General features: G+C 51.0%; 1 protein-coding gene across 1 annotated transcript; it reads right to left on the reverse strand.

Moving 5' to 3' along the window:
- Positions 1–7,123: 7,123 nt before the first annotated feature.
- On the reverse strand, positions 7,124–32,453 carry B4GALT1 (beta-1,4-galactosyltransferase 1; the record flags this gene model as incomplete). Its single annotated transcript, XM_080638827.1, has 6 exons — positions 32,174–32,453; positions 18,317–18,552; positions 11,132–11,319; positions 9,637–9,759; positions 7,833–7,937; positions 7,124–7,259 (listed from the first exon to the last, which is right to left on the reverse strand). Exons 1-6 carry the CDS (start codon positions 32,436–32,438, stop codon positions 7,124–7,126), a joined length of 1,053 nt encoding a protein of 350 aa, XP_080494953.1. The 5' UTR covers positions 32,439–32,453.
- Between the last annotated feature and the right edge of the window lie 19,189 nt (positions 32,454–51,642).

Genomic DNA, 51,642 nt, shown 5'->3' on the forward strand with positions numbered 1-51,642 from the left:
TTTGCAGAGGGCAAACTCGCAGGCAGAGTGCTGCCTCAGCTGGGTACAACTGCAGTTTGTAGGTGCCACCACCAACTCTGGTGTTCAGCTGCCCTTTACGTGTTAAGGGTTTGTACCCTCGACGATTTTGTGTCGCCTCCGCAACCACCTGGCTTCTTGTCCACCTGAAATTCTAACTTCAGTGAGATCACAGCTCTCTAGGGCTGCTAGGCGGACCTCCCCAGGGAAACCCTATTTCCATTCATGTTCCACATGGTATCTGGACAATCTTCATCACATCAATGAGGCACTCAGGATCCTTGTGTCTATAGAATTCCTGGTGAGAAGTACCACAATGTTCATGGGATGTAGAGGTAACCAAATCACAGCAACTGTGATTTGTAAAGGAATGATGGTGGATTAGGGTGATTTAGGTAGGACGGGGTCTCTGGAGGGGTCTCGGTCAATCCCTCAGTCACCCAGGGGTTTGCTCAGGTGAGGTGGAAGCTGCAGTCTTCCCCATCCTATTGCTCCAGAGATACCCAACCCAACCCCTCAGCTCTGTGCTCTGTAGTAGGACTTCTGCTCAGACCAAGCTTTGGAAGACTGCTCAGACCTAGAAAACCTCTGGTGCAAACATTCAGCACCTGGGGGAGAAGTGAGCTGTGCAGACACAGGCACCAGTCAGTGTTTTCTACCTGGAACTATCAAAACAGGCAATCTGAGAGAGCAACTGCGTCTGTGGCCTTGTTTCACCTCCATGCTTCATTCATCTCACCTCTGCCATTGACGATCTCACACAGCCTCAGCACTGCCTTGTCTCAAGCATGTCCCCAGGTACTGATGCTTAGTGACTGGATGAATGAACTGCATGCAGAACGCAGTGCCTTCGCTGAGCTTAGCACTGCCTCCTCTGTAAGAACACATCTGCCCTGGTTGCGCTGCAGTCAGGAAGGCAAAGGAGCTGGACCACCAGCAGAAATATAAACTCTTTTCCCTTCAAAGCTGATATTCTCCAGTGCCGATCTCTTCCCTGGCACATCATACATTGGGCTCACGTACCTCTGAAAGTATTTCTGGATATGGAGAGTATAATTGTTATGCTGTAAAGACATTTCCTCCCAGGATATGTTGGAGCACATCCTGCCCTGGAGTGATGCTGTGACCCCCTTCCTCAGCCTTGCCCTTCCCTGTGAGACCTCATCAGTCCTCAGTCCTTAGAGCAGTCACTACATCCCATGGGAAAGAGATACGGTGATGACAATGTTTTTTCCCATTTTTCCTTTCAGATGAGATTTTTTGGTGGTTTGGGGCAAGAAAACCGGGGCACTGATAGGTGGGGTTGCTGCTGGGGAATGACTTCAGCCTGTCTGTGTTTCACATGGGAGTCTGCCAACGTTCTGCATTTCTTGACCGAGCTCTCTCTTTCCCTCTCAGGAGGGTGTAAAGAAAACCCCAGAAAGTGAGCTTTTATTTGCCTGGAAGAAATGGGCAACAAACGGGGGCTTAGTGTCCCTTTGCCACCTCCAGATGAGTTAGACTGAAGCGTGGAAAGCTTCCCGGCTCTTCCCTTTCTCTCTTGCAACTGGGCGGATGTTCACAGCGGTAAATTCCACACAGAGGTTTGGCTTTGGAAACACAGTGTAAAGTGGGTTTGGAAAGCAGAGGCTGGCTCCATGCTTTTCCCCTGGCAGTGCCCTGAAGGCTTCTCCAGGCTTGCTGGCATCACCCTTGTCCCTATCTCCTGCGGTGTCCTCTTGCACTGGGGCTGCAGTCTCCTGCTTTTCCACTGGCTCCACCCTGGTGCTCCCGAGGGCTGGTTTGTCTCTGTATTGGCCACACATCTGGGGAAATGCTAACTAACCCTTGAAACCTCCCAGGGATGGAGATGTCCGTCACCCTGCGACGCTGTCCCAGGGCTGCACCATCCTCCTGAGGAGGGGGTTTCTCACAGTGCCCATTCTGAATCTCACAACCCTTCCCTTCTGCAGGAGGACAGGAATTCAAGTGGAAGTCCTGCTTGACTAAAAAGGGAGCTTCTTGCACTAAAATGCAAAAAAAAAAAGATTCATGTAAGAAAGGGGAAAAACCACAGACAGCTAAACAATGTAGCAGACATTGCCTGATGTGGGAAACATCAGCCTGTAAGCAGTAACTCTGTCGTTGTAAAAACCATGAGGCAAGATCTCTTGGAGATCATTTTCGAGCATGTGAAGGGCAGGAAGGTAACCGGGAAGAGTCACAGGTCCAGGCTTCGGACAGAGCCCCAGCCCCTTGTCTTCCCCACTACTGCAAGATCTGGTGCAGCCTTTGGGGAGTCAGCCACCTCTGACTCTGCACAGATCTTGTCTCTGTGCTTATCTGCATTGCTGGTAGTAATATTTAGAGCAGGGGGTGGGAAAGAAAAACAGGTTCCGGGAGTGGGGCTGCGGCCTTGCGTAGACGGGAAAACAGGTCTCATACTTGTGTGCACAGACATCCTGTAAATGGGACATAGGCAAATAAGAGCAGATCCAGTGTCACCATCGCTGCGCTAAGACACAGAGCTAGAACAAAGGGCAAGCACACCCACTTCAGGCTCGCTCCAAGGGGTGAGAGGAGTCAGCAAACTCCAGCTTAGCCCTTTTCTTCCTTGTAACAACAGCTTCGTTTTTGCTGGGATTTTTCTTTCCCATGGGCCGCAGCACAAGAACGTGTGTCAGGTTAAACATGTGGGATAAATGTCAGGGACCTCTGCTCCATCCTTGCTGTTGGCAGGCGCAGCAAATGAGTAGAGGGATCCTTTCAAAGGCTTGTACTGATCTGGTTCAGGGAAGCCTTGGTAACCAGTGAGGAGAAGGGTGACACTTTCCACCTGCTGCTTTCAGCAGGGAACAAAGTTTCCGCACAGGGTTTTCTCCAGCCTCTGAGCTGTGCAAATCCTGCCCAATCCTCACCCACCTGAGCAGAAATGGGCAGGAATGGAACAGTCTGGGTACAGAAGCAGGAGAAAGCGGAACTTCCCCGTGGCACCACGTTTCTGGCCCATGGATATCAAACTTTGAAACGTGAGAACAAAATGGCCACAATTCCCATGCAATGCCTTTCAGGGTCCAAAAGCCAGTGAAAGATGCTGAAGGGCCTAGCAACCCTGCCCCACTGCATCCCTGTCCCAGCCCTCTGCTGCATCCTGGTTTGATAGCAACTTTATAGAGTGATGCTCCTGCACTGTGCCCAGTGTCCCCGTTCCCAGCCTTGGGGGGGATGATACAGGCAGAGGCCAGCAGCCTGCTCCAAAGCCCTCTGTCAGTATCACACCTTCAAGCAACTGAGAGGCTTGGGGATGTCCTGCCCACTGTGCCCCAGCTGGAAGTGAGCCCACCTCTCCCTGTGGAGCACCTCCTCCAGCCGCCTAGCCTTAGCCACCGCCTTGCAGCCAGAAGGATCTCTTCCATGGAAACTGTGTTAATGAGGAAGTGCCAAGGAACACAGGCAACCGTTTGCATCAGTTTCCCAGGAATGACTTCTGCATTTCCACGCTCTACCCAAACCCACAAGCACCCAGGGAGCAAGCAGTGGCCTGTTTCCTCCAAGCAGCCAACAGACAGCCTGGGTGAGGGCTTCTATCCTCTGCCTGGTTTCAGGAGGGGTTTGTGTGCTGTCCCCCTACCCACTGGTAAATGGCTTATGCTTAGGTTTTCTGGCGTCACGTGGGGATCCCTGTTCCCCTAACGCAAGTAAAAACATTGCAGTGCAGAAATTCACTCAGTTGGGACAGCCAGAGGGGCGGAAAGCTAGAGAGAGCTTAAAAGATGGGACACTTGGATTCGTCTGGACAGGGTGCTGGGACATCTTGTCTAGGTCACGCTTTGCCTAAAAAGGTCGGACCAGATCACCCTTGAGGTCCCTTCCAACCTATGGAAGTTACTGCAAGGAGGCTAAGACATGGCCCAGTCCAGCCCATCAACCAGACTCCCACCCAGCCAGAGGGATAATTCAGAGCAATGCAGGCAGACAGCATAAGTGAAAATACTTTATTTGTCAAGAATAGTAAAGTAAGAACATCGGATTATACATCCCTTGATACTGAAATGATAAAATGCAAAAGCAAAACCATCTACAGGAAACCCATAAGCAGTCCAGTAGACAAGTAACATCCCAGGGAAAAGCGGCATTCCAGGACCCTCCTTCATCCCAACAGTCCTCCCAAAGAAACCGAGCATTAACATTTCCTTTGCAGCTATTTGCTCTGGGTTTCAGCCGTTACACACGGTATCACTTTGAGTGTCGTTATCAGCATGAGAGAGGAAAAACCACCACCCACCACAGGCTATGGCCAGAATTCACTTGTGTCAACATGAGGGTTTGTAGGAAAGGCCCCTGAAAATCCCAGTGAGAGAAATTTCATGGGCAGGTTGAGTCAAGAGCGTTTCACGAGTTTGATATAGTTTACATGGGGATATCTGGAAATCACGGGTCAGCACCAAAAGGTGAAATGAGTAACAAAAGGCAGCTTCTGCTTTCACATGGCTTGCAGCTTGAGCAGCAGAACAGAAACTAAGCAACAGTTTCTTCACCAGCCAGTGCCCCTCTGCTGAAAATGGTTTTCAGGTTTCCTGGTTTTTCAGTTTCCGTTTCTCCCCTCTTTCAAAGCACATGTGTAGAAACCTTTGATTGCAACAGCCAGAAACAAGTGCTCAGACCACCACCACAATAACCAATGATTTCAGCGAACAGCGGAATGAGTTGTTACACTAACTCTTTTCTAATCTTCAGAGAATCCCAAGGCAAGGAAAAAAACCCAAAACCAACAAAACCAACCACTCAGTTACAACAGGTAGCTCCTTTGCATAGGCTGTTACAGACAAGACACCACTACAGCCGAAGGTTCCAACTGCTCAACTTACAAAGGGCTCAGTGCAAACCGGAGGTGCTCTCTGCCAAGACCTGCCATTTTCAGCCAGCCTCGGTGAGTTTTGGTGCTCATGTGCCACCTGTGAGAGCAGGGCCCTGCTTTTAAGGCACCTTTGAACCAATAAAACCTGAAGTCTCCATCTGTGTCTCCATTACTAGTTCAGACTACATCCATATCACTGTTTTTACAGGTAGACTTTTGACCTGACTTCTGCAACGCATCCTCTTCCTGTAATCCCTTGTGCCTGCAAGAGCTGGAGCCTGACCTGCCAAAGCACAGTCAGGTTTTTAATGCAATGATAAACACCAGGGAGCAGCTCTGCTCGGTGTATGCTTTCCTTGTGCTTTGCTGCTTTGCTCCTGGTCCATGCGAACCCACCTCCGCTCAGCTCCCAGCATGACCGAAGCAGCAGGTCTGGACAGCAACAGCTTTTAAGCAAAGGGGGTGACCACTTTTCCAAAGCAAGAGTGAAAAGCCAGTGGGTGTCTCCCTAGTAATTGAAGTCCCCATGCATACAATGAGCCTAAGGAGAAACGCAGTGTCCCCTGTCCCCTGCAGGATCCCACCCCTGCAGCGCAGGGCTCAGCAAAACCTTCGGGTCCCAACAAAAATCCAATCCAAGCCACAAAAAAAGAAAAAAAGGGGGGGGGGGGGGGGGGGGAAAGGCAGTGCTGAAGATGATCCCCAATCCAACAACGAGTGTCCCTGATTTTAACAGCCTTCAGCACGGGCCAAAGAAGTGCAAATTGCTGTGGTCAGAGCTGCTGGCAGCATACTCGCCAGAAGGAATTCAGTTCTTGGTTCTGGCTAAGAGCTTTAAATCACTGAAACCAGCTCCCTGGGTGTCAGCGCTTGAGGCTTTCACACGGTCACGGGAAGGAAAAGCAGGGTGTCTGACAAGAAACAGTACTCCAAATGTGCATGAGCCTCAGAGCCTGAGAAAGTCAGAAGGGAGTTTCCTGGTAGAGGACACCCATTGCAACAGGCTTAAGGCAAAGAAAGACCAATTGGATGTCAGCCCTGCTGCAAGTATCTCAGCACCGCAGGAGGTTTTATGGACAAATACACAGAGCAAATATAATACATGGCTTATAATAATGACGCACATGAAGAGCCTACTCGTCTGAAGATAAAAGAGGCCTTGAATCGTATCCTATTATGCTGCACCCTAGTTTAATCTGGTATTAAATATATTGCTTATGATATACAAATTACTTTAAAAAACTTTTTAAAGTTATTAAAATGTTACAACAACAAGAGTAATAAGTGAATTCAAGTTTTATGCATGACCTTGCAAGAAAAAAAGTCTCATTTTAGACAATGTTAACCTTTTACCGCTGTTAACATGTGTCAGCAGATTTTAAGGCCAGAATTCCTTTGCGCAATCCAATTAACCCTTCTTTATTTCCAGGGGAAAAAACCCAACCACCTTCTGCCTCCCCTCCCAGAAAGACCTCAGGTGATGTTGTGGTGAGGCACAAACTCGGTGTGACATCCAGAAGTAAGGTTGTCTGAAGCCAGTGGTTTTTGCAGATGCCATCTGTGTAGCTCCTACCCTATGCAGAGAGCTCACTGGCAAACTTTGGTTCAAGTCATTCAAAGCCTCCTTTGAGGCTAAAAGAAATGACATTCAGTGAATCCAGGTTGTTCAACACTTGCTCTGCACTCCGAGATGTTTGTTTTGGTCACTATAAGGGAAAAATATATGGTGTTGTCCCTGTTAAAAAAACAAATAAAACCCCGAACCAAATCTAATGCAAAGCGTAAACTTGAACAATTTTAGCAGCATTTTACAGTCCTTCATAAAGTAAAACCAGGATTGAATTAAAAGGAATGTTTTCAACAACCTCATTTAAAATACCGAATGTCATGGGCAGTAATTGCTGATGCATCACAGTTGTAATCAGTACAATTTGGGTCCAGTAATTAGCTCAACATAGATAGGGAGCACTGCAGCAAACAGATCAGATTCAACATTTTCTGGCAAAGTAAGTATTTACAACTCTATGTACAGCTCCTGGACTTACAAAACAACGGAGAGCTAGAAAGTTGTGTAAAGTCAAGTTTGGAATTGAAAAAAACAACAAAAGCACTTGTCCAACCAATAAGGGAGACACTTTGGCATGCCAAAAGAGGCCTTTTTTTGTTGTTGCTGTTCATTGCAACCGTTAGAAAACCAGCAGATATAAAGCATTAGTGAGGCCAGATGTCCTGGTCCACACAGGCAAGGTCTCTCTCCTGTTTGTGATGTTAGCTATTTGGTGAGCCAATATCCACTGTGATCCTTGTATACAGAGGGTACTTGTCAGTTCTTAAGACCTTGTAGGATAGTGTGTTTAAGCCATCGGAGCTCATTGTCTCCCTTGTGTGAGCAATTCGGTCGAACCTGCAGAAGGTGGTGGGGAAAACGCAAACAAGGAAGGGGTGGAAGAAACAAAGAAAGAAAAAGACAAAAAATATTTAAACTATCTGAATTTTGCACGACATTTCTATAGCCTCTCAGGCAGCATGTCTCGTGTTTTAAGTACAACCTGAATATTATTAGTACGGGTCCCATAAACTCCCAGATTTGGCCAGCCTGAGCAGTGGGCAAAGGCATCTCTAGGGGGTAAAATTTTAGTCAGGAAAAAGCAGACAGGCTTCTAAATCACACGGGTCGTTTTCCAGCGCTGCAATGGAGCTCAGGTTTTATACGCCAAAGACAAGCTGGAAACAATTACTCGGAGAGTAATTTGCTGCATTTAAGGAAAAAGAAAGAAGAAATATTGGGTAAAAGGTCTGTAGTAATGTAATAAAGTGAGGAGGGGAAGGGGGCAGCTCACAGAAAGGTCAGCAAGGGAGGGGATGGCCGCAGGCTTTTCATGATGAGGCTTTTTGCCTGGCAAAGAGGAAGCCAAGCAGCTGGAGCAACAAAGGTGGGAGGCACCTCTTGAACTGGCTACGGGATGGGAACACGCACCTCTCAGGGTTGGGCTCGTTCTTCCGGTCCCGGGAATGCCGAATCATTCTGCACTTCCCAGTGATGGCATCTGGACGGGATATCCCCATGCCTTTAAACACCAGCCTGTAAAAAGCAAGTGCATTAACCACCTGTGACAGGCAACAGATGTCGGATGCTCTGCCACTTCTTCCATAAACCACCAATGGGGTTTGACATTTTTTTCTACGGATGTCGTTAGTCCTTTTGCAGGATTGCCAATGCTGAAAGACAGGGGAAAGACAGACCCTTTCCACACAGGCACATCATCATGAGGAAAAGAGATGTCCTCCTGCAAATACCAAGGACCTCCTAATTCACTGCACGCTGACCTACACCAACAGTGGCCTTTGGCCACGTTAATCTTGTTTCAGGCTGAAGGCTGGAATGCGAATGGGGGGCACCTAGTTTTTAACCTGAATGGAAAAGAGCCAGAGGAGCATTCATCTGGGATGTGAAAACTGCAGTGCTGGTGGAAACCGAACTGAATGGTGGTGAAGGAGCACGAGGGGGGACACACGGTCAGAGCCACAGTGGTTCTAGCTGGGACCCACTGGGCGAGTGACAGCCTGCCTTTGTTTGCATGCTTTCCGCAAGGCACCTGCAGTTCATGCAGACTAAAGTTAGAGAAGTACCTGGTTTCTTCACCGTGAGGGTGGTGAGGCACTGGCACAGGTTGCCCAGAGAAGCTGTGGCTGCCCCATCCCTGGCAGTGCTCAAGGCCAGGTTGGACGGGGCTTGGAGCAATCTGCTCTAGTGGAAGGTGTCCCTGCCTGTGGCAGGGGGCTGGAACTGGATGGGCTTTAAGGTCCCTTCCAACCCAAACCATTCTGTGATTCTTTATCTTTGTGTTTCCCTTTTCATTTCTACATAGCATCTTCTGCTGCTCAAAAATAGTGTCCTGAAAAGAGGGGACTACTGCTCTGAATGCCCTGCACCACTGGAAGGTTGTCTCTCGCTTGGTTTATCAAACAGAAGTGCTGAACCTCAGGAAGGTATAAGCATTTTTAGGAAGACCCTTCTGGAACTCCAGAAAAGCTTGGAAAGCCCTGAGAAAAGACCATGCAGAGTGGTTTTTTCATTGAGAAACATGAAGATGTCTTCCCAAACCTGCTCCCTCAATGACTTCTCGCTCTTAGTGACTGCCCTAGGGATGCACATCCACAGGGTAGCACAATGCCATGTCCACCTTCTGCCCTGGTCTTCAGGCACGGGTGGTCCCAGCCTGCCCCATGCACACACCTTCTTCCTCTCTTGCAGTTCTGAGCCTTGCTTGGTTTCCTTCCGGGCAGGAAGTGACAGCTCACGGTGTTCTTTAGAGCTGCTTACAGCCCAACAAACAAAGCTCTCCTGGGAACAAAGGGATCCACCACCAGGCTGCAGACTCAGGCAAGCCTTGGGCTGCACTGGGTTAAAGTCTTCTCCTTTCATCATGCCCCAAATCCCCTTTCTTCAGCCAGAGCCAGGAGCCCCATAAGCATGCTGCTCCAACCTGTGCATTGGTGTGGATGCTTCCAAAGCTGTGTGGTGAACGCTTGACGTGTGTGTGGGACAGGGGTGGGATGTCTGTCACTCGGACCCACCTTGGGAGCTGCAAAATGGGGTGCCAGTACCCAGCAGGAAGAGCATGCTTTCACTGAGCCACCTCCTTCCCTCACCCGGAGGGGAGGCTCCCATGATCAGGGTGAAAAGACATCCTGCACCCAGTCATCCAAGTGAGAGCAGCAGGTCTGTGCTCATCCCCACCCCAGAAGCGCTCCAGGTACCAAGGAGAGTATTTATTTACCTGTTATAAATGTCATCATCTTCGCCACCCCAGCCCCAGTAGTTGTTTGGGAACCCATTGATCTTTGTGAACTGCTCTTTGCTCAAGGCAGACACGCCTCCGAAATACTGATTGTAAGGCAGCCTGGAAGCAGAGAGAAAAGGACGTTAAGAGGAGGAGAGGCACTAGCCGAGCAGCAGCCTACCCCCCCAAACAGGGCTTGCCACAGCCCTTCACCCCAGCCTGCGATCAGCCCGCACCCACCACAAGGCAGAAGGAGCTGGTGGGCTCAGTCCCAAATACAGCTGGCAACCAGCAATGGACACAGCCTTTCACTAAGAAGTATGCTGTCCTCAAAGGACAGGCTGGTGAGAAGCACATCACCTCACCAAAGGGCAGATGGGTGACATGCATACCCCAGGAGCTGCAAGGCATTGGAGGTGATGCAGAACCGTCTCCTCCTGCAGCTCCTGGGGCTCCACAGTGCCTCAAAGGAAAGCTCATAGCCCAAAACTGAGCTAGCAGCGTGACCTTGCACATACAAAGTACATACAAGTAGCCGCTGCTCAAAACAGGGGACAATTAACCAAGGGATTGGGGACTTATGAAACTCAGACCCACAGCACGAGGAGAGGGCCCACGGAGGGATCACCAGGACCTACTGCAGACCTTGCCTCTGCTTCAACAGGCAGAAGAAACTCCCAGGGCCTGCATTTCTCTCTAAGCTTCACCCAGCTGCAAGAAGAAACTGCAGCTGCTGTGGTGCTGGTGACTGTCCTGCTCTGAGCAGAGCTGGCGGGGTCTGGAGTGGGGATGTGCGGGGGTCTTGCCACCAACACCATCTTTAGCACTACCAGACACCAGGGGGTCACAACTGGTTTTCACTTTATAGATGAGCTTCTAAGTTCCCCACTGGGGATTTGGGGTAGGAAAAGAAAAGGAAAACATAGAAAGCAAAAGACACATTTTTGTCTACAGCAGCTTGGTGAGTGCAAAAGTATGCTGAAAGGCATTTCGTTTGTGCTGCTCTCAGACATTAGGGCAGTTCCCTCAGTGGTCCAGTATCGAACAGCCAAAAATACTTCATTTTGCTCTTAAAATAGCATCTGATGCAGTCTTTTTAAAGCTGCACATAATTCTCGCTGCGTGACTGACTCACTTTTCAGACTCGGTGGAAACACTAGCTGTCCTCCAGCCTGAAACACAAGAAGGGATAGGCAGGCATCTGCAGAACTACGGGCTCCTAGTTTTTCCTTGCTCTGTGTTTCACTTTCCAGAAGCTGTGAATGTTAATAAACCACTCAGCTGCATTTCCCCCTTTCCTCCCCTCCAGCTGATCCGATCCCATCCTGCTCACAGCCACCCGCTCCCTACAGGAACACGCATGCCAAGACAGGCTTTTGCAAGAGACGTTTTCCCATGCTTTCATAGAGGGTGGGGATGTGTAATGCTGTGCCTGGCCTGCTAGCCTAACAGCAACATGAAGAATGAAAAGCCCTTCCAAAAGGCATCTCACCGGAATCCGAATTTATCCATGGATACAGAGAGGTGCCGTGGCTGGCTGTAACACTTGTAGGTGTTTCTGTCATCCATTGGGATGAGGTCTACGTCACTAAACACAAAGCAATCATAGTCATATTCTTTCAGAGCCTCTGCAAATCCTATATTCAGCAGTTTAGCACGGTTAAACTCCTCCTCTCCATCCTAAATTAAAACAAAACAAGAAAAAAGCAGTTAAGTGACTTAAATGTAACAGTTGACATGAGCAGTTTCTTACCTGCTGCTGGACACTGGTGTTGCTGCATGGGGTTGGTGTGCCTGTGATGGACTGAGCTTGAGCCTGAGCATCTCCCTCACTGTCCCACAGGACGCCCACAGCAAGCGCCCTGGAATGTTGCCCATAGGACAACAGCATCCAAGCCAGCTGCAAACCTCAGGGGCAGCCACAACAGCCAAGGAAAGGCTGGACCTGGGTCAGCTCCTGTTTCTTGGTGAAAGGCTCCAAGAGGGCAGGTTTGATGCTGAGCAGTTCCCCCATCCCACCCCCCACACAGGCATTTCAAGAGTGAGTTTTGTGATAATTGGATTAAAGTTCAGTGATTTATGGACCGCTAGGGCAAGCAGCTGGGACTTCCCACAGCAGCTGAGAAAATCAAAGAGAAATTAGCCCCTCTGGAAGATGGAACCCTTGCTGCAGAGGGAAACCTCAGCAGTGCTGTAGCTTACTGCCAGGATAAGGACCATGGACCAAAACTCTTCCGTGCTCAAGATTTCAGCGCTCTCCTGCTCAGCTCTGCCACAACAGGGCTGTAGGACTGGCATGGCCTCAGCTGAGCAGCACATGCGTGACCTGATCTGCAAAGCACCACCCGTGACGATCCCTGTGCAGCTGTGCACACACGAGGACAGAATGCTGCTCGGGCCCTGGAAAGGGCACTGCTGTGACACACAGCCGCGTTCACTGGACGGCAGGACGGTGTGACCTGCTTCCCGCAAGGGCAATGGCTTACACACCAACCACCACCATCCGCTGCGGTGCGCAGCCCCGGCTTTGCTGCTCTGCCAGCAAGAGCACAGCACAACCCACCATCTGTCCCAGGGGCCTTGTAGGGAAAATGGAACCAGGAGGGCAGTCACCAGGATGGGAAGGACTGAACAGAGCTGACACTGCAGCAGGGCAGGTTTATATCCCAGAACAGGCGCAGTTTACAAAGGGACCTGTGGAGCAGGGCAGGAAAATTTCTGCTCTCCTCCCTAAGCAAGTGCCTGAGGAGAAGCAGCCTGGCCTCTCTCAGGCAGACACATTTCAAAAGCACACATGGCTTTGAACACAAGTACAGGCTTGCAAATTGCTTGAGTACTCTTGAGAAAACATCAAACCCACAAACCCAAGAATACCAGTGGTTTGAGAGTAAGGGTTTCCAACCCAGGACTCAACTTTGCAGCAGCAGCCTCAAACCCAGACTCTGTGCAGTGCATCAAAGCAGACAGAAGGAAACTCACAGGACATCCCCAAAGGAGGCTGAAATTTTTTGCCAGCCTGGAAACTAAGACTGCCAAGTCCTTTCTCTTCTACCACATCCCACCTTTCCTCCTCCACATCCTCTGAGCAGTGCTGAGCCAAAGGACCCCACTCCTCCAACTGGGCGAGTCATCCCCACACCCTGTGGTACCCACACCAGCATGGGACACGAATCAAGGCAGACAAAATACTGTGCCCAAGGAGCAGCAGCTTAAAACAACACCTCGTCCCAGCTGCCTTTGCCTGGTTAATAAATAATCACTTTGGAAACTGTTTAATCCAGACCGGTTAATGGACCTGCGGCTAGAGAGACAAGGCAGATTCTTGAAACAGCCACAAATACCTTTCAAATGAAGGTTTTAACATTCAAGTGTCAAACCTAGGTTTTCAAAGCATTCATCACCTGCCTCAAGCATAAATGATTTCACAGCTTTCGTGGAGGAGGATCTGAGCAAATTCTCAGCATCCTCACCCGAAAACCCAAAAGGGTTCATGCAATTACTAAGGTGGTGGGAAGATGATCACCCATCATGTGTAAGTAAGAGCAGCGAAAACCTGAGTGCAGTAAATGAGGGTGAGATGAGCAAAGAGGCTGGTGAGAGGGAGCGGCTGAGGCTGTGGGATCGGAGCGTTTCCTTCCCCCAGCACAGGGGGCTGCCCAGTCCCAGCTGCCAAAAGCTCCTCAGGTCCCACAGCATCAAACCCAGCCCTGGCTCCATATTCACAAGGGGGGCTTTTCCTGGTGCTGGTGCACAATGCAGTGTGCTCACACCCCAAAGCACCAGCTGGGGTTCAGACTACAAGACTGTCTTCATTTCATGCGCTTTGGCTGCTCTTTTCATAATGAAATTTCAAGGCAAAGGGTGCTTCATGCCAATATTATTACAGGCAGAGGCTCAGCCACAATTAAACCATGCCTTCAGGTGGCCTCTAACTCCTCTAGGTGACATTGGGGATTCATAGTGCTATGAGGAGCCTTGATTTTAAACCTCTCCCTGAAAAAAACCCAAAGGACAGTGCAGTGACCAGACCACAAGTACCTGGGACCCTTCCTGTCCCCTCACTCATCCGAGCCCACACCAGGGCCCCCTGTGTGGAACAGCACCAGACACACAGCAAACACTTCATGTGGGCACTGCCGCTCTCCTCCCAGACGGACACACGGGTTCACACTGTGGGATCCAAAGGGGGGGGTGGGGCAGGGAAAAGAAATCACAATCAAATAAGGAAACTCCTTTCCAAGCCATTTTCTAGTAACTTTACAGCGAGCAGGTAGCTCATGCAGCAAGCCTTGTATTAGTGACTCCCCTGATGGCAGGAGGCTGGTTTTCTGTCCCAGGAGGTATGCAGGGCTCTACAGCATGTATCGGGGTGAAAGAAGACTGACAAGAGGCTTTGCTCTTTCGGAGAAAGCTCTGTTTCTTTACCTAAGGCAGCGCGGAAGCACTGGCGTGCTTGAAGTACCCGAGACTCAGATCTCCCAAAACTCAGAAACATGCTGTAGCCTTCCATCTCTGACCAATCCGCAGCTTTTTGAAAGAAAGCAGAGTTGGGAAATCTCCTTTTTGTGCTGCTGTCCCTGCCAGGACAGCACAAGGCACAGTACCACTCCTTCAGTGAACAGATGAAGCACAGTTGAAGCAACCTCCAGTCCTTGCCTCTGCTTCGCAGCAATTCATTCTGCAGAGGCTTCCTGTCATGTGTCCCAAGGAAATGGATTAGTTTGGACTTGCCCAGACAGAGGAGCATCACCCTGAACAGCCAGACAGTGCACAAGGGACTGCTGCTTTGAAAGTGCAGCCAAGCTCTGAACATAGCATCCATGCTTAATTCCTAGGTTTGCAACCAGAAGAGATATAGTCCAAGAACACTTTTGCTGTTTTTCTCCCCTGACAATTTTTTCCCCATGTTCTCTTGTCCTGAAACTCAGCCCATGTCTGAGTTCAGCGCTGGTACCCAGGACCAGTTTGTGGTTCCTGATTTCACTCGGTCTCGCCCAACACACCCAAGTCCATCCCCATTCTGTGGTCCACAAGAGACTGGCTGAAGGGGGACAGCGTCCTGCCTCAGTCCTACAGGATCTGACACTAACTCATTCTCACACCCAGAGACAATCAGCCTGAGCAAAACACCACGGAGGCTTTTTTACTTCCCATCCCTTACCTTTGCTGACTCTTGGTTGCTCAGCCAGACCTTCCAAAGGATGCTACCTTCTTTTAGCGCCAGATAAAACTGAAGTTTTGGAACTGTCATTCAAGCTAAAGCACCTGAAAATCAGCAAGAAGCCATCCCAACTTTGTCTTGCTGCCCACTTCCATATAGAAGGCAGCTCTGAGATTCCTCCTGCAGACTGCCACAGCACTGCAGAGGACCCGCAGCTGCATCTCTCTCACTTGAATCCTATGCTCTCCAGGTCTCAGGATGGTAATGGTGAGGATACATGTTTCTGGCCAGCTAGAAGACAGCCACCACCTCCAACAGGAGGCTGCTAGCTATGTCAGGGCTCTGGCATGGCAACCTGATCCACGATGTCCATGTTAAAGTCCATGCTCCAGTGGTCTTGAGGAGCAGGTAGAAACAGATTCCCAGAGTCTTACGGAGACACGATGAGATGCTTAGCAGAGAGAAGCTGCAGAGGAAGCTCGCCTCCCCCACCACTGAGAGGGTAAGAAGGAGCTGAGCACAATTCCCTCCTCTGCCCACATACCTGGGGGGTCCTGATACCTCCCACAGAATAACATAGATCAGTGTGATGGCCTAACCACTCTGCAAGCACATGTACACACACTCACACTCTGGAAAATGACTACTGAGGACACTGCAGGGGCCAGTGGAACATGGCTGAACTGTGTGGTTTTCAGGGAATTTGCTAAGTCTCCCAAACTTCAGTCCGGCTGCAGAGCCATTTGTGGCACCACAAAGTCACCACTGCCTTCTCGTTCGGAGCAGTCAAGCTTGCATGGCAGCGAGTGGATGCTACAGAAAGCACGTACAGCCCCATGACCATGTCTCTGAAAAATCCTACAACTGCTACTCCCTGTGTCAGGCCTGGGTTTTGCTTGGGGCGAGTGCGGAGGGTGAAGCATAATATATATTTTTTCCACCGGCTCCTGTTACATTTACAAACATTATCCCCCTGACTTCAGCCAAGTCCTGCCCTGAGGCATTCAGGCACGCAAGAGCAGCATGGTGGAGACAGGACAGACTCGTGACGGAAACACATTGCGCTGAAAGGAAGAAGTTTGACATTACCAGTGCAGCAGTAGCAGGGCTCAGCGCTCCTCTTTCTTTCTATGAGATGCGGAGCACAGAAGAGCACGTAGGCAGCGTGTAAGAGCCAGATCACACAGTAAGTCTCCTTGCTTCAGTGATTGCTTTGATATAGACAGGATTAACAAGTAAAGGTAATATTTCCCCACTAGAAGGAAAAATAAAATAAAAAAAAAAAAAAAGGAGGGCGGATGCAAAGGGAAGGACAGACAAGAAAAAGAGAAAAGCAATTGTCAAGACAGCAGAGAAATAAGACCATTTTCCTACTGTACTTCTGGCAGAATTAATACATTTTCTGCAACTCTCTACATTCAATGCTCCACTCACCCTCGAGAGACACATCCAGTGGGTTTATTACCACTGATCACTCTGCCTCTTCCAGACATAGCTTGTTAGGGGCATGCAGAAGGAGCATGTTTAATTTACAGATCAAGTAGTCTCACTGACTAACCTAGATCTGACTGCTGGATGCGTCCAGGGTGTATATAGCTTGTGTGCTGCATAACACTCTCTCTCATTCCCAACTTTGCTCAAAGGATGTGTCTGAAAACAGCATTTGCTTCAGTAATTTTAGTGAGTGTTACTTTAGAGCACAGAGACAGCCCCACAGCCCTAGTGCTGGAGGACAGGACCAGAGAAGAGGAGGAGCCAGCAATGCAGGGCAACGCAAGCCAGCATGCAGCACTGCAGCAGCAGCAGGAACTCCAATCGGGCTTCAGACACTGCCTGCCTTCACAGGCACCGGCACAGCTCCATGGGACCGGGCCCCTTGCTTTCCTTACCCTTGAACATCACTGAGAGCGAAATGCCTGCCCTGGCGGCTCTTTGCAGTGGAGAAGGCTGCTCACCCACAAGCACTATCCCCAGACTGTGGTCCTCCGCAAAGCCGCTGCAGGACCACTGCTGGCATCACACCTTGCTTCCAAGCCACACTCAGGAAAGGGAGGCACGCTGCCGTGCCACCATCACCCACCTGCACCCAGTGATCGGTGGGGACCGTGGCTCAAGCAGCCTTGTGGCACCAGTACCTTGCACAGGCAAACATTGCTGTGCAAGGAATGCAGCCTGAAGGATGAAGGGCTGGGGCTGGCCCTGCGTTGCTGGTCCGCAGCAGCACCAGTTGCTCTTTGCATTACACAGCAAGGGACGCCTTATAGGGCTTAGTTTTAGGGCACAGTGTGCTGCATAAACACCTTGTGTCCTCAGCAGTGCAACCACAAGCACAGCGGGCTGCAGACACCAGAGCAATTTGGCTGCTGTGCTTGGGAGCTACCACTAATTCCCCACAAATCACTTCTGCCCAGATCTCTGGCACCCTGGAAATGAGCAAAGTAAGAGAAATAGTAGTAATGGAGTATTGGTTTCCTCTCTAGAAAAAGGTCTCCCCTTACTTTCAATTCTATGAGGAAATTTATCGCTTGGGCGACCACTTTCAGTATTCATGGTGTTTGATATGCACAAACACATCAGCTGGTCCACACATTTAAGGAGTTACATTTAAAGAATCGTGTTATTTCACACCAGTTTTTACAGAGCTGAGAAAACAGGATATAAATACATATCCAAAAGAGAAACTGTGTTGTGAGACTGTTCAGCTGGCGATCTCCTCTGAGGCCCTCAGAACTACATCTGCCCTTTCACGCTGGAGCCCATGCAAATGCCTACACATGTTAGGCTTCTCCAGGTGTGAACAACACTCAACTATTTAACCACCATTACAGTATAAATTAAGACAGCTTATTTGGAATGAAACATGGCTTCTTCTTTCCTTAGACAGGTCTAAGGCCATCAGATACTGAGGGGAAAAAAGGCAACAAACCAACAAAAAAGCCCCTTGTTTCTTTTCTGTTCTATTCACCTGAAGATCACTCACCTGACTCCACTGCCACAGCTTTTCTTTCTTCATCCTGACACTTTGTGTACTATTACTAACAAGAATAGAAGTTGCTCAGGAAAGTGAAATCCTACAGCTTTACGGCACACCCAACGCCAGATTATGCATTAATGCTACCATGTCACCTTAAAGATCTCTGTATGCAGCTCCTGCAGCAGCTGGGAAAAAGGACCATCTGGAAAGAGGTAGCAGATTGTTAGACTGGGTTGTGCTATTAGGGATTTTCTCCCTCCTCACCAGGTGGGCTCTTTAAGCAGGAGCTCTTTAGAGTGAATTGTGCCTGACCAGAAGAAGGGACCTCAGATTTTCCATCAGAATCATTGAAGCAAAATTGCTCAAATTGCTCATATTAATTTTCACTTTTCTTTTTTTCTTATTTGTTTTCTAAAGCAACCTTACCCCTGCCTGCCACACCACTGCTGTTGAGGACAAAGCAACCACTCCTCTGTTTCAGGGGGCACAGACACTCTTAGTCATAGCAGTATAAAGGCCTGTCTACGCCTTGAGCGTCTTACCTGGTTGATAACATACACTCCATAATCTAGTTGCTGCCTTTGGAGAATTGGGTGCAGGTAATAGAGCCAGTACTTCAGGTGCTCCTCTCGGTTCCTGAATGGTATGATTATTGCTACTTTCTGAAGTGCTATACAGTCCTTCGGAGCAAAACGACCTCCTGCTTTGACCTCTGGGTTTAGTCTCGCCACTTCGTCCAGGTTCACAGGCTGGGAGAACTCCACACGTAGAGCACCAACTGGAAGAGAGGCACAGCACAAAGCAACTTAGCACACATGATCTGCTCCTCTGCGCCCATATCCTTTACATGTTTATTTTCCCGGTTTGGTTTGTTCTTTAAACACAGAGGGCTGGATGCACACAACATCCCAGCACTGCAAGGAGATGCTGAAGGATAGCATATATATGGCAGCCATATAACAGCATCCAGAGCAAACCTGCAAGTGCTGTAGCCTATTGGTATCAGACCCCAACCAAGTCACTGACGCCAACTGAGTCATAGAATACCTAGGGCTGGAAAGGACCTTAAGATCATCCAGTTCCATCCCCCTGCCATGGGCAGGGACACCTCACACTAGACCATGTCACCCAAGGCTCTGTCCAGCCTGGCCTTGAGCACTAACCAGGGATGGAGCATTTACCACTTCTTTGGTCAACTGGTCCAGTGCCTCACCACCCTCAGAGTAAAGAACTTCTAACTTATACCGAACCTGAACTTCCCTTATTTATGTTTGAACCCATTACCCCTTGTACTATCACTACAATCCTATCTGCTTGGCAAACCAGAAGCGGTGCTACCACTGGCATGTGTGCCACAAAACCAGCCTACAGAAGGGTGTTACCTCTGTGCTCTCACCTATCTCGCACAGCGCTGAGAGAAGAGCACTCCTCAAACAGCCCTGCTCTCCTACCGACGCAACTACTTACACCAGGGCTCGACACATGCAAAGTGAACAAAACCCCTGTTCTTGCTTTTTCTTTCTCTCCTATTTTCAGTGTTCTGTAGGCATGCCTGTTATTTATTAAAGTCCCACATCAGAACTGCTATAAAAAGCATATCCAGATTTGCATGGTGGTTGGCAATTCCTGCATATGGTTTCAACAGTGGCAGGTTTTGAAACCGCCAAAATAATCTGTGCCAAAACTGGTGTGTAGAACTGAGAAGCTCCCCTGGCACCACAGAGAGGACAGCAGCCACTGAGATAGCTGTTCAAAGCCGAGCTCAGTGAGAAAGGGCAGAGACAGCCCCAGGCACTGATACGGCCAATGAGACCTACTCTGCAAGACTTTGGCTCATGCGCTTGCACGCGTGCTCATCGCTTGCCAGGGCTTCTCTGCTCTGCCACGTGGCTCTGCAGCACTAGATCACAGACATTTTGTGCATGCCCCCTCTTTCCATCCAGGCTGGCCTTTCCGTGGTATCTGCTTCCAGCAGCTCCAGCCCTGGTGAACAGGCTGGCTGCAAAAACCCAATGAGCACTGTAGCGGTCTGCAGAAGGACCTCTCTTGCTGCCATGTCCGGCTCCCAGTAATGGTGAGCTAATAAACTGGGCTTTGCAGGCAAGCTCCGTTCCCAGTGAAGCCTCTGCAGTGGGCAGGGATGCTGAGGCCCCCACACATAAAGCAGGTCTTCACCATAAACACCAGGCTGAGGATCACTCCTTAGAGATTTGGCTGCTGTACCCTCTGCCTGTACTCCACATGGGTGTGAACACACACGTGTGTGTGCATGCGCTCACTGGCACATGTGTCTCAGAGCTCCCATCTCCTCTTTGCACGTGCTGAAGAGACACCCAATGCACCTCTGAGGACACACGCAGCATGTACATGTCTCTGTCTGTGTGTCACAGTGCCCTCACAGAGCCCTGTGAGAAAAGACACAAGTGACTTTTAGAGCTCTGAAAGACAGCGGCAGTACCAATCAACCTTGTGCATACCCCAGGATGTGACTACAATAAAAGCAGAAACAATGTTCCAGGTGTACAGCTCACTCGCTGCTTACAGATCTAGAAGCTGCTTTAGCTCAGTTGTGCTGCTCCACAAAATGGGTACTCCCTCAAGACTGAAGATAGCAAGAAGAAGACCAGCCAAACAGGTAGAGGTGCTTGGTGTATCCCCAGAGGCAGCGAGGAGGCTTTGCTCCCAGCACAATGAAGGTAAGACCTTGTAGGACCTGGCATCACAGGCAGGATGCTAAGGGATCTCCTGATCTCCGCATTTTGCACAGGTTAAATGGGCAAGCCTTCATGTTTCTCTTGCACAAGGAGAAAGAAGACAGTGATTCCTCAGGCTCCAGCACTGGGATCAGTCTGTTCGTGCCCCCCGCACCCCCATGGTTCCAGGGTCCACCCCAGTGTGCCTGCTCTGCTCCCCACCCTCTCTGCCCCACGGGTCCTGCAGACGCCTGCCCTGCGGCTGCACAGCCAGGGCCAAAGCCTTCCCAGTCGAAAAGCGGCTTGCAGGGAGAGCCTGGAGGGCGCTCTGCAGTGGGAGGAAGAGGCAAGAATGGGAGGAACCAGCGCAGGAGGGAACATGCAGTGGCATGACCGGGCATGGGGCAGAGCCTCCCCATGCAGTAGGACAGGCAGGGGGCAGGCATCGGAGCAGCACAGTAGGAGCTGGGAGAGCGCATCTGTTCCTCTGAATGTAGGTACCTCCTCCCTGCAGTGAGTGCTCTCTCAGAGCTGCCTCTGGCCCCAGCACACATCCATGCCTGCTTCCCCCTGCCCATCCCTCTGCCCCTCAGTGTTACCTCCAGTTGGAGACTGGCACTCACAGCCAGGATGATGCCTACAGCAAAGGGTGTTGCATTGGGCATGGCTCACCTAACCATGGTCATAGCCAGCAAACGGGATTATGCTGGGCATCTGTGCCCAGGGATGCTATTTCCCTGCCTTGCTCATGCCCTGCTGCCAGCAGCGGGACCGACCCAGCCAGACACTGCAGGAAGCAGCAGGGCGGAAGCAGCACATCCCTTCACAGGGCCCTGCCAGCACTACCCGCTCCCTGGCGCCGGGTGGCTGCTGTCCCATGGAGCAAGCCCCTTCCTGCCACAGAGGGATGAGCTCTCTGCTCCCAGTTGCACCCAAGAAACTGCAAGCCCCATCAGCCCAGGGGACGCTTTCTGGTTTAACGAACAAAGGCTCCTTTAATGTCTCACACTCACACAGCACAAAAGTTTGCCATTTAGGAAAATTTAGAGGGGAAATCTCCTGCTGGTGGTTTGTGAGCTCCAGCTGGGCAAGGATAGCCACAAGCTATCCGGGACACTCCAAGCAAGGCTTTTTGCAAGCTGGCACTCACCAGCCCCCCAGGGCTAAACATAGACAAATAACCCTGCCAGTGCTTGCTCTTGTTTGCCTTCAGGAGGCTGGAAGGTCAGCAAGGAAAAGATATGAGAGGAAAACACATTCATGATAAAAACCAGCTGCGGAAGACAGGCATTCAACAGTTTCAGGGTCCTGACGGAGACTGCTGAGAGAGAGATGATCTGTGCTGCTCTGACCTCCAGTTAATCAAATCAGCTTAAAGGCAACACACCCTCTTACAGATGCCGCCCCGAGGGATGCAGCCTACACGGAGGTCAGTGAGAAGACCCCAGGCACTGGCACTGTACATGTACAGGAAGGCAAGCCGCTTCTGAGGCAGGCTTGATGCAAATCACCCGGTTCATACACTCACTGGCGTCAGTAAGAATACAAAAAAGGTGAAAAACCTGAATAGGCTGTTTTCAAATACAGAATGGCTAAAACAAGGTAGACCTGGTAAAGCAATGTGGCTGATGAAAAGCAACAGCACCATACCACCCGCTGCGCATCAGTGGTTCCAGTTCACTTCCCAAGCCCGACAAGGCTGAAGCTTAATCTGCAAACACGGGCTTTCCAGCTGGGGACCAGAATCATGGTTCCAGTTGCTAATTTTAAATAACTTTTAAATTTGACTGCCTGGATAGCAAGCAGCCTCAAGGCTGTTGTCTCACAAGGATGCTGACAGGACATGATCTGCTGATCCCATGAAATCATGTGAAGTTTGCTGCAAATGCTGTCCCACTGGCCAAAACTCTATCCCTATCTGTGTTTCCTAGGTAAAATTTTCAGCCCAATTCGCTCTATTTCAATCTTTTCTGCTCCTGGTCAAGGTGACTGCCTGACATAGGAGTCACTGTATATTAAGCCCCTTGCTAAAAACAGGCAGGCATGACAGAGCTATGTGGACTTGCAACTCTGGTCACCCATACAGCCTAGGATTTGTAGGCAGACACCCTTTGGGTTCAGAGTTACAGAGTTTATAGAAACATAGAATGGTTTGGGTTGGAAAGGACCTTAAGGTCATCTAGTTCCACCTCCCTGCCATGGACAGGGACACCTCACACTAGACCATGTTGCCTAAGGCCTTGAACACTGCCAGGGATGGGGCATTTACCACTTCTTTGGGCAACCCATTCCAGTGCCTCACCACCCTCACAGTAAAGATCTTCTTCCTTATATCTAACCTGAACTTCCCCTGTTTAAGTTTGAACCCATTGCTCCTTGTCCTATCACTGCAGTCCCTGACAAAGAGTCCATCTCCAGCATCCTTGTAGATCCCTGTCATGGTTTAAGCCCAGCCGGTAACTCAGAACCACAGAGCCGCTCGCTCACTTTCCCCTCTTCCTCTTTCCCCCGCTCCCAGAGGGATGAGGAGGAGAATCAGAAGAATGTAACTCCCGCGGGTTGAGATAAGAACAGTCCAGTAACTAAGGTATAACACAAACCACTACTGCTACCACCAATAATAATAGTGATAAGGGGAATAACAAGGGAAGAGAACACAACTGCTCAGCACCCGCCGACCGATACCCAGCCCGACCCAGCAGCGATCTAGCCCTGCCAGGTAACTGCCCCCAGTTTATATAGTGGGCATGACGTGCTGTGGTGTGGAATACCTGTTCGGCTAGTTTGGGTCAGGTGTCCTGTCTCTGCTCCCTCCCGGCTTCCCCTCCTCCCTGGCAGAGCATGAGACTCACAAAGTCCTTGGTCAGAGTAAACATTACTGAGCAGCAACTAAAAACATCGGTGTTATCAGCGCTGTTCCCAGGCTGAAAGTCAAGACCACAGCACTGCACCAGCTACTAGGAAGGAGAAAAAATGACTGCTACTGCTGAACGCAGGACAGCCCCCTTTGGATACTGGAAGGCTGCTATGAGGTCTCCAAGCAGCCTTCTCTTCTCCCAACTTTCTCAGCCTGTTTTCACACGGGAGGTGATCCAGCCCTGTGATCATCCTTGTGGCCTCCTCTGGAGTCCCAACAGCAGCTTTGCAAGCCTCCACTGTACATTTTTAGCAAAAGAAAACCTCGAAAACATGAGTAAGCAACTGCCGGAAGCTGGCAAAAGCACGCACCCAAAGCAAACACTTCAGAGACTGTGAAAGGAGGATTTACAGCTGGCAGTGGTAGGGTAATAGGAAAGGTGCACACAAAAATAAGCCAACCTCCTCCTGCCCCCCCATCTCTGACATTCAGAAACGTTCCTGCTCTAAGGGAAGGTACACAGGAAAAGTACTGTGCAGGCTCAGATGCCGGGGCGGCCGTCACGGTGTACACAAACAGGAAGCAGCTTCTCACATGAAGCAAAAGGTGAGGCTTGTGAAACGCCAGAGGTAGCACAACACTCAAGGCTCAGGAACCAGCCCCACAGCCCTGGTGATCTTCCCATCCCCTCCTTCCCAGCAGCCACATGTGCCACAACAGCTAATCCTCCTGCAGCATGAGGCTGCCAGCACGCGTCCTCGCTGGTGCGCATCCCCCTGACTCAAACGAGAGGACCTTGCACCAACAGCCCAGAATCTGCTTGGCTGGATGTAGAACAAATCTAAGGGCTGCTCCAGTCTCTCTGGACCACAGATACTACAAGAGACCGGAAAACTCAAGAAGCGATGCCCAGAATTATACCCTTGCATTCCAAGGAGAGCAGCATTGCACTCCATCCAAGAAGGTGGTAGCAGGTAATACAACGTGGGGCAGCAGCTATAAAGGGCAGCCCCGAGGGGTTCAGGTAGGACAGGGTGGGGGAGAACCCCTTCCCCAGGAGGGTGGTGCAGCCCCATCAGAGGAAAATGTGATGGAGGGCAGCTGGGCTCATGAGTCGGTTTGCAGAGGTACCCATCAGAGCAAACCGCCCTCCCAAGCACTCCTCTGGGAAAAGTGGCACAATTCACCTGCATGCCTTAAGCCAGGTGCAAACCTCAGGTATTTAATTTGATGAGAACGAAAGCAAAAGCGTGCAGCACAGAGGCTGGAAAGAATGCCTCTCCAAACAGTGCAGAGAAGAACATTTCCATTGCCCTGGCCGAGTGCTCTCCAGCCGCCGAGGCCACATGCACACCCGCCCTGCCGAGCTCAGACAAACCTCATGCGAAAAGAAAGCTGGAAAAAGAGAAGCAAAACTTGCAGGAAGGAAAAAAAAACCAACCCAAACCTCTCTCTGCAGGGGCCTGGCAGAAAAGGGAAGGGCTGGGAAAAACAAACCCCGCTCCACCCCAGACAATGCAGGGGCATGTCCCCCCACCCCAGGCTGTGGAGCAGGGGTCCCTCAGACCCACGCAGCACTCCAGGGCAGGCAGGTACCTGCATCCCACAGCTCAGCAAAGCAAGCATTTCCCATTAAAATCAGCTTGACTTCAGAGCCGTGCCTGCATAGGCGCTGGACCAGCCAGGCTTGAAATGGGGGTACAGCCCCGTGGTGGAGGATGGGACTGGTTCCCCAAGCAGCCCCTGTCCTGGCGTTTGAACCACTGTATGACATGGTCCAGTGTGAGGCGCCCCTGCGCATGGCAGGGGGCTGGGACTAGATGATCTTAAAGTCCTTTCCAGCCCTAACCATCCTGTGATTCTATGAAAACATCTCTGACTCCTCGCAGACTGGCTGGCAGCTGCCGCCTCTTGCTGCCCGCACCTCTCACTCCCCCATGAGTGTTCTTAAAGGAAAATAATCCTTAGGTCTGGCTAGAAATATCCCAGTGAGGAAACAAAGCCTTCCCAAGGATGAGGATACATACGTTTTCTTTTGCTGGTCTACACGGGCAAAGTTGCACCCCCTTACAGATGTCAGATATGCCAGTGCAAGGCTTGAGCCTTGTAGTTTGTTGCTACACCGGTGCAGGGCCTGTCTTAGGCAGGTTCACGCTGTGTCTGGCATCTTCAACTGTGGGAAACAGGCTGAAAAACCCAAGAGGGTGCATCACATACACTGGCAGCACTGGGTCTGCATGATGGCAGGTTTGTATGATTAACTGAGCGCTTACAGACAGAGACAAATGCATCTTAATCCAACTCCAAACACTGCCTATTCCAACACAAGGTCTCACACCATCAGGACACGGTGTCTTTCAAGAGAAAAGAAAAAAGTTTGCCGTTTCCACGAGAAGGTACTGTTGGGAGAGAACCAGAGTCCTCATCGGTGGCTGAAATCCAGCACACACTCACGGAGGCAGCTTTGAACTGTCTCCCTTTGAGCTGGGCAATCTGCATGCGATTAGCCCTTCTCATTGCCTCTTCGAAATTAAATTCCAGGCCCTCAAACAGCAAACTCAAAACAAATAAACACAGGGGCCTGGATCAGAAAAAGGCTGAGCTGCCCCCTGCCAGGAACCCCCCACCCTGCTGCGGGGCAGGATGGGAAGACAGGAGCAATCCCAGGATGAGTGGCATCCCAGGAACACAGCTCTGCCACGGCAGCCCCAACACACAAGGCAGCCCCCAGCTTTCCTGCCCCATCCCATCCCACGCCATTAGCAGTGCCTGCACTCGGATCCCACCGCTGTCCTGGGTGGGGTGGAGGTGTGTCTGTCTGCATAAAACCATGCCAGGGCTGGCACACCCCTAAAAGCATGGGGTGCTGCCAGCAAGCAGCAGGGAGGTGAGGACAGCAGCAGGGCATTGCATGCCTGGGGCGATGTTGCCCAAATCCCACTGCCCCAGAGCACAGGGAAGCCCGCCCCATAAAGCCTTTGCAGGGATGTTTCCAGCTTCAGCAAGATGTGCTTGCAGGCAACCGCTCTCAAAGCAAGTCCAACGTGGGGAGGTGGCAAAGCAGCCCGCTTTCAGGCAAACATCTGCAGGGGCTTCGGGACTGCCCCGAGCTGTGGCAGCTCAGCTGCAGCTGAGAGGCAGCTGGAAAGGCTGTTTGCCATTCCCCAGTGACACCAGCAGCCACTGCTTACCTGCCTGGAGGTGCTAATCCATGCCTGGCTTACCAAGCACTTCTTGCAGGCAAGGGGCTCTGGGCACTGATTCGTACAGTAGAAAACGCTGTTGCAGGGCCAACGGGCTGAGCTGTGCACTGTCTTTAGGCCAGAGAGACAGGGCTCAGTGAGCTGACACTGCTCCTCCATCCACACCCCAGAAAACCCACATCTTTGGCACCACCACGGCAGCACTGCTGTATGCTGGGCTCACTGTGTCCCCAAACCCCTCCTGCTCCATGGAGAAGAGTGTGCAGGAGGGAGGGAGCAGAGCAGTGGCTGCAGGATGCTGCCAGGAGAGGAAGGTCCATCAGCAAGGAGAGGAGGAAGGTGAGCAGTGGAGCACAGCAGCTTCCTCAGGCTGCCTCTGAGAGCACCCGCAGCACGCTACACTTTGGGGTGCAGGGGGTCTTAACACAGTGACAATGTCCTCCATCTGCTGAGTGAAGTCACACTAAGGGGCTCCATACCAGAGGAGGAAAGCTGAGAACTGAACTGAATTCTGCATCCCAGTGCAGTTCAGGAAGCCGCGAATGCCTGTCTCCTTCCAAACACAAACTTGGCCCAATTTCCAAGGAAACTAGCTGTTCCTTCAGATCGACGCTGGCAGAGGAACGAGCACATTATAAAACTCTACGTGCATGAGACGGGAAACTTTCCTTTCCTCCCCAGCACATTCCATCTGTGGTGCTGTATCCCTGAAACAGCTGCGCTCCAAGCAGGCATGGTACCTTTCCGTTTGCAAGGCCAATGAATAGTCCTTGACCTCCACTTTGATCAGCTAAGAGGATGCTAGGGATGCTCTCACCAGAGAGGCTGCTGCCCGGCCACAGAGAAAGCCTGCACTTTGGAGGTGCAAGCGCTCCCAACGGCACGGGTACCTGTGGAGCTGTCAGCAGTGTTACCAGGATCGCACATTTGTTCCCTGCCAAACAGCTTAAACATACCCTTTGGAGGAGTTTAACACAGTCTCTCAACCCCTCTCTCAACCCCTCTTTTGAGGCCAAGAAAGCCTAAACTTGAGCAAACTAGTCCACATGTGAGCTCCCCCTCCCCTCAGCCCTCTCCATGCTCTCCTTTCTAGTTTCTGTTTTACTTTTTCAGCACAAGGCAGTGGAGAGACACTGCACAAACCCCAACTTGCAGCCACCAAAGTAAAGCCCACAGCACCCGGGTTGGCGGGTAGGGGTGGTGGGAAGAGGCAGAGATAGCGGCTGTATTGGAAAGGTTCAAAATAACAAGCAAAAAAAGACACATCAGACAATAGCAGGCTCAGGTGAGAGGAAGGCAAGATGCTGCGTGTAAAGCAAATGCCTTCTCCACCACTTGGTATCATAAGTGACTTCACAGATTCAGAAGCCTGCAGTTTCTGGGGCAGAATCCATCCTCCCCAGCAAGACAAGAGCCCATGACTGCAGATGGGCAATGTGACAGGAACCAGACTCCAGGCATGCCAAACCTAACAAACCTTTCTGGCACAGTCACCACCTGAGTCTCCTTAAAAACTAGTGTTCCCAGCACCTCTTGAGTTTTCACTCTCTGGCCTCAAATTATGCTCTCCTAGAATTCTGCCAGTGCTAAAGCATCCTCCACTCCTGCCCATGCAATGTCCACGTAGGCAGGGGCCTTAAACTAGATTATCTGTGAACTTGCTGACCTCTCAGGCAGCTTACCACCTCTAAAAACTTCTGTAATACAGGCACTCAGCATCACCACAGATTTGACATGTCTCCTCCAAACCTCAAAGCATCAGAATACCCTCATCACTTCAGCATCTACAGGTTGGAGTGACTGCTTACACTGACTACGCAGGCATCAGAAGCAGTGCATGGAAGACAAAGGCCATGCCATAGGTCCTCCAACCAAACGACAGCTGCTCACCCACAAGGTGGTCAAAGGAGCTTGTTCCTCTCGATTCTTGTTTTATTGTTAAACATGAATTGCTAACAGTGGGAAGCACCAGTTTCTACCCAGAACTCTGGCATTTCAAAGAAGCAGTTGTTTTTCCTGCATGCCCAAGATCCCTGAAGAGAAGGCCTTGGGAGTGTTGGCTGATGAGAAGCTCAACATGAGCCGGCTCCAGTGTGAGCTCACAGCCCAGAAACCAACCGTATCCTGGGCTGCATCAAAAGGAGCATTACCAGCAGGTCAAAGGAGGTGATCCTGCCCCTCTGCTCTTGTGACACCCCACTACAGTCCTGCATCCGGCTCTGGGGACAACTACACAAGAGGGATGTGAACCTGATGGAGTGAGTCCAGAGGAGGCCATGATCAAAGAGCCAAAGCACCTCTGCTATGAAGACACACTGAGAGAGCCAGGCTTGTTCAGCCTGGAGAAGAGAAGGCTCCAGAGAGACCTTAGAGCAGCTTCTAGTGCCTAAGGGGGGCTGAAACTGAAACCTGGGGCTGAAAAGCTGTTGAGCCAGACACTTAGTGGCAGCATGTCTAAGGCACTTGGGTTGTCTCTGCTATGAGATGCTCACGGAGTTGAGGATATGAACAGATCTCTTCAGCCTGCCATCCCTTACCAGCCACACCTGGTATCTGAACGAGGGTCAAAAATGGCTAGGAGACAGCTGTCTTCCAAAATAACCTTCATAAACAACATGTGCTCTTGATCAAGCAGGACTTGAAAATGACATCCCTGAAATCCCTTACACAGTTAAGCCTGTGCCATGAGACTCTGCTCTGCAGAAAGCATACAGTCTGCTTTAAGATGGGCTCTTCTGGAGAGGGATCTTGCTACCGATGAACCTGTCTCTTCCTGTGCTCTCTCCTAAAATCAGCAGGCACATAAACTACGCCATCATCAAAACACAAAGACATCATAGAATAGGTAGAAGAAAAGCATTCGACTGTTTTCAAAGCATTCAGGCCAACATATATCCTGCTTCTACAGAGCAACTTTAAAACTTCTTAAAAACCAAACAAACAAGCAATACATTTCTACATCTCCTAAAGAATACAACAGTGTGGCGAATGGACACGTACAGAATATATCTGGATTCACTCGTTTCTGGGCTTCTCGAAGGCTGCAATTTCACCGCAGCAAGCAGGCTCTGCTTCTCAATATGCCATTTAAAATACTCATTGACACACAGCTCTGAACTTGAGCATAAATCCACAATGCTTATATTAACTTGTATCAGAGAATTTCACAGCTGTTAAGGACTTTTAATTCAAACTTGAATTATAGTATTATTTACCCAGCCCTGATTTATGCTTAACAAATAAAGGCAAGTGAGCCATAAAAGCGTTTTAAATTTGGCAGCTCCTTGTAGAGATTAAACCTCATTCAGCTAATCTGTTTGTTGCTGTGCCAGAAAGCAGGGATTGTAAACTGCTCCTCTAAACATCGCTAGGAAGAAAACTGTGTGCCTCTGAAATGAGTACCTGGCTATGTGACCTTTCAAAAAGCCCGAGCAGCTCAGTCACACATATCCTGTGTGATTCATCACATGCTCCCCAACGGCACGGGAGAGAGAGGGCAGAAAATAATAAAAACCAGGGTGAGGTGCATTTATAATTTAGGTTTACACTGAGGGCACAGGTCAGTTGGAGCTACCTGTTCCCATCAGAGCACTTCTCCATGGCTTTGGGAAGGTGGGAATTACAAGAAGGGCTGGCTGGCTACTGCTTGTTACGTTCATACCAATAAGGAGCTTTGTGCACAAAGAGAAGAGGGTTTTCTTTGAATCCTGGGTGGGTGAATTAAGTGGCAGAAATGCCTGTGGAGCGTACAGCTTTCCATCCCCACACTGGCCGTGGAGATACAGGAGATGCTGATCAGGACAGACTCATCTAAGGCATGATTGCGTTGCTTTACAAATGCTGTTTACTAATAAAACCTGAAATGAGCAGGGGAAAAAACAAATACCCATCAGGTCTCTCGCCTACACACTGGCTTCAAGGTTTTCACCTACATGCTGGCTACAAACCTTGAAGCCGTGACAATGCTGGCCTCTAACTGCACTAACTGACATCTAACTGCACCCCCGTGAGTACTGAAGGTAACACGGCTAGAAACCGTCTGCCTACTGTGTTGTTAAGAGCTGCTTTCTACATGGCTCTGAAGCTCTCTGAACATCTGCAACCACTTCCAATAGCCTCATCTGGCCCTTGGCAGATTCAGCAAATCCCACTGAAGATGTCACAATGACAATGTAAAATACTTTAACTGATCCTTCAGCCAGTAACTCCGATAAATGCTTTCAATCTTGAGGACACTAAGAGCATTTCTCTGAATTCCAGGCATTTAAAAAGCACATGACTGCCTCTTGAGAGGATCAGGGTAAGTGGAGACCATTTAAAGCAAAGCCATATTCATAAAGGACTCCCACATCCACTTCATGAGGACAGGCTTGAAAAGCCACTTTCAGCTTAAAGTGATCTGTCGGAAAAAAAGTGAAAGATACTAATAAAAAACAACAACAAAAAAACATAGCACAGTTCCTTTTAGCGACCTCAAAACCGCCTTCCTAAAATAACAAGCCATTCATTTGTTATGCAGACGCACTGATCCATAAACAGCTGACCAGTGAGCAGCCAGAGAATCTATGAATTTCTGTGCCTGTTTTGTAAACTGAAAACCACATGTAGCTTCTTGAAAGTCTCTTCCCCCGCTGTCATCTCTGGTAATAAAGGTGCCCATGCTAACGTGGCACACTGATGAAGAGGGAGATGATCCCCAGGCTGCAGGGCCCAATTAGCCTGTGGCCAGGTCATTATCCACTGGGATGGCTCAGGTTGTGGTAGTGAACTCTACCTGTGCCGCAGGAGGGTCTATTCAAGGAGCAGCAGCAACTCCAAATGTCAGGTTGGGCGAGGGCGTTGTAAGGGTAGGAAAAAATCCGAAACCCACCTCCCCTCCACCGCTGCCTCCTGACAAAGGCAGCGGGTCAAACCAGATACAGGTGCTCAGTGTAGAAATGGAGACCACCAGCTGGCTGCAGACCTGCCAACCGCCTACCAGCACCCAGGCTGTCCTGGTGGGAGCACAGCTCCAGTGCAGATAAAACACACGCCAGGCTGCCACGTATCAGGATACTGCATCACAGCACCAAATACGTGGGAAGCGCCGCTGGGATGCATAACAACTGTATTCATGACCCTGCCTCACAGCGCTTTGTAAATCCATGCTGCTCACCGAGCAGGTCCGCGCACACAAAAGGCTGCGGGAGCCTGCACAGCGCCAACGGCCCGTCTGATGCTTCCTGTGAGATTGCGCAAGAGCAGTATTTTGGGTAGAGTTCCCAGAGGAAATTACCCAACCGCTCCGGCAACCAGAAACCCAGCCGGACGGGGAGGGCGCGCTCCCCGAAAGCGCCGCGGCTCCGCTCTTCGCTGACTCCCCTGAGAGAGCATCCCCCCAGACACCGGCTCCCCCGGGATTCTCCCACAATCCCCCTCCGGCCAGCCGCACGCGTGGACAGCGGCGCCGCTGTCACCCCGCGCTCAAGAGGGCCACCGGTGCACGACGCGCGGCGGCGGGATCCGGCGGCGGATGCTGCCCTCGGGTCGCGGACCGCGGCACTCCCCCCGCCCCGTATTCCCCGAGGAGCGGACGGCGCCGGGCACCCGTCGGGCGGCAGGAGGAGAGGAAGCGGGGGCCCCAAACTCATACAGGACGGCACTCACCGAGCAGCGGGGAGAGCTCAGGGCAAGGGCCCGTCGGCGACGAGGCGGGCGGGGACCCTGCGGTGGGCGGCGGCGGGCGGGAGAACGGCAGCGAGAGGTTGGCGGGCGGAGGGCGGCGCGGCGGCGGCTCGGGGCTGCCCGGCGGCCCCAGGGCGCTACCCGCCAGGTAGTAGAGCAGCGTGGCCGAGAGGTGGAGGGCGCAGAAGGCGACGAGGAGGCGGCAGGCCCGCTGCAGCGAGGTGCCGGGCAACGACTGCTCCTTCATGCCGCTGCGCTGGTGGGGTGCGCCGCCCGCCCCGCGCAGCGCCGACGATGGGAGACAGGGACGGGGCGGGGACCGCGGCGGCTCCGCCTGCCGGGGACGGCTCCGAGCCCCGCGCCCCGCCCGCAGCTGCCCTCCTCAGGAGGAGCACCGGCATCCCCCTCGCAGCCCCCCAGTATCCCCCCAGCATCCCCCTTCCGGCATCCCCCTGCCGGCCTCCTCCACGTATCTCTCCCCGGGATCCCCGACAGCATCTCCCCCCCCCCCCCATCCCCTCCCCGGCATCTCCCACAGCATCCCCCACCGCATCCCTCTCTGGCTTCTCCCGCTCCATCCCCCACAGCATCCCCCCCCAAGACATACCCCATCGCATCCCCCCCGGCATCTCTTCCCCCCCCCGGCCCGGTATCCTCTCCTGGCATCTCCCCGCCCGGCATCTCTCCCTCCGGCAATCTCCCCGCCTCAGCATCCGCCTCCCGATATCCCCCCTCCCGGCATCTCCCTCCCGGCATCCCCCTCCCCGACGTTCTCCCTTCGGCATTCCCTTCCCCGGCATTCCTGCCTCGGCATCCCCGTCGCAGTCCCCTCTCCTGCCCCTGTCAGCGCTGGACCGCGGGAGCTCACCGCGCCCTTCTAGCTGACTCTCCAGCACGGTTCCTGGCAATACCGCGTGGTAACGGAGGCTGCAGGTTCGTGCAGGTCACTAGCAGCATGGAAAACCCCTGGGCTATAGCAGAGGGGTTTAAAAGGCCCCTGGGAGCTGCTATGAGATAGCGCAGACTGTCTTTGGGCTCCTGCCCCTTGGAGGGCTGCAGGTAGACTTCACTAGGCACAACTAAGTGTAAATTGTAGTTTCCTATCAGCTCAGTGGAGCTTGTTTCAATGTGTTTTCTACCAAATGAAAAAGGCCAGGACCACCTTCGTTGAATAAATCACAGGACCCCCCAGCGCCTGCGGCGGGGCCTTCTGCAGGTCTCCTGCCTAACATCCTGCTCGGAGCAAGACTGTTGCCAGCAGCAGGTAAAGCCAGCTGTTTTATCCCTCTGAGCCTTGAATGCTGTTCAGCATGAGGTCTCCACCTCTCTGGTGCCCTGTCCCAGAGCTGCCTCACATTCCTAAGGAAGGAGTTTCCTCGTGTCCTTCATCAAGCCACTAGGAGAGCCTGGGCAAGCAGGTCTGGGCACCATTCAACATCCCTCAAAGTTATACGTGTCTCTTACGAGTGGCAAGCTCACTAGCCTGGAAAGAAGCCTCCTTGAAGCTGCCCTGTAACCCTGTCTCAACCAGCAGCAGCAGTGGTGAGAGTGTTTAGCGTTGCCCTCACGTGTGAAGTGACAGCCAGGAATCCAGTACTAACCCTGGTCCTGCAGACACCTTGCTCATGGCTGGCTGGAGAGGAGTCAATGGGCATCGGTGAGTCACAGGGTGAGGCTGACAGCTGATGAGGCAAAATCCTGCTGGTCTGGCAGCCTCGCATCTATCTGGTTAGCCCCATGGGCCTCACAGTGCTTCAGGGACACTCGGTGACACTCAAGTGGTTTTCAAGTGCAATAAATAAGGACTTCTGCCAGTAGTCCTTAACGCTACTATTTAATGTTACTGTTTACTTGGTCTCATGAAAGCCAAGTCTCTGAAAGGAGAAGTGAATCTACCCTCTTCTCATTGGTTAAAACTACTTCCCAACACACACACAGAGCACTCCCACTGCCCTCAGCACTTGTGGTCCACTGATCTCAGTGGCCTCCAGTGCTGCTTGGTGGGCCGCCAAAGTGCTGGCCTGCGGAGCTGGGCTCCTGTCCAGGAGTTTGGATGCTCCTTCAGTGCTCATTCAGTGACTGCTCACAAGTACGCTTCCAGGCTAGTATGCCATCTGTGGTCTTTGAAGAAGCATACCATGTCCCATCCTTTGACCTCTGCCAACACTGCTGTTTCTCAGTCTCAAGACTGGCACTCTTTCATAAGATCAGACGCTGCACATGTTTCTCTTGGTTTGTATTGAGGTCTGGACCGGCTGGACCTTGCCAGATTGATGTTTTGTTATCTGGTCCCATGGACTATAGCTGTTCAATGCTACACTCAAGCAAGTGCATATACTTTTTTACTACTGATCGCAGTGAAAACCAGCAGGGCACAGTCTCTGTTTGTGATAAGAGAGCAGAAACAGGAAGAGAGTGCCCAGGAAGTATGGCTGTTGCCATCAGTGGGAGAGTCTGCACTCGTCTTTAAAAGCTGAAATGTTCAGTGATCTTTGTGAATCTCGACAAATCTACCTTGCTCTGGGACAAAGGATTTTCCTGTTTCTGGCAGGACAAGGATCTGACTTCAGGTCTGAGTGTCTCTTTGCCCTTCCTAAGTGACTTCCACTAACCTCCCGAAACCTCCTTTGAAAGATGGGAATCACTTCTGCCATGAGGAAGCTCAAGGAGAATTATCCTGCAGTCAAGGCATACGAACAGAAAAATCTGCTTCCTCTTTTCTGTTCATTTACACATTTCTCAGTTCTTTCTGACACGTTCCACAAGGTCAAGTAAGTCAAATAATCACCTTGTGCTTCAGTTAAACCTGATGTTGTAAGCATCACAGTGAAAATGCTGGTGTCCGTGACACTAATGCCATTACTGCTGATACTCTCAGTCAACATTCAGCTAATGACCAGCTCATAAATTGCCTACTTCAATGAGCAAACCCGGTTTTAAGCATGCAGGCTCTCCAGACATCTTTTATGGATCAGTTAGCAGGAGGCAACCCAGCAATGTGACTCTCAGCAGATAATCTGGTCCTCAGAACTCGCAAATTAGTCCAGAGTTCCCATGTTCCAGTGCTGCCAGCAAATACCTGCACTTGGGCTAATCAAATCTCCTCCGTTTCCTTCAGCTTTGAACTGGGCACTTGTAGGGAAAGTTCCCTGCGGTGCACTGAGAGTCAGACCTCAACTGTGACTTAAGGTAAATTTCCTGTGACACGGCTTTGTACGTCACTTATTAAGTTTAGCTAGCAATAGCAAAAGAAGTTGCAACACACTGTTCACACAAACACCCGAGGGAGGGGAATTGTCCAACACATTTTTCCGCAGGTCCTTTGTGGCACCCTGCCATGAATGCCTGCTATGCTTTGTGTGAGTGGTATGAAAATATTGCCGTTCTTCCTACAGGACCACCGTCTTGCTCCTACTCAACACAGATCTGGAAGTAGAGAGGGGCTTTGTGATGAAAGAAGCCTCTGTTGCAGTCAGGGATCAATCATTTGCACTCTGGACACACACAAGCATGCAGCCATGTATGTATGGGTAAATATAGGTATCTACATCTAATTACGTAGTGGCACACCTCTTTTTTGTTACAGAGGTAAGATGTCCTACAGAACCTGCGAATGAGAAAATAGAGACACGCAATTCCTTACAGGAAACATGAACACATACATATCCTTGGGCAAGGTCCAGCTGCGCACACTGCACATCAGCCCTCTCCAGCTTTTCACCGTTGCAATTTCCACCCAGCTCAACCTCTGAAGAGTCCTTAGAGATCTCACTTTTTCAGTCATACCTGAACCATATTTAGCTCCCTGGCTTCATTGTGGGGGTGATATTCTTCTTTTGGTGAAGCTAATTTTTTAGCCTCCTTCTCCATCGAAAAACCTGCTGAGTGACTATACTGCTTTGCTGCACATGAATAGATCTGTCCATCCACCACGGCTAATAACCTGTAAGTCTGATTTTAATCAAACTTGGCAGCTGGAAAAGATCATAAACATCCCAAATACTTGCTGAAACAAGCCATCAGAGTGCAACAGAGTACAAGTTTGCTGGTAATGTAGCAAGACATTTGTAGCTAGGCGTCAAAGTATGAGCGGGAAGAGGGAGGTTGTAAAACCTTCTTCTCTTGGAAGAAAAGCAAAGTTCTTGAGGAGCATGGCAGAACCCAGGGAAGGATGTGAATATGTGCCAAACAGGGGTTTATGAATCCTGCAGCTCAAGGAAGGATTTGTTTCAGTGTGATTTGGCTTTCCAGGTCCACGCTGAGGTCAGTGTTTTAGCCAACTGCTGCCATGGGGCAATCACTTCTCCCCCTGAAGAGCAGCATGCGGTCACTACCAGCACTGCAGGGGTGTATCGACATGGAAATGCCCCATCCCACAGCAAAACATGGTTGCTGGGACAATAGAGGTGCAGGAGCTATTCTGAGTATGTCTTTGTGAAGCCTCACAAGCCCTTTTCTGGCCAGGGAGGGTACAAAGAAGCACGGCCCTGCCAGCAGCTCTCCTACCAGCGTACCCCAAGACCAGCATGCGTGATGTCGGCTTCTTTAGGGAAAGTGGCAGTCTGTGCTTGTTACCCCACGCTTCAGTGTGGTTGCGGCAGCCCTGAGCATCCCTGGGGGATAGCAGCAGCTCAGCACATGTGTCCAGCCTGGGACCGCACTGGGGTGAAGCCCACAGCCCCTGGCTGCTCACAGGAGCAAAGAACATGCACTGCACATCCCCACAGCATGAAAGCGGTGCCTGGGATGAGCACAGAGTGTGCAGGAAGCAGGGTAGATGAGAGGTAGGAAGACACGGTGGGGACTGGGTGAAGAGGGCTAGTGGGCAGTGGCTGGAGAGCTGTGGGGCCGTGCACCCTGGGCTGTGTAGGGTGCCAGTGTGTGGGGTGCCTGCATTCACAAATGCCCACTACTGGTCCCTGCACCCGCAGTGATGGTGACGGACCCTACGTGTGCATGGCGGTGATGGACCCTGTGTGTGCACGCACACCCTGGGCTCCAGCCTGTGTGTGGTGCTGCGCAGCTATGCTCTCTAGTAAATTCCGTGTGGCTGCCGTAATGGAAACGCTGCTTCCAGGCATGCCAGCAGGACAGATGCTTCCTCTTCCTGGAATGGGATGGAGGGGCCCTCTCGAGTTCACTGCTTCCTTCAAGGCACGCAAAACCCCAGGGATATCCCGGGTGTCTGAATCCACCTGCCCTGTCTCTCCCCCACTCTGGGACATGATGAGCAGGTGGATGGGTGAGCATCACCGGGGCGTAGTGCTGCCCCGTGCAGCCACATTCCTCTGGTGTTTTCCAGTGCTGCAGGGGCTGCTGTGTGGAGCAATGCACTTCCAGAGGGCAGGAGCCAGAGGCAAGGACATGGCCCCATGTCACCTGCAGGTCACCCTGCCACATGTCCCAGCATGGCCCCCTGCTCTCAGGATCTGGCTCTGTGAGGCGACCGCTTGCCTGTGTGGGAATGCAGAGCTCTTCCGCCAAGGTGCTGAAGAGTCAAACAAGGGACAGCACTGTCTCTGCAGAAAGAAGTCTCATGAGAGACCAGACAACAAACTTTATCTACAATGTGCACTGCTCATTATGTGAAATAAAGGCTTGAAACTGATTCAGTTTGGAAGAGTGCAAGACTCACACCTGACATCATCTTACAGACCTGGAAGCCTTTTTGCACAGCTCCTCTTTAATTTCTCCTGCCAGCAGTGAGGTGGTTTTGTGGGGTGGTTTTGCGCAGTGCAGCAATTTGGGAAGGGTGCCAAGCAGCCCTAAAGTGACATAGACCAGCATCTGCTAACTTGCTCGCTGCAGACCGAGGGTGTCCCATACTTGTGACAGGAAAGGTGCATGATCCTGGACCTCCTTACCAGCCCCATGGGGCTGACTCCCTCTTTCCTTTCAGTTGTAGCCAATCTTGTGACTAATGCATGTGTGCATCTTCTTAAGTGGATGTACTAAGCTGTGTCTCAGGTCCCATTTTGTGTGCTCACCTTGGCAGGGAAGTAATTTTTATAACATAGAGGCCAAATCATGTGTTACAGCAGTCTAAACTTAAACCCACTAGAAGTGTGCTCAGACTTTGTGCTTGTCATGATTAGCAGTGCATTTCTTCCCTTATGCACTGCCTTGGCTCCTGAGACAGACAACAGCAAGAATGTCCAGAGGTGTCAGGATCCGGCTGGGTCTTTGGACAGTGTATTTTTCAGAGCAGAATCTGGGATGAAGGTTACACACAAAGGCGTGTTTTGGTGCCGCTGTTCAACTCTTTGTGTCTGACAGGTTCACAGAGGAGAAACTCTGCATTAGCACTGGCCACACAAAAGTAAGCTGTTGGCAAGTTGTTGGCTCTGCTCTGATCAGCCAGTATAGCCATAATGCGAAAGTAAAAGATAAAGCAAAGGTGTGAGTTTTCTGAGGCTATTTCTATCTCAACACAAATGAGACGTTTCAGAGAGAACCTTGCTCTGCAAACCACAAAGTTCACTCTGAAACTTTTAAGAGGAATAGAAACCAGAAACTGGAGGAATGTGCTGGAAGAAACAGGATGAGTTTCAGCGTTCGATGGTATTCGTCATGGCTCCCTCCTGGTGTTAATTTGTACACATCCAAGCAATTAATAGGTCATTTTGGAAAAAAATGATACCTCATAGTAGGTGGGCTCTGAACTCAGAACCAGCAGACAATTTCAAGGACACACAGTTCTGCTTTTAGCATCTACGTGTAAGACCTGCTTCTTCCTTCTCTAGCAATTCAGCTACAGGCAGAGCGCTTACCAGTGTGTGTGCCTGCAGTCACTGTATAAACAGTGCATTGGAGAGCATTTCGTTCCTCCAGTTTTCTTCAGAAGGATGCTGCACCCCCAGATGAGTAGGAGAAACTGGAGACAAGTGTGAACGTTACCAACAGCAACGTGGAATATTGGGTGACCCTGCTGCCAACGATCCATGCAAATGCAGTGTTACAGAGCAACATCCCCCCAGTGCATGGAGGAACAAAAATACTTCCCTGATTCTCTTGCACTGCGCCCCTCTTTACATCGGTTCTTCCCAGTGTAGCTGTGGGGGCTTTAGCAACCGGCAGACTGGGAAGACCAGGCCTTTCCTGAAGAAGCCAAGGGACCTCCTCCACAAATACTTGTCAAGAGCAGCAGTCATTCCAAAGAGTAGAGCTAGCATATGTGCTATCTGTTTTCCTCCAGTGTGTTGCTAAATGCAGGTTGATGACAGCATTCAGTCCTACACAAGATGGAATTAGCAACACTGTTCTCAGCAGGTATGAAAAACTAAGGATGAACAAACCAGCATAGGTTTGTTCACCCAGAAACAAACTCCAGGGAGAAAGAGGCTCCAGAATACAATTATTTTATTTTTTTTTTTTTTGTAAGTTACAGTGAGTGCAAGTTCTCAGATAAACAAGAGTGAACACTGGCATGTTTGAGACAGAGATACACCTACCCCTGCTGCCAGCATCCAGGTTAACTGTTGTCTGCTCAGAGTAAGAGGGCACAGTATGCAGCAGTCCCAGCCCACCTAGCTCAGAGTTCTGCCCACTCGGCCCAGACAACACAGCATCATCCCCTCCCTTATGCCAGCATGGTGGCTCGGTTTACCCATGCTGAGAATTCACTAGGGAAAATGTAAACCCATGGTTTTCTGCTGTATTATCTGCTGCACTGTTGGTTTGAACACCTGTCCCTTATGTGGAAGCACATGGGAAAAAGAAGGTCAACACTGTTCTCAGGCTGCCAAAGAGCTGTAGGGCATTTGCATACCACAGATGCATTCAGAGCATGTCTTGTAGTCCAGAGGGCCAAACAGGCAGAGGCAAACATCCAAGAGGGAGGAGACACAGGTATCCACGGACTGGGGCAAGCTGCAGCAACTGCTGGCCAGCTGCAGTTAAAGCAGGGGAAAAAGGTGTGCAATGGACGGTCCCCTAGCCTGCTGCACCTCTGAGGTCCGGCACACAGCCTGGCTTGGTGAGAAGCTCTAGTCTTGTCCAGACCGATGCCAGCTTGGCCCTGACTGACCCTGTGCTGGTGGGGAGGTCAGCAGGCAGGAGGACCCACGCGTGGACTCACCCTGTCTTGCACTCTCACAGTGTGCAGTGGTGTCACCAGGAAATTTCTGAATCATCAATGAAATAATGAGCATTACTCACTGCCTGCCACGTGGGAGTATTTACCCACAGCAATAAAGACAGGATGGAGACAGCCAAAGGTGCGGTGTGAACCCAAATATTCTGGGAAAACCACTGGGAAGTGGTGATAGGTGCTCCCTGCCCTGGTTACACAGAGTGACAACCTCATGTGTGACGACGTGTTCCCCTCTATGGCCAAAGCAAAACCTTTGGTCACCTGCATCTCTGTGACGTTTTTGTTGCATCCAAAGGAACAAATCAGTCCTTCTCCCTTCTACTTGAGAAGACACCTCAGGGTGAGCAGAGGGGCAGAACAGAGACTCTCATCATCTCTGTGAAAAAGACATCTGGAGCAGGGAGGGAGCTAAGAATGGAAACAAGTGTGGTACTTGCCCTCCTTTTTTTTTTTTCACTTGCTCCCTTGTGCAGCAGCGGGGTAGACTGTGGACTCACAGCTTGGCAGTGCTCTGCTCTGAGTTACCTGGGTGTTCGGGGTGCCTTGCTGCTATGCAAAAGCCCCGGGAGGACCAGCAGAACAGGAGTTAAAACACTGGTGCGAGTGTAGGAAGCTGTGAAGCTGAGAACAGCCATAAAATCCAGGAAAGGCAGCAGATAACAGCCAGCAGCTGGCGGGTGCTGGAAGTAACGGTGACAAATCCAAGGCCACACATCAGATAAGGCCACCTGGCAGACATGGAGAAAGAGTAATGTAATGCAATCCAGCTTGACCTGCTGCCACCAGTGCCCAGGCAGATGGAGAGCCTGCCCACACTACCGTGGTTACCAGGAGGCATAGCCATGGTAAAGGCTCACGCTGCAACGAGCAATCCCAGGCAGGCAGCGCAGGCACAGGGTGCCAGTCAGCTTGTGGGTACAAGTGCAAAGTCAAGGGCAACACCATGAGGCAACAAGCGAGATGGTTTGGGTTGGAAGGGACCTTCAAGCCCATTCAGTTCCAACCCCCCTGCCATGGGCAGGGACACCTTCCACAAGACCAGGTTGCTCCAAGCCCCGTTCAACCTGGCCTTGAACACTGGCAGGGATGGGGCAGCCACAGCTTCTGTGGGCAGCCTGTGCCAGGGCCTCAACACCCTCACAGTAAAGAACTTCTTCCTTACATCTAACCTGAGCTTCCCCTGTGTAAGTTTGAACCCATTACCCACTGTCCTATCGCTACAGTTCCTGACGAAGGGAATCGGGAGCAGCTCCCCGATGTGTTCCTGTACCACTGGGAGCCTGGGACACACCAGGGACAGCAGAAAGGTAGCCCACTTCATGACACCTGCAACACACAGCAGGAAAGCCCAGACTCAAATGCGTGACTGTCTCAGACATAGCTGGAGCTGTGTGGCCAGTGTGAGGGCAAGCAGTCACCAGAAACCCTCCAGTTCCACCCAAGGAAGAATTTCCCTACCTCTTCTATGAGGGCGACAGCAGGCAGGACTTTCAGCAGGGTCTGAAAGCCTGTGCTTGAAAGAAAAGCAGAAAAAGACAAAAACAGCTTGCAATAGGTGATTTCCCCTTTGTCATCTCTTAGTGTTTGAATACCGCTAAAGAACCACATGGAGGCAGATCAAGCCGTGTATCGGCCAACAGATTTTCCACAGCACCACATAACGTGCTGCCTCCGGTACAGACCCAAAGAGCCAGGCCATGACTGGGACCCATGACACAGCATGGTTCTCTGCAGTGGTGGCACTGGAGGCCGTCAGCTTTTGTGTGGGTTTTTTGGTAATAAAAGCATTGAAGGACATTGTAAAGGCCCACGATAGCCCTCAACCAGGGCAGTGCTCCCAGCCTGAGTGTTGGTGTGGGAGCAGTTTGGAGGACGTGGCCCCATGGTGTCCATGTAGTTGAGTGTCGCCTGGGATCACATTTGAAAGGTGGGTGCCTAAGGAGATACATCCACGTGTGCTGGAGATGAGAGCTCCTGTGTCCTCAGGACCCAGCACACTGGTGGTGGACTCCTCCAAACCTTGGTTTGGTGGGCCCACTAAATCTTGTGCATGGAAGGGCTTGGACAGGCCACCTGCGCCCCTGCACATAGGCCACCGGTGATGGAGATCTCCCACTTCTCTGCTGGTCTGGGTTGCTGCTTGATCTCCATTGTAGCGATTATTCCCTAACTTGTGACTCACACATCTCAAGGCTGCAGTTTGCGCTTGTTGCATTTTATTCTGTTATCTGGCACTATCAAGAGGCTGTATCAGGTCCCACCACAGCCTCTCTAGTACCTGACTAAACAAGACCAAGATGCCTCCATGTGCCTTGGGAACAGCTGCTACTGCTACTGTCAGGGTACTATCAGATCCCACCTCTAGTACTAGACTAACAAGAACAACGGGCCCTCATTAGCTTCAGGAACAACAGCTACTGCTACTATCAGTCTACTATCAGGTCCCACTTTAGCCTTCCTAGTACTAGATTTGAAAAAAGAACAACAGGTCCCTATGTGCCTCAGGAATAACCGCTAATGCAGTTAAGTATTTACTTTAGTTGAGGGATTTCCAAAGTGGAATAATAATAACAGCCAAAGGTTACTGAGCTGTGTAAACTCTGGGAAGAGGGAATATAAAACATGTGCACAGCTGCCTTGGCAAAGCGGAGGAGTGGTTCTGCGAGGGGAACCCTGAATCGGTCACCTTCCTCCTTCCCAGAACCTGCTCACAGCCCTGCTAAGTTGGTGGAAGGACCTCCCAACGGCAAGGATGAAAGCAGTTTTGTGTAGTGCCTATACCCCTCTGATGAGGAGAGATGCTCACCAAGCTGTTTCCTCGTCTCAGACATCTAGGGCTAGCATGTACGTTCCTAAGCCTCATGTAGACTGTGGGGAAGAAATGTCCTGAGCACAGTCACGGTCAGCTCCTCAGCAAGTGCACGTGTGCTTGCTGTGGGTGTCTGGAGCTCTTCCAGGCTGATGGTGGCTTCTGTAGGACACCTACCGCCTTCCTGCACCTTGCCCACACAGCACCTGCTGCCTGCTCCCAGAGTGAAGGAGACCCTCTGTCACTTCTGACCACACCAAGTCTGTCCCAAAGGAGTTTTTAGTCAACGCTGGTCTTTAGCTACAACACTGACTTTCCACACAGTGGTCTTTGTTTCCATCCTTTACCCTTTACAGCTGATTCATCAGAGGAAGGTGGGAATGGATGTGGTAAATTCAGATCTTCAGAAAGAGGTGATGAAGATGCTTACATGGGAAGACTGACATTGAGCATTCCGCCTTGCAGGCAAAGCGTCTGGGATCTTCTGGGTTGGTGATGCTTGAGGAAAAGTTCTTCAGTGAACAGTTGGCTTTTCTTACCATGGAGGATCCTCTCCACACTCTCTGCCCCTTCCTCTGAGTATTTAAGATGGTTTTCCATGCACACGGACCCCTTCCATCACACTGAATCTTGTAATATTTTTGCTTTGTCAGTCTCAGCTGCAATCATTTACGTGACCAAGCTGGTGAGCAGAGCAAGGTATCAAACTGCCCACGAGGATGGGAAAAGGAGCAAAGGTAGTGGCTGCAGCTGCAGCTCCCTGCTCCCACTCATGAATTTCGCTCCCTCCAGCCCCTCTCCACCCCCAGCCATTCCCATCCCACTCTCTGATGGGGTGTGCTTGCTGCAGCATGACAGCAGGCCTCCCGCATATATTTGAGATCCCACTCCTGCAGTCCTGCCCTGTGCATCAGGCAGCTGAGTATCTGCTTGGCTGTGTCTTGTAATGCTCAGGCTGCCCAAATGCTGCCCAAATGAGCCTGAATTTCTTCTTTTCCATGGGAAGTCTCCCAGCCCAGCTGGGCATACCTGCTACATATGAAGAACAGCAGCTGCCAAGCTGGAGGGATGGTTTGGGTGAGATACACCCAGGGGTGAGCTGGCTGTGGGCAGAGGAGGAGAGCAGCATTGCCCAATCCAGACAACAGCACAAGGCACTGTAAAGCAGCCTCCAGTACCTGAGGCTGGCAAGTGGCACTGGCGGGGCTTATCAGTGGCGTGAGAGCACCCAAGTGATTTCTCTGGGCGCACAGAGCAGCTGCTCCCAGCGTAGATCAAAGCGCTGCTTTTCCCAGCACTGCTGAGATAAGCCAATGCCCTTCCTATAAAGGCAGCCGTGCTCAGAGCGAGGTGCACGAGTGCATGCATCTGCACCAGCCATGCCCACGCAGAAGCTGCCAGTGGTGCTGGTGGTGGCAGCAGCACTGGTTGCTCTCATTGCTGCCAGTGGTAAGTCTGCCCTGCTGCTGGCAGATGGCTCTGTGGTGGTGGGTTGGGAGCAATGGGTGGACCAGAAATGGGTGGAAGGGCAGAAAGAGCCAGGATCTCTGGTTTTGAGGGGAGGTGGGGAGGGCAAGCACACACCGGGGCAGCGTGGTGGGGAGGAAGGATTGGGGCAAACAGACTGTGCCAGTTCAGGCCAAGGGTTATAGGCTGGTTCATCAACTGTATTGTCCTCGGGAGAGTGGTGGGACAGGGGACAGCCCGCAATGCCGGCGGGAGCCAGGATATGTGGGGACAGCACATACACTGTGGAGGCAGCTACTGTTGTTCCTGCTTCCATGAAGAGCTGCAAGTCTTTGCAAGAACACTGTGCGCTCAGTGTATTCATGTGGGACGCAGCTATTTGTAGACTCTAGAAAATCGATGCTACCTAGGTGCACATACTGGTGGTCCCGCAGCAGCCTGTGTATAAGCCCTCTTGCTCCCAGGATGTTCATGCACTGCACAATGGGCTGTGAACTGTTGCTACTGCTCTTCCTGACTGCAGAAGAAGAACCCACAGAATGCAGCTCTTTCTGGGATGGCTGTTGTCTGGCAGTGCAGAGTCACCCAGCCTCAGCCCTCTGAAGACACCCCTTGCGCTGCACTCCATGGGTTCACATTTCATGGAATGTGCTGGATGCACTGCGGAGCTCCTGGTCCAGACACTGGGACAGAAGGCTGTCAGGAGAGGGATTAGAGAGCAGGAACAGGCATTGCTAGCGTTGTCCCAGCCAGTTCAGCTGCGGATGGAGGCTGTGCACTGTGCTGCTGGGAGGGAGGCATGCAGGAAACTGGCCCCCCTTCACGAAACCCACACACCTGATCTGGATCCTGAGTGGGTCCTGTACAGCCCTGCCTTTCCTTTGGTCTGGATGTGACCCCTGTTGATGTCTCATGCTCCTGCCACCAGTCACTGGTTTGCCATGTTCACGGGTCTCTGCTCTGTTTCAGAGGCAGAGGTGAACGAAGGGAATGGCCTGAGAAAGGTAAGAGATTTCTGGTGTTACGGTTTCTGTTTCATGGCTTGAGATTAGATTCAGTGCCTAGCATGACTGGGAGAAAAGCTGTTCCCAGCAACCATCCTCAGCCTCATGTGTGCTGGTGCTCCAGCATCAAACCCACATCAGAGAACAGGTTGTGAGCCCCACTGAGCAATGTGGTGGCCCCCACTCTCTGCTTTCCTGCTCTGTGCGCCCTGCCCAGGGCAGGGGGAGCCAGGTCACTGGTGGGACGTGCTCCTTCCCAGGTGCTGTGGGAGGAAGAAGTGAGTGCTTCTGGTACTGAAATGGGTGCTGTGGATTCTCCTTTTCAGCCGGTGTGTACAGAGATGGTGGAGCTGCGAGCCTGCCCCCTCCTGTACTTGCCTGTCTGCGGGACCGATGGGAACACCTATGCCAACGAATGCCAGCTCTGTGTGCAGCAAATGTAAGCTCATGCCCTTGGCAGAGACCTCCAGGTGCCTAATTTTGGCCGTTCGAAACTGGGTGCTTGTGAAATACCGTCACTCAAGCTCCCCTGTGCCTGGGAGCTTCACCGTTCTGCACTGGTAGTGCCTGAAAATAGGTGCAGGCATGTCCTCAGGCCTTGCCTGCAGGTTCCTGCTCCATTCTTAGCACCATGTTCAGTAACTACCGCTCAGCTGCAGGCTGAGGGATTTAGGTTGTTGTGTTGGCAGGGGACTAATCCCACAGAGAAGCTGACTATTAATCCATTGGGTCAGCTTGCTATAGTCAGACCATCTGTGGCTGCATGATCAGCAGATAAAAAAGGTGAGGTCAGGAGCCCACGGCCAGAAGGCTTCTGACATGAGTGCCAGCAAGCTGGCAACAAACCAGACACTGTCAAGGATGGGAGAAGGTCCCACCATTCGTGCTGTCTGCAATCAGAGAAGGGAGAGTGGAACTGGGGCAAAAAATCGACAAAGCATCTAGTCTGGGGAGTCAAATAGCACCACTAAGTCCGTCAGAGGGACTTTTGCGAATGCAGATGTCCAGTTACGTGCCTCATGCCTCTTTTGGCATAACTTCAAACAAAAGTTACCACCATAAACTTTAAGACTAGGGCAGCAGGGACCCTAAGAGAAGCACAAATTACTTTGGGGCAATGATTTTACCCAGACTGGGGAGTGACTGAGCAGGAGATCCCACTAGAAAGGGACAGAGGGTGAAGATGAGGTTGAACACGGGTCAGCAGTGCACTTGCACAGCACATAACACAAACTGTGTGCTAGGCTGCAGGAGGACAGGGATGCCCAGCTTGTCAAGGGAAGCTGCAGGGAGGTACGGGGTAGCTGTGTCCAGCTAGTCTGGGGCGTGGGAGGCTTGGGGGATCTAGCAGCAGCCTATGGTTGCAAATGGGAGGGTGCCACACTCTTCTTGGTGGTAGTGGGTGATGCAAAACAGGGCAGCAACCACAAGCATCAGCCACAGAGGAGGGGACACTGTGGGCCTGGATGGCGTGCAGCCACAGGAGCTTTCTAGACAGGAAAGTAAGCCAATTTTATACCAGTCAGCTCTGTTCCATGGGCTGGACAGAAGCCAAAGTATGACGTGGGGAGTATTTTTTTGAGTGCTTATGCTTTTTTTCCTCTGTTATTCTAGGAAAACCAGGCAAGACATCCGGATTTTGAAAGAGGGGGACTGTCAAGACATCTGAGCTTTCCTGAGCCCAGAAACAGGTGATTAATTGATCCTGTGTGCTCTGTACTGATTGCACGTTAAAGTTAGCGATGGTGAATAATAAAGTGATGGCCACAGTCTTATTTCAACAGAACTTCTTTTATGCAAGGCTGAGGGAAAACAGCATAAGGTGGTTCCTACAAACGGCTACTAAAAGCATACAGTCAAAACATTCATTTCAAATCCACTGTAAAGTGATGCTCTGCACTGTGAGTATTATCTCATGCACATTCCTGTGGCAAAGGCCGCATGGGAGTAGCAAGAAGCACACAGATTCTGGTGAAGAAGGTGCAGATGTTTTTTTCTGTAGGATGGCAGTTTAGCAAAAGGAAAGTTTCTCCAGCGTGGGAGAAAACGTCTTCCCGGCTCCCTAGCAAACACCACAGCTTCCAGAGCTGATGTAAGTTGAAAATAGTAACGTCTGCACTTCTCAGTGCAGATTTTATTCAGCTTCTTATCCAAGAGCCTTTCATGACAGGAGTCTGTAAAGAGTCCAAGGGGAGACCCTGCACACAAGGCACCCCTGATTCCTGCTCCATCAAGGACTCCTGATTCCTGAAAGTAGCCACCAAACTTCACTAATTACCCAGAACTGCTCTCTGCGAACTGCAGGTTCCCGTCTGGTTGCCAAATTTCAGGTCTAAGTTGCTCCTGGAGTCAGGGCCATCTCTGGGACTGGCACAGTTCAACCAAGGTAACAGCTTAAGTGTGCATTGGCAGTCCTTGGGGCTCTCTCTGCTCTTTTGTCTTCCAGATGGGACACAACGGACCTTTCACAAGATAGCTGTAACAAGACTGTACAACTTGGGTATGCAAGGGGCTCCCTTTGCTTGCAGTGGCAGAGATCCAGGACTTGCCTGCTGAATGCATTTCAGTTCTGCGCCAGATGTTGTGTTTCTCCAGAATGACTGGTTAATATTTCTGATCAGCCTTTAGAAGTACCTCAGTGTGAGCTGAAACCCTTCCAGGACAGGTCTGTGCTCACCCATAGGGAATCACGCTGCGCTGACTTGCTGCTATACTCATACAACTCACGTGCAGGCAGCTGGGTAAGAGTCCAGGGCACATGACATGGTCAAGCGAGCTCCTTGAGGTCAGGGACCACCCTAATAGTCCAGAAGCTGTGCCAGCGTCATGGCTACCGTGGTGCATGGCCAGCTAGTCATGCAACTCATCCCCACACACCTCCTCCAGCTCTGCACCTTCCTGGAATCATGACATGGGACATGGCAGCACCACAATGCACAACAAAGCCATTGCTGGTAGATTTAATGCTGCAGCTGGAAATAGTATTGAGAGCATATAACAGCCATGCTTGGTCTGATGAGAGACGCATCTGACCTGGTGTCCACTGTCTTTTGGCTCAGAGCAGGCTGCTATCATTGAAAGCTTTTCTCTCATTGAAAGCTCTTCCCCAGGCTGGAAAGTCCTAGCTGGCTAGTTGCTCAGAGTTGTCCATAGCTTCTATCGTCTCTGTTTTCCATGCCTGGACCCTTTCCACTTCTGCAGAGGAGGTGAGACAGCTTGCCCACCTACCCACAGCTACTGCTACTACACCATCCGCTCATTTGTCCCAGGGATCTGCAAGCCTGTTTGCTCCCTTCCAGGCCTCAGGTAGCAAGGGAGGGGTGATCTGGCTGCATGTGGTTGTCTGTACTGCCAGTCTTTCTGTGCAGACCTTCAGATGCACCATAGGGATGGATATTGGTGGGGTTATCATCCCTAAAACACTTCCATAGTGAACAACACAAATGCATCTTCCCCATGGGGTTTTCTGTTCCTGCTGCTGCCAACCCAGCCACACGCCAGGATGTATTAGGACAGCTCTGTCCCAGCTTTCTGGCAGGGCTGAGGGAAGATACAGCATAGCATGGTGCATAACTGGAACCCGTTTTCCCCCGCACACGCAGAGTGGCTGCAGCCCTTCATTCTGTATGCCCTTAGAGCCACATCTATTTATTTGCAGAGGCTAGGAAAAAACAACACAGACAATCGAGGGGCTCTTCTGGAGAGGAAAGCCGCATGCCTCCAGCACAACGTGGATTGTTTATTTAGAAACTACAGAGCTAAAGCACACACTTGTGCGCCAGACGTGCGAGGTCAAAGCTTGAGCAGCCCTGGGACCCTGTCAGTATCGATGCTGCACGCAGCGGATTCAGAGACACCCATCCACCCCCCCAGGGACTGCTGGATTTGGCTGCTTATTTCAATATGGCTCAGGAGCAAGAGACAGACCCTGGGAGGTGCTGATTTAACACCACCACAGACCTTGGGCAAAAAGCCTAACCCTGAAGCCTAGCAGATCTGTGCCTAGCAAGGTCAGGCAAGACTAAGGAGGCAGCTGGTGGGCAGCAAGACATGTGCACTGCACTGGTCAGTGGCAGGGGCTATAAACATGGATTAGTACTTTTGCATGCAGTTTTGCCTGTTGAATTTATTCACCTGTTTCCCATCTTTTCATGCTTCAGTCAGAGCAGGGGGAGGAAGGGATTATCTGCTTTCACAGGCACCATAGTTCATCATACTCACTGGTAGCCCAGCTCCCAGAGAAGTGTGCTGCAACCAGGAAAGTTGCTCCTCAAACCTGCCTCAATTCAGGGAGTGAAGTTCAAGCCTGAGAATCGCTTCTCTATCATTGTCATGTGAGACCAAACTGGAGAAGTGCCCTGACACCCTGTTAGAGTGACAGCAGAGTAGCTCCCCAGCTGCTCATGTTCAATGTGATAATCTTGGGTTTAGGGCTGCATCCATTGACTGCAGGGAGGGATATGCAAGTCTCTGGATATTGCCTTGCAGTAGAAATGACAGATAGGGGTAAAGAGAGATACACTGAGCCTAGTAAAGAACTTTGTCTTATGCGTAGGTCCAAAGCCTGGTGTCTGCAGAGACAGTCCCAACAGTGTCAGGAGATGGGCCTAGGGCAGAGAGTCCTGCCCTAGGTCCAGCCGTCCTTTGGACAAAGCATTCTCAGAGCTTTTGGGTAGTAAAAGCCATGTGGGGGACCAGCACAGTGAGATGTACCCAAGGTTGCGAGTGTGCCCCTACCAAGGAGCTCCACTGACACTCCAGGGTTCTGTGACACTGGTGCTGCTCAGGGTGCTAGACACCTGGTTAAGGTCCTCCAGTTCCTCACCTGCGAAGCATCAGTGAAAGTATCCCAGGGCTACCTGAACCAAAATGTGGAGAGGAAGGGAGGGAAGCAGCACCTGGCATATGTAAAGTATCCAGCTGTAATAGCTCATGCAACTGAGACTGGCCGGAAAGTTTAATCTACTTGCACAAGTTCATCTCTATAGCAAAAGGGATGCAGCTTTGCCCACATCAGCTAGAGAGCTTCGCTGGAAAAGAAGAGTCTTCTGTGTTACTGGTGCTGGTGGTGGACGGGGAGGTAATCTGGGCTTTAAAATGAGCCCAGTGTCACTGGTGTTGCGGGTGAGTCTCTGCCTCTCAGTACCTCCACTTCAGAGCAGATACAACTCAAAACCAGGCAGCTGCATCCGTAAATTCCAGTTATCAATCACCAAAGCCTTCCCATGGGATAATAAAATCACTTCCTTGGGATTTAAAGGAATTTGCACCTAAGAGCCTCTCTAGAGATTTCAGTTCTGAAAAGATGCAAGTGCAGGCTGTGTAAGATTTTAAAGCCCATCTGTTTCATTAAGCACCTCTAAAGACACTAAAGGCACACCAACTCTTTTACAAATGTTCTTTACAAATCTATTCATGTCTACCCAGCCAGAAGATTGCTGGAATGGAGAAATATTGACAGTACCATCTTTGCAGTGTCATATGGCAATGTTTTGCTGAGTCAAGAGTCACTTATCGGACCCCACCAGGCTTTCGAGTGACTGAGTAGACGGAGGGTGTGAGAAGCTGAGTTAGCCAAAGAGTGAGCACGCAGCCGGTTCCCACGGAGCACTGAAACACCCAGAGATTTCCATCCCATCTTCTATGTTTCGTATCATCTGCAAGCAGCCCAGAATATATCAAGCTTTTTGCAAGAATGCTTCTAGATGTGAAGTTTTGCTATGGCCAGGCATATGGAATCGCAGTTTTGGTGTCCTCAATGTAAGAAGGACATGGAGCTGTAGGAGCAAATCCAGAGGAGGGCCATGAGGATGATAAGGGGGCTCGAGCACCGCCCATACAAAGACAGGCTGAGAACATTGGGGCTGTTCAGTCTGGAGAAGAGAAGGCTGCGTGGAGACCTCATAGCAGCCTTCCAGTATCTGAAGGGGGCCTACAAGGATGCCAGAGAGGGATTGTAGCGATAGGACAAGAGGTAATGGGTTTAAACTTAAACAGGGGAAATTCAAGTTAGATATAAATTATTTAATTATTTATATTAAATATATATTCTTATGGGTTTAAACTTAAACAGGGGAAA

The sequence above is a fragment of the Psittacula echo genome (genome assembly GCF_963264785.1).
Source record: "Psittacula echo genome assembly, chromosome: Z".
NCBI lineage: Eukaryota > Metazoa > Chordata > Aves > Psittaciformes > Psittacidae > Psittacula > Psittacula echo.